The 68,752-nt window shown below is 48.1% G+C and overlaps 8 protein-coding genes and 1 pseudogene across 9 annotated transcripts in view; 5 read left to right on the forward strand and 4 right to left on the reverse strand.

The window, feature by feature from the left end:
- Window positions 1-11,162: 11,162 nt before the first annotated feature.
- LOC117836086 (protein YABBY 3) lies at window positions 11,163-15,691 on the forward strand. The gene is made up of 7 exons (XM_034715457.2): window positions 11,163-11,898; window positions 12,028-12,288; window positions 12,413-12,587; window positions 13,153-13,201; window positions 13,651-13,726; window positions 13,969-14,049; window positions 15,324-15,691. The coding sequence occupies exons 1-7, from the start codon at window positions 11,707-11,709 to the stop codon at window positions 15,399-15,401; spliced, it is 912 nt and encodes a 303-aa protein (XP_034571348.1). The 5' UTR covers window positions 11,163-11,706; the 3' UTR covers window positions 15,402-15,691.
- Window positions 15,692-19,505: 3,814 nt separating this feature from the next.
- Window positions 19,506-21,545, reverse strand: LOC117835081 (protein GRAVITROPIC IN THE LIGHT 1). The gene has a single exon (XM_034714440.2). It carries the CDS (start codon window positions 21,249-21,251, stop codon window positions 19,842-19,844), a length of 1,410 nt encoding a protein of 469 aa, XP_034570331.1. The 5' UTR covers window positions 21,252-21,545; the 3' UTR covers window positions 19,506-19,841.
- Window positions 21,546-26,934: 5,389 nt separating this feature from the next.
- Window positions 26,935-31,074, reverse strand: LOC117840962 (monocopper oxidase-like protein SKU5). Its single transcript, XM_034721508.2, has 7 exons — window positions 30,814-31,074; window positions 30,572-30,681; window positions 30,200-30,470; window positions 29,947-30,085; window positions 27,864-28,599; window positions 27,468-27,749; window positions 26,935-27,358 (listed from the first exon to the last, which is right to left on the reverse strand). The coding sequence occupies exons 1-7, from the start codon at window positions 30,940-30,942 to the stop codon at window positions 27,238-27,240; spliced, it is 1,788 nt and encodes a 595-aa protein (XP_034577399.1). The 5' UTR covers window positions 30,943-31,074; the 3' UTR covers window positions 26,935-27,237.
- Window positions 31,075-32,597: 1,523 nt separating this feature from the next.
- Window positions 32,598-33,242, forward strand: LOC117835303 (inositol-tetrakisphosphate 1-kinase 1-like; annotated as a pseudogene).
- A 535-nt stretch (window positions 33,243-33,777) lies between these two features.
- LOC117840381 (chaperone protein dnaJ 13) lies at window positions 33,778-40,569 on the forward strand. Its single transcript, XM_034720888.2, has 13 exons — window positions 33,778-34,016; window positions 35,151-35,437; window positions 36,074-36,271; window positions 36,361-36,475; window positions 37,118-37,204; window positions 37,857-37,945; window positions 38,045-38,129; window positions 38,670-38,723; window positions 38,944-39,024; window positions 39,149-39,226; window positions 39,507-39,746; window positions 40,059-40,166; window positions 40,251-40,569. Exons 1-13 carry the CDS (start codon window positions 33,873-33,875, stop codon window positions 40,305-40,307), a joined length of 1,623 nt encoding a protein of 540 aa, XP_034576779.1. The 5' UTR covers window positions 33,778-33,872; the 3' UTR covers window positions 40,308-40,569.
- A 2,181-nt stretch (window positions 40,570-42,750) lies between these two features.
- LOC117840041 (uncharacterized) lies at window positions 42,751-43,634 on the forward strand. The gene has a single exon (XM_034720493.2). It carries the CDS (start codon window positions 43,048-43,050, stop codon window positions 43,369-43,371), a length of 324 nt encoding a protein of 107 aa, XP_034576384.1. The 5' UTR covers window positions 42,751-43,047; the 3' UTR covers window positions 43,372-43,634.
- An 8,077-nt stretch (window positions 43,635-51,711) lies between these two features.
- Window positions 51,712-54,827, forward strand: LOC117838921 (vesicle-associated protein 1-3). 2 transcript variants are annotated; one of them, XM_034719121.2, is made up of 9 exons: window positions 51,712-51,870; window positions 51,995-52,065; window positions 52,194-52,275; window positions 52,405-52,520; window positions 52,604-52,801; window positions 52,904-52,972; window positions 53,060-53,101; window positions 53,586-53,663; window positions 54,403-54,827. In XM_034719121.2, exons 1-9 carry the CDS (start codon window positions 51,816-51,818, stop codon window positions 54,535-54,537), a joined length of 846 nt encoding a protein of 281 aa, XP_034575012.1. In that variant the 5' UTR covers window positions 51,712-51,815; the 3' UTR covers window positions 54,538-54,827. The 2 variants fall into 2 exon arrangements, with proteins under 2 accessions (XP_034575012.1, XP_034575014.1); XM_034719123.2 differs by having other exon boundaries at window positions 54,430-54,827.
- Window positions 54,828-56,312: 1,485 nt separating this feature from the next.
- LOC117838922 (uncharacterized) lies at window positions 56,313-58,315 on the reverse strand. The gene is made up of 3 exons (XM_034719124.2): window positions 57,471-58,315; window positions 57,302-57,367; window positions 56,313-56,671 (listed from the first exon to the last, which is right to left on the reverse strand). The coding sequence occupies exons 1-2, from the start codon at window positions 58,208-58,210 to the stop codon at window positions 57,355-57,357; spliced, it is 753 nt and encodes a 250-aa protein (XP_034575015.1). The 5' UTR covers window positions 58,211-58,315; the 3' UTR covers window positions 56,313-56,671; window positions 57,302-57,354.
- Window positions 58,316-68,405: 10,090 nt separating this feature from the next.
- Window positions 68,406-68,752, reverse strand: part of LOC117835238 (putative disease resistance protein RGA3) — a 2,242-nt gene continuing 1,895 nt past the window's right edge. The window contains exon 2 of the mRNA XM_034714607.1: window positions 68,406-68,752. This exon is cut by the window's right edge and continues 404 nt beyond it. The gene's annotated coding sequence lies outside the window, so the exon portion shown is untranslated.

The raw sequence follows: 68,752 nt of genomic DNA on the forward strand, positions 1-68,752 counted from the left end.
CCGTCCGCCCGAGCGCCGGAGAGAGAGGGGGGAAGGGAGGGAGGCGGCGTACTTACACTGCTCAATCACCGCCGCCAGTGCTCCTCAGCCCGACGGTTGCTGCCACCGATGGTTCTGAGGGAGAGGTGGCCGCTACTCCAAGATCCACGCGCCGCTGCAGCTCCAAGATCCAGGCGCAGCTCCGCCACACCCTGTCGACACTCCGGCGCTGCGCCCTCCCACCGGAGCTCTGCCGCTGCTCCTTGCTCCGCCACGCCCTGGCGACGCTCCGCCGCCTCGCCACGCCCTCCCTTCTTGCCTCCACCGCCGCTCCTCACCACATGTAAGAGGTGAGGGGCGAGTTGAGGGGGGAGGAGAGGGGCAGCGATGGGATCTGTGGGGGAGAGGGGCGGGGGGATTCGGTGAGGAGAAGAGAGAGGCGCAGGTGAGAGGATGAGGGGATGAGCGGATAAGTGTGGGGAGGGGGGTGCATGAGCGTGGGGTGAGAGAGAGAGAGAAGGGGGGCTGACACGTGAGGAGAGGTTGCCATTTAGTACCGAGTGAAGCCTCCACCCGGTACTAAAGACCCTCAAGCACCTTAGTACCAGTTGGAGGCTTCAATCGGTACTAATTCGTTGCCATTTAGTACCGGGTGAAGCCTCAATCCGGTACTAAGGTAACTCAGAGTACCAGGTGAAACCTCCACCAGGTAGTAAAGGGGTCAAGGGGGGCTCCTCAAGGACTAGCCGTTATGCCCGATACTAATGCTCACATTAGTACCGGATCAAAATATAACCGGTACTGAGCCTCGGGACCAATGCTGCGTTTTTCAGTAGTGGGTGGGATAAGCTGGCTGGCTAGGCAACGCAAAATAATTAACCAAATACGTACACACAGAGGTAATGTTTGACAATTTACAAGTCTAATTGAAAACTCAAACAGGCAAACACAAACCCTTACAAACATCCACACACTCTACCTACAGATATTAAGATTGAAGAAGTCATCATATACGTCTCACTATCGACAAGCACGTCGTTTATCACTGAAAGTATAGCACCATTAATTTCAATAATAAATCAGGGAAAATATGAATACACATACCGAGTCGATGACCGAACCCGAGTGAGCCGATTTTGCCATAAGGAATATTTCACAAAAGAAGTTGTGTGTCATAAAATATGTCGACAGCACTACGCCACAAAAGATTTGTAGTGACGGTCAAAATGTATCGATGCTGACGGATTCAGCACCCGCCAGGAACCTTGAGTCAACACAAATCGTCATCTTTGTTGGTGGGTGCACAACCGCCAACACAGATACCATTTGCACTGGCGGTGCCTTTTATCACCCGCTAGCACTAATAGTTGTACAATTAAAAAAAATAGGGTTGTTGGTAGCCGCAGCCGCATGTCACAAATGATGAAGCTCCTCACAGGCAGCGCTGGCCGCCGCTCCACTGCTTGTAGCCGACCGTAACGCCGTCGCTCCACCGCTCGTAGCCAACATCAATGCCTAGACCGTAACTCGAGCTGCTTGCACGCAGCTAGCCGCTCCATCACCTGCTGCTCCATCACCCGCAATGCCCGAGACTATGGAAGGAAAATAAAAGATAAAATTATAAGGAAAGTCAAGCGAAATGTCTCAAGGGTATTTCAGCGAACATCAACCGATCCATTAGTACACGCGCAGCTAGCAAAATATGAGATGGACTTATCAACAAAGTGCAAAGCTTGCAAGCTTACCCACAATGCATCGTGGAGTTGTAGAGCTGAGGAAACTCGCACGTGGCAAGGTGAGCTGCCTGTCTGGAACACACCCCTGCCACATGGAGAGACGCTGCTAGCCGCCCCTCTTGAGCCTCCGCTAGCCGCACTGACAGAGCAGCCGAGCAGGTGTGGGAGCGGTGGCGTTGACCCCATCGAAAGCGTGCTCCTCGCCCCACTGGCGACGGCTGTTCGCGGTTTCCCCGCACAGTGTTGACCACGTAGCCGGTCGCGCCGCCTGCGGTGCTCACGACAACCGCTCATGCTGGCCCTGCATCCGTCGTCCGTGTGCAGGCCACCCCCGCTACCCGAGGCTGCCAAGCCGTAGGCTGCGCCACCCACGACTGCCCCATCGAGCCGGGCGGCCGCCGGTAGGCCACGACCGCGCCGTCAGGGAGAGACTCAGTGGAGGGAGGGAAGAAGAGATAAGGGGGAAAGAGGAGTGGTCAGGAAGAGATAAGGATGAGTGGCGACGAGAAAGAGAGCAGGAGATAAAAGAGAGTGAGAGCGCAGCCAGATAAAATTTTCATTCTGTACAAATTTTTCGTTTCCCGCGCATGAACTACAAAGGCGGGCCGTCTGTACAAATATGGGGGTGTTTGACTTAAGCGCCCACCAATAAAAATCTATTTAAATTTTTCTTTTTTACATTCAAATTTATTTAAACTAAGCAAATCAATTCAAGAGTTATCGAAAATCCTACAAGAGAATATAATGTAATCTAATACATATAAAAATTATATTAGAATATATAAGATAAATATTTTGACAAGGTAGTTCATAAACTTGAAAGTCGGATTTGAGTTATATGAAACATTGTAAGTAATGTGTGCATTTGTGAACGATGTATAATCTAATTTTTTTATAACCCAATGAAACTTTTTAAGTTAAGGTTGTGGACTCATAAAATGATTCCATGTCAACTTATATAACTTTTGAACCACGATTAGATATTATTAAAAATTATTTTCATCAAAAAGTTTAATAGAAGTGATAAATATACCTAACAAACTTGTGAATCTTTCATGTACATTCATGATTTGAGTCAAAACGAAACATGTGTACGTATTTAATGTCAGTTTTCTGAAATTTGTAATCTTAGATAAAAAAATTAGTTCAAATATCAACTTTTTGAATAAGCTTGTTTATAATTATTTAATCCCTAGAAAATAGTAAATCACTTTAAAATTCTTGAAACTCTTACACAGCTACATATACTTAGTGTAATACATGTTACAAATATATTATTGTGTGTAAGATAAAAAAATTTAGCTAGTTAAAATCTTTTAGCCCTTCCCATCTATGTAAATTTAAAATGCATTTGTGCTGACGGTTTCTAACACGCCGCCCCTGGAGACTTTTGTGTTGGCGGGTGGCAACTAGACCCACCAGCACAAAATAATCCACGCGCTTGAACAAATCATTTCTAGCGTAGTGCAGTCATGAGTTTTTCTTGCCTTCGTATAAAGGTAAGGTTTATTTGGATTAATCACCAAATTGGTAGGTAGCTAATTTTAGACCCAAACGGAACTAGTAAATTCCTAGCCAAAGTCCTTATAGTTAGCTGGATAGCAACTATCCAATTAACAGGTCCAACCCAAACTAATTCCAGACATTTCAAATGGGGCCTAAGTACTACCATGAATTTATCTTCTTTCAATACCGCTCATGTTAAGCAGGCTGTATATATATCTGATCGTTTGTATACTGCTCTGTTGGTGATATTGGTTTCTAAGAGGGCAGGTATGTTGTTGCAAGCTGCGATCGAGGATATGTCCCCTTTATCAAGAACTTGACTGATCAAGTATTTAATTAATCGTTACTCAATCGACCTCAAAATCAGACCAACTAATCTTCATATCCGAATTTTTTACTGCCAGTTTCTGTACCACCCCCTGGCCTCTTAAACATGCGGATATTGTTGTGTAAATTTGAGCAGGATTTCCTGCACGGTGATTTCCAAGATAAGGATGGATATGCGAATGACCGCATGAATAGCAAGAGGAGGGAGGGAGAGATCAGAGATGGTACACTAGCATGGAGAGGGGTGGGCAGAGAGAAGATGGTGGATCTCTGCCACAGCCCGGCAGCTGCATGCTGCCCTTCTGTTACGACTGACTGCATGGTGAGGTCAAATCACCAAAAGTGAATGGCGCCTTTGTTTTTCATTTCTGCATGCCCTTCTCTCTCTCTCAGCACTTGCATTTAATTATAAATCTTTCTGGGGTCCACTGCATTATTTTTGGACACATATAGGAGTACTTCAGTATTCTGTAAGCACAGATGAACAGAGCACGCACGGACCTAGCTGCTTGCAGTACCTGCCTGTGACTCGCCCGGGGCCAGGAGACCAAGCGGGTGATCGTGCATGCATCGGCAGCAGTAGCACCTACCTGGCTAGTAGCTAGCTGCTGGCGATGGCTTGCTTTAGCTTATCCTCCAATATTCCTCCGTCTGCTACGTGCTATATATATCTAGGGTTTCTCTGAAGATATTTTTTTATATATTATGCAGACTATAATTTGTATATCTAAAGCATTCGTCCTCGTCCAGCGATAGCCGATACAGAGTGATTAATCACATTCAACACGCTAGTATGATATCGCGCACCAAAATTGTTACTACTCATCATGACTTGATCATGTTTCTGTTTGTAGTCAAGGGTTTGAGCCCGAAAAATGGTTACCATTCTTATAGATCATTTGTAGCCCATGCATTCCTTGAAGGATGGGCATAGGATCTACTAGAACCCTGGCCAGCCTCGCCACCATTGAGTTCGCCATCATAGACTCATATAGGAGACAACAAACGAAGAAACATTATGTCATGACTGAAGATCACGACACGAGATCCTAGTAATGACACCAATGCTAATGATGACACAAATTAAACTCTGCGCACACACTCATATCATTATTCAATTGTAAGTTAGCAAGAAATAAACCATGGTCAAAACCTTCTGCTGGCACCCTACACATCACCTCAGCGCTATCGAGGTGATCATGTGCCTTTGTGCATGCAGTAGTCCACTCGATCAACAGGTCCATCCATATGCATCCATGCATCATCGACCATCATCATATCATTCTTCCTCTCGCTACGAAATTCTCTCCATCAGGTGGGCTGATGGAACTCGATGGGAAAAGGAAACCAAAGCAGGGGCGCGCGACGACACTGCATGCATGCCATGCCATCCATGCCTCAAGAAAGCGTCCCTTTCTGCTCGGTATCCGCTTTACTATTGCGGCACAGGAGTTTCTGTTGGAGGACGCCCGCATGGCCATGCTCGGGCTGCATGCATGCGCGCGCGCGCGGCGCCAACTACTCGTTCTCGAGTGCTGCTTGGCCTCGGCCTCGCCTTGGTGTGTTGCGGCGTGCCGCGCCATGCATGCAAGTAGAAGCAAAGGGGGCCGAGGGCGCGCGCATGCATGCATCCTGTCCCCCCGTCGATATGCAGGCATGTACGTAGGCAGCGCCGGGCAGCAGGGAGACACGGCGCCCATACTACCCAACAGGCTATTACGGCCACTACTCTCTCTGCCGTTTCTCTCTCTAAAGCTACTTTCTGTGCACCATGCCTCTCTCTCTCTCTCTCTCTCTCTCTCTCTCTCTCTCTCTCTCTCATGTGTGCCTTTGAGCTTTGAATTGGAGCTCTCCAAAGTGAGTGTGATCGAGGAGTGGAAGGTGAGGTCCTTTTCATAGGTCCATGAATGAAAACCTGGTCCAGTGCGCAACACAAAAACTCACATGCCTGACGCATTTTGACGTTATAGAGGTGCACGCATGCATGATGCCCCATCTACGGAGCGTGTTGGAAGTTTTAATTAGGTCCATAGTTAGCTGCTTCATTATTACCTTTTTAAATAGCCGAAGGTTTATTGTTCTTCTTCATATTTTTTTCTCAAGCATCCTAGGGATTTGTAGTCCAATGCAAACGATTTATGAGTGTGAAAATAATTTAGCAACAAGGAATCCTGGACCAACATCTCTTTTAAAAAATCCATTGGCCACCTGGTAAATAAATCTTGCTCATTACCTTAATTAGACTAAAATAAAAGGTCATTTTCTATTTGAGAAAATTCTAAAGAGACCAATAATGCCAGCCATTCACAAAACCACTCCAAAAATCTTGGAAATCTTGTACTTTTTCACTAAATAAGTCAAGTGTTTTCCTAGTAGTATTTTTTTCTTTTCTTTTTTTCGAATCACACGGTACAAACGCAGACGCTCACATACACACACGTACACTCGTCCCTACGAACACATGCACGCAACCCTACCCCTATGAGCATCTCTGAAAGACCGAGTCAGCAAATCCTCGAGATTGACAAAGTCACCAGTGGCGTCTCGCTTTCGACGGGCACGTCGCCTACCGCTGGAAGAATAACGCCGGTTAAATCCTGGAATAAATCCAGGAAAACGCGAGTACCAGTACCGAGTCGAGGAATCGAACCCTGGTGGGCAAGTTCCACCACAAGGAACTTCACTAGCTGAACTACACTCAATTCTCTAGTAGTATTTTTTTTCAAAGATGCATGCATATGATTTTAATTTCACCACATATACACCCTTTGTAACCACAATATCGTGATGCAAATTTTAAGTTTTTTTTGTCATGACAAAATAAACAATGTGCAATATGAGTCATATATATGACATCTTAATCAAGAGCACGTGTACAAAACACTAAAATCCACGCATGGTCCAATAATTCACACAAGTGGGACTCAGTGGACAACACTGTGTGCTAGCTAGGCTAAGCTCTAAGGGGTTTTCATAAGGTCTCATCAGAGTTTAGAGACAGGTCCTTGAAGAATGGAAAGGGGATTTAGGTCCTGTTTGGATGCAAACTCCTAAAGTTTAGTAGTGTACTAAAGTTTAGGACCCTCAAATTGCTAGTCCTAAAGTTTAGTACATGGCTGTTTGGATGGACTATTAATCTTTAGGATCTTAAAGGGAAAATATCATTTTTACCCCCCCAATTACTCCTCTAAACTACCCTGCACTGTTCACGTCATTAATGCATGCGAGGGCAATAGGGGTAAAGGGGAACTTGGGGACCACTTTTAGGAGAAATAGGATCCATTAGTACCCCTTGGCCCTCCTAATGAAAATGGCACTCCTAAAGTTTAAGAGTGCACTTTTAGAACTCATGTTTAGATGCACAAGTCCTAAAAGTATCCTAAAAGTGGACTCCTAATCTTTAGGAGGGTGTATCCAAACAGAACCTTAGCAATGGCACTGAGCTTTGACGAGCGATTGGGAGCGGGGTCAAAGGCAAAATACGGAATGCTACATGCTGAGATCTGTGTTTTTCTTAATGTGCAAATGGTAAAATCAGATGCTTGATTCCATGTATAAGAAAATTGTACTAGAAGAGTATCGGTCGGGCTAGTGACGTGGCTATACTCATGTGCGTTCGACATTTGGTCGTACTAGTGAGAGTGAAGGCCGGGGAGATCTAACTTCAAAAACTTTGCTCTTATACGAAGCGGACGTGCATTGATGCTGGTCTACAGATTTTTCTCCCCGGCCCCTACCCTTTAGCAAAAACATGTGGTGATCTGATGGACTGGTGGGCATCACGCAACATCTGGCGACCGGTGGCCGGCCTTCTTCCGCGCGCGTCGGCCGGGGGGACGAAAACGACCGTGCCGTCAGATAGTCATTATCACCATCATCATCCCACCGATGGATCGACCCGGTGGGTCCCGGCCGGCACTCGATCGAGACGGAGCCCTTGCTCCTCGATCATCCCATGGCGCGGTTGGCGCCATTCTTACCACCTACCTGGTCGACAGGCTGCCGGCTCCTTCCGGCAACCTCACCTCTCGAAACAGCCCTAGCAGCAGCGGCAGGAGCTGACCACTGCCTGCCTCTGCAGCTTCGCCTTGCCTTGCCTGCCAAAGCTTGCTCTCCCCCAGGTCCATACGTACACACAGAGACGCACATGGCCATGGAAAAGGTGCAGCCGCTGGCTCGCCTCCGCATGCACGTACGTACACGCACACGCACGTCACGGCTCCGGCAGTCCGGCTGTCGTCGCCGTCGCCGCTCGTACGAGGCATCAGGATTCAGGCACCGCTTCCTTTTCAGACAGCGCAAAGGGGGAGCCCGCCGGCGTCGAGCGGCGCCGGCCTCTCAGTTACAGTGACGCGGCATGCAGGCGGCCGGCGGCCAACGTTAGTTTCTGATTCCGATCGCCGCGGTGGCAGGGCAGAGACCTGCCGGAGATCCCAATCGCACGGACGCCGCACGTCGCACAGCCCGCCGGCCGCTCCTTTCCCTGCGCTAGCTGCGAGCGCGCGTGGCTGTGTGAATGGTCAGGCATCAGCGGGGGTACTGCCTGCGTGTGTAGCGGTACAGTGCGGCTACGCCCTAGGGGGGGGGGGGGGGGGGGGGGGGGGGGGGGGGGGGGGGTTATCCCGTGGCCGTGGGTGGAGAAGAATATGTGATGGGGGTCCTCGAGGGGTACGGCGTAAAGGCGACAGCAATGCCCCTGATGTTGAGCCTGGCCGCGCGCCGATGCATCTAGATGATTTCGGTTAAAATTTATTGGGGCAAGTACATGGAATGGCACTTCTCTGATTGCAACGTGCATGTGTGTGTGAATTATGAAATGGATGGACGGATTAATTGGAAGAATAATGTGTGGTGTGGTAGCTTTTTCAGATTTATTGGGCTCTTTAGTGTCGTCAGATAAATAAAAGTCGTCGGATTTATTGGGCTTTATCATCCACCAAATTAAAAGGGAGATGCTATAAATTGGAATATTGTTTCTTTCATTTCTTTTATTTGACAATTTGCAACCATAGGATAAAAATAGATGGTCCAAATTGCTTCCTCCTCTAGCAAGTACGGTTCTTCTTCCCTACAATTTTTCGTCGGCTTGGCCATTTGCCCCTACTCCGCATGACTACCCATCTCCAACGATGAGGATGACATCACCAGATCATCCTCCGCCACCCCTCCCTCCCTAGCGTACCCATTGACAAGCTCCCTCACCTTTTCACCAGTCCATTGGTGTGTTATGACCTTAGCTCACACATGACCGTTGTTGTTCTAATTGCCTCGTTGCACCGCCTTCACAATCGCCTCTTTTATCATGCCATCCTCCTCACACGGTCCCTTCCTCTAAACCAAGAAGTCAATTAAACCTCACCATAACCCCCATCACCTAATAACCTCAGGCACAAATCTTACGATGATCACTCCTATTCGCACTACCGACTAAAATCAACACCGATTTTAGTGGAGAAGTGTGCCAAATTAAACGCCTCGATTGCTTATTGTGTTCTAGTTTACAATGTAAGTCAGAGCCACAATATACTACTCAGACGCATTTTGAACCAACAACATTCCCCGCAAAATATGCAAATATCTATGAATTGACTTACTTTTTCCCAACAAATCATCCTTTGAATAATAGCAAAGTACTTTTTAATCTCCATTAATGTTAGACCATAGCAAACTATAATGTTTGTGGACAATTTCAGCTCTAGGACACGGTGGATTTATGGATTTGGAGAATGAAGGCACAGATTAGAGCACACATCGTAAAGACAATCTAGTGCCAGCAAATTCGACCAATATTTTCTTTTGCGGGCTTAGAATTGGTTGTGAGCTATAGAGACTTCAATTCTTTATAAAATTCTTATTTATTTTCTTTATTCTTCAATCGGTTCATGATGTGGTTGAACTTTCTATGTTAATAGTAATTTAAATAACAAATAGAGATATAGTAATTTACACATGTTAATGTAATTTTCACATGCAATTCAAAACGGTAACATTTTTTGGTACTTTCACAATATCTCTAAATATATTCCTTTGTTATATTTTGAGATATGGTCGCTAAAATAAGCATTTGTCATTAGTTTTCATAATCATATATGTGAAAAACATATCATCGTCCCAATCTTCATTTGTGTTGGAAAAATGGTCCCAGTGGTCAAAGTCGACAACATCATAAATACCACCATAGCTTACACAAGGAAAAGAAGGTAGGAGTACACTATATAGAATAGTGTTTTCATAAATATGTTTTGCAATGCCTTTTATTGTTCATGAAAGATACATGCTCTTCGTCCTTTTGGAGGCTAGTGGTGAGTAACGGCCATAGAAGCATCATGCTTTGGTGGGGTACATATGAATTCGTAGGGAACTGTAAGCCTGCAGGTCGTCCTAGCTAGTAGCTACCCTAGGATGTACTAGCACATCTTTTCTTACCATACGGATATCTTCTCTTATATCCCTTTTGATTTACCCCTGCACAAATCTCTTTATGCCGTTGAGCGCATTGCTACTTCACCATTCTTCTTCTTCGCCGTATTCTCATGTCCTTCACCCGGGATATACCATAGGACCAATTGCTAAAAAATGGTCACGCATACGACCTCTGCAAAATCCACCACCACTTATCACTCCGTCCATCCGAAATAAAAAACCGTCACCTTAGGATTTTAAATTTGTCTCGCCATTCCAACTTCTGGACAACTAGTGCGGCTATCAATGTTAGCTCCATCCCTCTTATTACCGTCACCGCATCTACCTCTAAGAATCCGTAAGGCATGCGTGGGTAACAAGCCATTAGTTGGTGAAGGTTGCTCATTTCCCCAAAATTACCTCAGTAGACGAAACAAAATTACTTCAGTTAGGGGCAACTATATATTTCCTAAATCACTAATATATCTTAAAATTTCTAGAATGATGGGCGGGTTGGCCAGCTCTGGTGCAACGATCCTCGCATTATCCAGTCAAATATGTAATCAATATCGGTATATAGATATATGTTATACAGTGTATTCTCCTCAAAATTAGAGGAGGACCTCATTTTCATACAATCTAGGTGGTGTTTGATTGGCTCAAATGTAACGTAATTCGATTATTGAAGGTAATCGCGGTGGTTTGTAATCAATCGGCATTGCCTATAAAATACATATACAATACACATACAAAGCTTGTTGTCCATCTTCCTCCACCGTAATCAAATACAATACCCACACTGTAATCTGATTACGTTACCAGAGTGCAACCAAACAAAGAGGATAATCACCCATTCCACTACCAAATACATTGTAATCCGATTTCCCTTACGTTTACGTTATCATAGCACGAACCAAACACCATCTCGCTCACGATAAACCAGAAAACAGTACAAGCACATGAGTCGTGAAACACATAGCGAGCAGTATACCAGTACATAAAATTAACTCCTCTGTCTTTGCCATCTTCTCTAGAGCCTGGTACGGTTCTCAGCTTCTCATGGCCTGTATGGCGTGGCAGAAGCGAGAGAAAAAAGCCCCACAACCCCCGTCGTCTAGCTCTCTACCTAGCCACAACTGCTGCTGCCACTGTCCCTCGCCCTCCCTCATTGTTGACCAGAACTTCCCAAAACACCCCCCGCTCGCGTGTCTGCCCTCTCCCTATATCTCTCTTCCCCCCGGCCCCTCTCCTCACCAACCAGGCGAAGGCGCCCACACACACTCTCTCTCCCATCCCGTCTTCTCCCTGGCCTGGCCTCTCTCTCTATTAGTTCCCAAATCGCAGCAGCAGGAGCAACAGATCCAATACATACTAGGTTCCATTGCATCACACATCAGTCACCCAAACCATCAAATCGCACACGCCCATCAAATCACACAGGCAGGCAAGGAGGAGAGAGAGAGGGAGAGGGAGAAGGAGGAGGAGGAAGATGAGAGAGAGATGCTACTACTAAAGCAGCAGTCCATCTATCCATCAATCAGGTAGCTCGCCAGCAATCGCGTGCCGCCTTTCCACTCACGTACACCACCACCACCTCTCAGCTCGGTTCGTTCGTTGCCGCGTCAAATCGGGGCAAGGAGCCAGTAGTCCGGCCTGTTGCTTGGCGTGCTCTGCTGTTGCTTGCACCACGTACCTGAAGAAAAGCAAGCAGCGATCGATCGGTCGGTCGGTGGCTGTCGTCGGCCGGCACGGCAGCATGTCGTCCTCCTCGTCCTCGTCCTCCGCGGCCTCCGCCTCCGCCGTGTTCCCGCCGTCCCCGCAGCCGCCGCCACCGCTGCTGGTGGAGAACCTCCCGCCGCTGCACCAGCTCACTCCGGTGGCGGCGGCGGCGCCGGCCTCCGAGCAGCTCTGCTACGTGCACTGCCACTTCTGCGACACCGTCCTCGTCGTCCGTGATCGAACCCCTCCTTCTCCCGACCTCTTCTTCTCCCTATATCCACATGCAGCTCTCCATGTGATTTAGTTCTTTAAAATCTCAAAGATTTTACGCAAGCCTGAGGCGTGTGCGTGGGTGCAGGTGAGCGTGCCGACGAGCAGCCTGTTCAAGACGGTGACGGTGCGGTGCGGCCACTGCAGCAGCCTGCTCACCGTAAACATGAGGGGCCTCCTCTTCCAGGGCACGCCGACGAACACCGCCGCGCCGCCAGCCGACGTCACTAGCACTACCACCACCATCACCACGGAGCCGCCGGCGGCGGCGGACGCGTCGGTCAACAACGGGCAGTTCCACTTCCACCACTCGCTCAACCTCAACCCTCCCCACCAGCAATCCCTCCTGGTACGCGGCGACACGCCCTCGCTCCATCGCGTGCTTCAAAAATACCCGGAGCTGAGCATGAGCTACCTCCGATCCGCTCACGTTCGCATGCCTAACAATCTTCGTTCCGCCCGCGTGCATGCAGGATGAGATATCGAGCAGCGCGAACCCGAGCCTGCAGCTTCTGGAGCAGCACGGCCTCGGCGGCCTGATCCCCAGCGGCAGGAACGCCGCGGCGCCGCCCCCGCCTCACCCGCCCGCGGCGGCGGCGAAAGGGGCCAAGGAGCCATCGCCGCGCACTAACCCCGTCGTCAACAGACGTAAGTCCGCAACCAAACTTCCATGCACGTCCTCTGCTGTTTCTTTTCGCCATGCATCGATTGCTCAAGCTTTCCTCAGCTTCTTGAGATCATCGATCAGCCTGGCCGCCCATGGGGCATGGCCGCATGGGGATGATGTTGAGGTGAAACCGTTGGATCGAACCCATCTTCTAGCTAGCTCCATGCTCCCTCTGGTTGACCAGCAAAGATCAGTGAGCACACTACAGAGATGGCTGCCTAGTGGATGGGTTACGGACTTACGACACATGCGCCTAGCTAGGTGTTGTACATGTCGCATCAATAAGTGCGCGAAGCCCAGTCGCCCACACCGCTAGCTCTTTCTTCACTGTCCTAGAGAGAGAGAGAGAGAGAGAGATAGCGGCACATCATCTTTGTTTCGTTCTCGAGCTCTTTTCACTGTGAGAACATGCCGCCACGGCGTGCTACCAGCTGCGTGCAGCAGATCAGTGCGCCGAGAGCTCCAGCGTGCATGCTGTGTTCCATGCGACATGACTGTGTGGCTAACAGGTTTGTTTGTTTCTGTTTGCCTCGTGTCTGTGTGCAGCTCCGGAGAAGAGGCAGCGCGTGCCGTCGGCGTACAACCGCTTCATCAAGTGAGTGCCAGCAGTAACGCTGCTATACATTTTTTTGATGCTGTGCGTCGCAGTAAGTCACACACGACCGGTGGTGCTCTCGGTCACGTACGGCGATGCCGCCTCGGCTGCAGCAGCCGGGCGGCCGCGGCCTGAACCGGGGCCGGCCGGGCCGGGGTGCAGTCGTGCAGAGGCAGCAAGAGCTTTTTCAGACGCAGAGATAGAGACCTGGCTTGTTTTCGGGCTCTCTCTCCTCCACACACACATGCGCAGAGGCAAGACACGGAGAGAGAAAGGGAAGAGATAGCAGTAGTACTCGTTAATGAGACACACACGGCACAAATGATGCATCGGTGATTGCACATAATGCGAGTGTCGTGTCGTTGAGCTGATCATATGCATCGATCTGACGTCTCCCTTTCCCTTTTCTTTTTCTGGCTCTCCCTCGGGGCCGGGGAATGCGATTGCAGGGACGAAATCCAACGCATCAAGGCTGGCAATCCCGACATCTCGCACAGGGAGGCCTTCAGCGCGGCGGCCAAGAACGTCAGTGGTTTTTCCTCCTCCTCTATCGCCTCGCCGCCTAGATCTTTCTCCTCCTTTCTTCATTTCTGGTCGATCTGATCCAGTAACCTTCGCCCTAGCTAGCTAGGGTTTTGGTCGTGCGGCTACTGTGCAAGTGTGCATTCCTAGGATTTCCCGATCTTTCAAAATCGCATGATAGGGCACCATGCATCTATCCCCTTTCTGAATCCTTGTTTGGTGTGGTGGTTTTGTTGTTGCTGCAGTGGGCGCACTTTCCGCATATCCACTTTGGACTCATGCCGGATCACCAGGGACTCAAGAAGACAAGCCTGCTACCTCATCAGGTGATAACACGATCGAACAACCTTGTCAATGTATACTGTTACATCAAGAACTATGTATCTATAACTATGACTAACATCATTTCGGTCCCCTTTTTCTCAAGGTTCAAATTAAAGTGAAAAAATGTGTCTTTTTTCATATATCGGTTTCTCAAAAAAAAAAAAGGAGACGGGTGTTGACACCCACATGCTCTGATGAAGGATAAAAGGGATTTTATATACTAGCGTTTTCTTCATGGATTTTGGATGCAACATTGAAAATATTTTTTGAAATTTATGTTACCGAAAGTAATATCTAGTGGTAGATCTATATTATTTATTTTCAATGAGAAAACTAGAAATATAATTTTTGGCTGGCTAATCTGCGTTATTGTCTTAAACATATTACAAAGTTCTGTGCCGCACATTCTAGCTAGGGCATTATGCGGAAAAATGGGGTTTGTAGGGTTCTTAAACCATCTTTCAATGCATAGTACTAGCTCCGCAAGTCGTCCCCTAATTTTTTTGTTAGATTAATTGAGCTTAAACACTGGGAAACAGGTGAAGCATCTGATTTAAACTGGGTGGTCACAAGCCATTTTGTAATGAACCCACAGCCTTTGGCCTTCATTTTTTGGCAATGGAATCTACAAATCTGGCTTTGGTAGTATAGAATACCTCTCAGAGATTCAAACTCGGCTCTTCATTTTATTCTTAACTGTCTTTATTTTGTAAGATATTATATTGTATTGGTTGAGTCTCTGCGCATGTCTCACTTTTAAAATGTCTATACATGGAAAATGTGTTTTATTGTTCCAATCTCAAAAGTGAGACATGCGCGCCAAAAACACATTTTCCATGTATAGACATAAGTATGCTGAGTTTTATAATGATTATATATATACCCCTCTGTTTGCAAATATACTTGACATTTTGGATATGACTTAGTCAAACTTTAGAAAGTTTGGCTTTCCATAATTTTGAAATATATTTAGTTAGAAATCATGAAAGTCACTTGTAGATATTTGTCAAGAAAAACCTTCATACTCCCACAAATTTATTGGATTTCGTAAATGCATTTGATATGAAATAGTGGTCAACGGTATATTAGAGAACCGTGCCATATTCGAAATGCATAGTTTTTTTTTATTGTACGCGAGGGAGCATTTAGCTTGAATGAATGGTGTTAACTAGGAGTAGGGGAGAGACGGAGAGATGTATTTCCTTCTTGTGAACGAATCTGGGTAAATCATTTAAACTAACTGTTTTTTTTCTTTGTTCTTTTGCTTTACCTGCAGGATCACCAAAGAAAGGACGGGCTTCTAAAGGATGGGCTCTACGCGGCGGCAGCCAACATGGGGGTTGCTCCATACTAATTACTCAAGCTTAGCTAGCAAGTTGCTACCGTTACCTAGCTGCCGAGACTCTCCTTTTAACTTGTGCCTCCTCTGAACAACCAAGCTATATATCTAGTAGGGCTTACTCGATCTTGCTCTTTGTTAATCTGCTCTCGCTCGCTATTGGAATCACTGCACGTGGCTGCAATGTTGGTCGATCGATCGAGCTGATATAGCATTGCAGCGCGGTCAATTATCCTGCTCCATTGTGTTGTTTTTTACGTTGATCATATCATGGATGAACTCCCCTTTTTGCTTTTGTTTTCTTCTTTCCTTTTCTTTTCTTCCTTTTCTGTTTAACTGCTACATGTTGTTGCTGCTTAGGCTAGTCTCAATGGAAGTTTCATTAGCATTAAATCTGTTGCCACATCAACAAAATTGCTGACTTGGCAATGTCGATATGAGGGGGAGTTTCGTCAAAAGAGAAAGGAGTTTCAACCCTCATGACACTCAACTGATACAATTATCAAGTTCTCAGTAACTGTAAGATGAAATTTACCACCGAGACTAGCCTTACACTGTGCTAGCACGAGAGGATTGGCTACCAGTCGTTAGCTTTATCCTGCGCTAGCTCCTTACTGTGTCTTTTTCCTCCTCTCTTCTTTTAGCAGTACTAACCTATTCTTTGTTTCTGTTCTTGGCCCCCTGTCGAGTAAAGGGAGGCCAGGGGCAGCCACGGGCTCGGCTTGTCTGGCATCCTCCTGCAGCCCGAAGACCGCCGGTCTTTGGCTCCTTGCATGCTCCCTGGTTCGCTTGGTGCTGTGCACATCCCTGCTGCTGCTGGAATTCAAACGCGCCCAGGCCCAGCACCAGCAGCCCCATCTGTGCCCTGTGCGAGCATGCATATGCAGCGACGCCTCCAGTCGGTAGCAGTGGATTGTAGCGGCATGGCATCCATCACCGCTACCTCTTGCTCTTTTGCAAGCTCTAGCTTGGTCTCTATTGTCGTCTCTGTTTGCTTGCACCCCTATGGTCCAACAGCTTATATTAGGCCCGCGGCACACTCCTGAACGGCTGCACGTACGGCGTCCTGACCTCCGAGCCCGGCCGTGTCTGATTTGGTTGCACGTAGCATAGAACAATTGTCGCCGCCGTGCCGAGAGTGCAAAACATAGGGTCGGTGAGCAGTGTCCGTTTCCGCGGCGGCCGGCGCCGGACGCTGCTGGCTGGACTGGACTAATGGGCGGTGTACGGCACTGGTGGATCGGCGCACGGCGTGCGGCTGCGCGCGGCCGGCCGGGGGCGAGCGATTGGACCGTTAAAGTTGGCGCTCAAAGCGGGGGCAGCAGGCCGGCGCGCGAGGAAGACCGAGCGAGCTTTTAACAGCGCGTTTTCCTGTTGGGCGTGCCGCTTTTGGGGGGCGGGGCGCGCGAGCGCGACGGCGCACGCCCCCCGTTCCGGGGCACGAGGGGCACTGTTGGGTTTGACGAAGGGAATTTGCAAACAGGGGAAAGCGCCGGGGGAAAGGGCGTGGCGGGTGGCATCTGGGCTACTATGTTTGTAGTTGTAGCGCCCATGTATGTCCCCGGCCGGCGGCCACGGCCGGTGGCAATAATCCTTTGGTGGACATGACGGATCGACCTTAGTTTGGAAAGCTGGCGGCTCTGCAGGCCAGACCGCCTTTTTGGTCACGGGCACATGCATGCGAAGCCGATGCGTGTAGGAATAGGAACGCGCGTGTTGTAGGTAGTCGAACATGTGGGTTGCGGAGCGGACGGGCTCGCGCCGCGCGCGCAGCAAGAGAGCTAATCAAACACGCGCACGCGGCAGGCTGGCAGGTCGAGTCGCCGGCGTTCTTGATGCGGCGGCGCAAGGTGACCGGCCGGGTATGCATGAAGTAGCCGCGGCCGGCATATGGCCGAGAAAATCCCAATATGTGATCCGTTCTACTCCATCACAGGCCCAATGAATTTGCCACGCGCCACGGAGCGCCGGCAGCGTTGTTGGGTGGGCCTGCCGAACGCTCGCTGTCTGCGTTTGCTAGTTTAGCCCAGGTGCTGAGATGGGCTTAGGTACGTCATGGCCCAACTGCGGTCCCACCAGCGCATTCCCACACAACTGCTGGTGACCGCGAGCAGGAGGAACAGGACGCCGAAGAAAACGGGTCTGTTCACCCCTAACTTCCAACTTTGGCACTATGCAAAAAGAAGATTTCCCATCACATCAAACTTGCGGTATATACATGGAGTACTAAATGTAGACGAAATTAAAAACTAATTGCACAGTTTTGTTGTACTTTGCGAGACGAATCTTTTGAGCCTAGTCAATGTTTGGATAATAATTCACAAATACAAACAAAATACCACAGTATGATACAGTGCTGTAACAGTAATTTAACACCTCCAAACTTTAGCAACTAAACAAGACCCAGCTCGTTCGCAGTAGCAGGGGTTAGTCAAATCCGGTCGGTCATCCAGATCTACTCCTGCTGGCTCGGAACGGATCCGGTCCGTTTCACAGCACGCGACACGCAAGTGCAAGCTAGTACTACTACTACTCGTATTTGAGTAGGAGTAGGCGAGTAGCATTAAGCTCCCGATCTGAAGCCCCACGCCATCGATCGACAGCAGAAAGATTCGGAGCTGGCAGAACGGAACCGGGAACAAATCGCCGTCCTGGATCTCGTCCAGGCCGTGACTTCCGATCAACGAAAGCAACGTGCCGGGATCCCCCCGAAAAGGACGGCCTCGACTAGTCGTCCTGCATCTCATCTCATAGCATCGCAACTGAAACAAAGTTCAAATTGAACCCCTGCGTCGCCTCACCGCAGTTGTTCTCACTTCTCGGTCAGAGCAAAGAAGCAGTGAAATCCCTCACGGCAGCATGATGGTTTATAGAGGAGAAGCCTGCTGCCGTGCTGCGCCCTCCGCGACTGTGGCGGCGGCAGCCGGCAGGCGACCACCAAAATATGCTCGCCTTCGGCGGCAAGATGGCACGGGAGTGAAGCCAACTCAAGGAATAACGGGGCACGCGCTGCCCCGCGTCCCCCGCGCCGCGCTGTGAGCCGCGAAGCGAGCACGACAGGAATCCGGGGCGCCCGGCAAGCCATTTCTTATGGCGAGGTCAAAACCCAAAAAGGGTTAAGCGCGCGGGGGACAGGGCATCAGAGCCTGCAGCACCCGGCTGCTGGACTAAAGCGGAAGCAACGAACATACCAGCCCCCACGCCGTGTACCACCGTGTTCAGACCTCAGACCGTTCTGCGGGGCCAGCTAATGCTCCTTAATCATGGCCCGAGAACAGGCAGGCCCTCATTCCGAGGTAAAAAATCGATGCGAAAACATTTCAGTTCTCCCAAGAATCTGCACTTTTGCCTCACTCCAAACGCGTTGCTTCTGAATTGTCGAACTGAAGCGGACGTTGTGGCCGTTCAGCAAGCGACCATGTTGTCGCAAGAGCAGAACAGATGTATCCATGTAGTGTCAAGCAAAGAACATTGCAAGTTCCTGCTAATATACTACGCAGGTGACGAGATGCAGTAAGTTTGGCTGGCCATGAGGGATCAATGGTGATTGTAGCCCAGCCCAGACAGCTGTGCGGAGTCAAGGATGGGGTGCCACTGGGAATCAATGCCGAGTAGCTGCACGAGTACCGAGTACGAAACCTTTTCAATGGAAAAGAGAGAGGCGTGGAAAATTAGATCCGAGAGCGTTGATGATTGTACGGCGCGATCGGACTGGCTTTCAGGGAGAACGGACGAAACATACGGTTAAAGGAGACTGAAATGAAACCCATGATCCTTTCCCGCCGGTTGAAAGAAAGAGTGCGTCGCCTGAATGAAATCTGAAACCCTTTCTGAACTTGGAGAAGGCGTCAGGCATTTCTTGGCGGCAGAAGGTGTGTGTGCCACCTGACTGGCTTCTCGATCCGAAATGATTTTGCAGGCATTTAGCATGTCCTGGAAAGAAGAACACATTGATGTAACGGCCAGTTGCATGTAGGAGCAGACGAGCAGCAATATTGAATGACAAACAGGCTTATGCTACATTTCTGAATGGACCAAACAACTGGAAACAATGGCAGGATAACATTCAGTAAGATAATTCAGTGCCTGGTTTACCAAATAAGTAAATATGCAAGAGACTGGGGAGCACATACTCATAAATATACATTTACAGATGAAGTCGAATTACACACAAATAAGTTACCGAAGATTAGATAATAGCTCTTCGACCCTGTTAGAACACAAAGCTTCCCTGAACCTGATGACCTTTGTACAACACTACAAACACCCCCTCTCCTTTCAGCCGAACAAAAAAACTAAAAGAAAAGATAAATAGCTTTCTTTATACTCATCATTGAGCAGCTGCTTTGATCCTGCGAAGGTTATTTCAATACACTGTTCTTCATCGCCTTTACACAGCCTCCTTTTGTTTCCGAATGTACAGTTTCTTTTATGACTATATAGTTTCACATCAGCTCAAATTGAATCTATAATGCCTTCTTCCCTCTTCCCATGATCTAGATACACCCTACATTGGATCACTGTCCCTCCAAGCCGGAAGCCCGGCACCACCGTGAACCCGACCTTCGGTCGCGCTGTCTTCCCAAGCTCCTTGCTCCCTGAAAAACCCTTCGACCGGACAATGTTCTCCATGTACACCGTTGAGAACTCTGTGCCCCGGCTGACCTGGAATATGCCGACTGCCGGGTCATACGCCCAAGCTAACCGGTGGAGCGTCCATATTGAGCTTGCCATTGCAACAAACAGCTCGTAGAGTGGGCCGGCCACACTCATCACCGGCAATGTCCCACAGTCTGAATTCCCAAACAGGGAGGACTCAATGCCAGGATGGATCAGCTGTTTGTACTTGCGGTCGCAAAATTGGGCAAATTCACAATCTGGGCTTGAATTCATGAGCTCTATTGGGTCTGCATCTGAGTGCTCGATGAATTGCTGCAGCGACTCGTTCCGGCGGATTGCCAGCTCGATTCCTTCAAGCTCTGCGTTGTCAGCTGCGGCGCCGAATTCGTAGGAATCAAATCCGTCGAACATGGAGAGGCAGACGCGGGAGAGCAGGGCGTAGCGGCAGTGGCCGCCCTTGGAGTAGGAGACGCCTGGGTAGGCAGCCGCCGCCGCCGCGGCCAGGTCCCACCCAGCGCACCGGAGGACCTCGGCTAGCGCGCGGGCGAATCGGTGGGCGACGCGGAGCGCGTCGCGGAGGACTGAGTCGAAGACGCCCGCGGAAAGCATGGAGCCGACGGCGTCGCCGCCCGGCGGCGGCGCGAGCGCGCGGTCGAGGCGGGCCGAGAGCCGCGCGTTGGCGTCGTCGAGCGCCTCGAGGTCGAGCCGCAGCGCGGCGCCCGCGGCGTCCTTGGCGTCGAGCGCGGCCTGGAGGCGGTTCACCACGGCGTCGAAGGACCGCAGCAGCGCCTGGTTCTCGCGCACCTGGGCCTCGAGGTGCGCCGTGAGAGCCCCGCCCCCGTCCGGCCCGGGCGTCTCCGCCGGCGCGCCCCTCGCGATCCGCTTGAGCTCCGACAGCCGGCGGAGGTGCGACACCGCCGCGGCGTCCGCGGTCGCCGCCGCCTCCGGCAGGAACGGCGCGTGGGCCGCCTGCAGGTGCAGGTACGCCGCCTGGAACGACGAGGCCGTCGCGAGCGCCGCCTCGACGGCCGCCTCCTGCCCGGACGCCGCCCGCCCGACCCCGCCCGCGCTAGGGTTAGGGTTCAGCGGGTCGGGCTTCAGCACGACCACCCGCTGCCCAGCCAGGACCCCATCCGCGCCCGGGAGCGGGGAGCGCGCGAATCGGTCGGCGTCCTCGTCATCCTCCTCCTCGGCGAAGAACTCGATGGTCTTGGTCTTGAACGCGAGCGCGAACTTGTGGAGCATGGCTGGCTGCGCCCACCGCCGCGCCCCTCGGCCCACTCTGTCTCCGCCGCCGGGCGGGGCGGGGGGTCGGCGGCGCGAATTGCGTGAGCGCGGTGGTGGGGGAGGAGGCGAGTGGTGGGTGGCGCGGGGCGGTGGGGCGGCGCGGAGTTTTGGGGGCGGTGGAAGGTGGAAGTGAGCGAGGAGTGGGGGGATCTGGGATGGAGAGCTGGAGGCACGGGAGCAAAAGAAGCGAGGCTGTCTCCGTCGGGAGAAGGGGGGTGGAATGGAAGAGGTGGACTTTCTGCGTGGAAGCAGGGTAGGTGTTCGGGGAAAAAGATGCTTGTACTCGTGGAGTTCTTGTTTTGCCATGGAAGAGATGCGCCATGCGTGGGGCAGTGGGACCGACCCGTAGATTAAAGAGATTTAGGATACCGGGTTAAAGTTTAGCTCTGTCAGGACGGACGTAGCTAATTATAAAAGTAAATGCAGAACCATATGCTAATTCACGAGACAAATCTATTAAGCCTAATTAATCCATCATTAGTACATGGTTACTGTAGCATCACATTGTCAAATCATGGACTAATTAGGCTTAATAATTCGTCTTACGAATTAGTCTTTATCTGTGTAATTAGTTTTGTAATTAGACTATATTTAATACTCCTAATTAGTATCTAAACATCCGATGTGACGGGACTAAAGTTTAGCCCTCCTGGAGCCAAACACCCCCTTAGTCCTTGTCGATCAATTGAAATCTTTCTTATCCATCAGTCATCTAATACTACTTGAAATTGAGGAAGAGAATCCGAAGTTGGGTTTGGGAATTTGGGATTGGAGGTTACCTGTGGCCTGCGGACCGAGAGTTTCGGGCGGCTCGACGACCGGTGGTGGAGGTGGGAGAGATGGCGGAGGAGCGGAGGCGGCAAGGATGCCGCCAGAGCCGGGCGGTGGAGGAACCTCGGTGGACGGTGGATGTGGTGGGGGCGTGTGTCGGTTAGCATGCGGCCGCAACAGCGGGCGGCGGCAGAGGTGGCAGGGGCCGCCGGAGCCGGATCAGAGTTACTGAACGAACGCGAGGGAGTGGCGTCAAGGACGTGGGGCGTCGGGCAAGTCATGACTCGCGCGAGAAAAGAAGAGATGGACAATGGAGGAGGAAGAAGAAAGAGATAAGGACAAGGAGTGTGATATGGATGGTTAGACGTAGATCCAAGGGTCATTATCGATGGCTGATAGAAAAACTAATTCTCAGTCGAGGAGATACACCCTAGATTAAAATACTAGTAGAAAACATTAGTAGAAAACATTTGAGAACCTGAAGTTTGGAATGTTTGGAAAATTGGCAGCCCTCTTGCAATTTTCATTTCAGAATGAAGAAGATAGTATGAAGGTTTGATTCATGCCTAAAAATATGAGAATGCTCGGACTTCTTAGATCACGACGAAAACAAACTTATACTCGCTCTGTTCCAAATTGTAGATCGTTTGGGCTACTTTAGGTGCATAGTTTTTCTATGCACCTAAATATAGTGTATGTCTAGATGCATACAAAATCTATGAATCTAGAAAACCAAAATGACCTACAATTTGAAACGGAAGGAGTACTCCCCAGTAAACCAAAGAAGAGTTTGATGACTATATTACGGGCCCTGTACCTACTAGGGGTACCCAGGAGAGGGATTAGAAACCCCTAAAATGTAAAGGGGCCCAAGGCCTAACAGCTCAACACATTCTAATGGTGGCCCACGAACCATTGCGGCCCATCACCCGACCTTCTAAGGTCAAATACGAGGGGGCATCGTCCACTGTACCCCTCGACTCGGGGACAGGACCCACGTAGGGCCCTGAGAGCACCAACTATTCTCTGACCAAGGGAGACTAGCGCCGCTCCCCCACGCATTAATTGCGAGGCATGGCACCTCCGACCGCCCCACGACAGCCCGCGTACGGGGACACAACTGGACGGGGGGGAGCTGACCTCAAACCGAAGGGTCTAAGGGTGAAGCTACACCCTTCGGACCGTGCCTACGCGGCACATGTGCTGGTGTTGGGATGTCATCATGACCTTCCCCGTAACGGCCCATCAGGGGCACGGTAAGGCGGCTACGGCAGGTCTGCCGACATGCGAGGCGGGGCCCAAGACATGACCTCATGACGTCGAGCGGTCGTGAAAGCGTCCGGCAAGTTGGGGAAAGCCGAGGTGAGCGGCATGCCTCAGCCCGACCGCTGACCTGAGCCCCCTTACCTGCTACAGGTACGGGGTCAGCAAAAGTGCCTGTCCCGTTCTCTGCCATAGGGTTGGCGAACAAGACGAAAGCACGCTCCGGTACAGATAACGCCGCACGTAAGCACTTCATGCCGCACAGAGGTTGTCAAGTCACGCCGTACGAACTGATGCAATCGAAGGAGAACAGGACAAGAGGGTCCCACGAGAAGGGACCCACATCGCCATCCCGAGCTATACCGCTCCGACCACTGCATGGACTCCGACTTCTTAGGTCGGGTGGCCCTCTCCTTTACTTCCAAACTGTCGTCCGATTCCTGGCTTATATAAAGGGAACCGGGCCTCCTTTCTAGCTCTCGACTCCAAAACTCACACACACACGCTCATCGCACGTCTGCTTGCAAGTACCCCGTTGTAAGTCCCAGTGTCTTCGATCCAAGGAACGCGACTTCTGCCGAAATTGGATGTAGGGGCTTTCCAAGACTAGTATAAACGCTTGTTCTTGTGTACAAGCTATTGAGAGTGAGGAGAGTGTTGCGTATAGTACGAACACTGTAACTATGGGTCCAGTTGCATAACTTCAGGTTCAGATTCAACCTCTTCGAGAAAACCTAAAAAACCTTGGCAGGAGCCTGAACTCGTCGTATGAAACCTCGCTGAGACTTACTCCCGCGGTCCTTGCATCAAACCTATGTGAAACACTTGAATTGCTGCCTCACTAGTCACTACCATAGATAGTCAATGTCCCGTTGACTGATTGGCCCGGCTGGCTGGCTCTTTCTCAAAAAGGTGAGTTGCCTGCCGGGCTGCCGCATCGGAATGAGCTGGTGGAAGGCCAGAGCCCAGAAGCAGGAACCACGCGGTGGCCAGGCCGGCAGCGCCACCTAACTGCCTCTCTGACCCCACGCGTCATGCTCTACCAGTTCAACGCTTGGAGGCTACCGCAGCAGCTTGGGCGTTCTTTACTTCGTCCGCTTGCCTGGTCTGAAGTGGATGGCTTTGTTCCGTTGCGCTCGCCAAGGATTCAACTGTCACGGGCTCGGATTCGGGGAGGTGGCGGCCTGGGTTGTTAGTCGATGACAGCGACTCACACAGAGGGTTGCAGTGCAAGCCACAGTTATGGAGCTCTTTCTGTGAACTTGGATCTAGCTTCCTCGTTATGGGCAACGGCAGTAATTAGTAGGGCAAACAATGGTAGTCGCACCCATTTCTTATACAAGAACTGCATTATTGTTCTTCTGTTATCCTGAATCTTGGTAATTGCGTCGATCTTGTCAGAAGAAGCAAATTTCTAATTCCTCTTTCGTTCGTTTTCCTCTTTTCTTTGGAGGAATGATGAGGATCTGCAAGTGGAATGGCAATGGAAGCTGACTAGCATAGCTGCATAGGTGCCACATCCTCCTCATCAGCACAGCAATGAAAGAAGATTCTTCCGTCTAATTGTCCTGGCCTGCAAACTGATAGCGCATTTTCTCCCTCCAAATCTCATCCAAAAACACTAATGATTCTTCAAGGTTTGTTAGTGCAAGATGACACCAGCATAGGTGCCACATCCTTCTCAGCAGCAGTGGACGCCGGGAGGATTCTTTTGTCCTTCTCTGCATGTGGGCAGCTCACTCCCCTCTCTCTCTAGAAACCCCATCCAGGTCTCCAACCGTACTGCCTCTCATCACTGAGTAAACGGGAAACTGATGGAGCACCAGTGGCGAGTGGTTTGTGGTTGGCATCAGCATCATCGCACTCGATCCGCACCTGTGAAATCAATCATTGTTGGGTAGGGTAGATCAGATATTCAGATATGCACTGCTTGCTCTCCTTTTTCTGGGTGTCGTGCGTGCTTATGACTTTTTGGTACTTGGTGGGTTACTTTAGCAAGTTAATCTAGCGATGGCCATAATTAAAGGTGTCGAGGACGAGCCGTTGCAGACTTGCGGAGCTTGGGAGACTGTGGATAGAAAACCTAGCCCTTTTGACCTGGGGATGTCTTGTTTAGGCAGGCCTGCAGAGATGCAGAGCAGAAGGGTGTTTTCTAATGGTGCTGAAGATGATGTGAAGACAAACAGACAAGTTCCATCACCCGAAGCTAACGGTGGCTGAGGTGTTCCGTGTCCCAAAAAGAATTGGGATATTTCAGTGCGTTGCGTGGAGATACCGAAGCTGGATCAGTTTGGAACATAGTAGGAATTTTCAGATGGCTGAGGTTCCAACTAACGGTCATTAGTGCATGGCACTTGGGCATTGGTGTATGAGTTGTACGGAGTATGTGTGTATGGCACTTGGGCAGGAACCTGAATCTTGTAGCAAAACAAGCGGATGGATGCAACACAACAAACTACGGAGGAGGAATGGGGCGCCATGCGATGGGCAAAAGCTTCGGAACGGACCACCCCCAACGCGTTTTTAGTTTGTTCGTTTTTTTGTTGGATGATGAACTGGGCTGTATGCCCAATGGGCCATGCAAATGGACTATGTTTGTTGTTTTGTCGGGTCCACGAAACCTGCGGGCTTAAACTGTATACATTTGATCCGTGTTAGTCATCCTATGAGATTATTAAAAAAAAGTATCCTCTGAAAAAAAATAACGTTACAAGTACTGTTATCGTTTTCCTATTGAGGCACATTCAAAATGCTTGTCCACTAAGGTCTTGTTTAGCTGCCAAAGTTTGGAGGTGCCAAATTACTGTTACAACACTATAGTACACTGTAGCGTTTCGTTTGTATTTGTGAATTATTGTCCAAACATTGACTAATTAGGCTCAAAAGATTCGTCTCGCAAAGTACAACAAAACTGTGCAATTAGTTTTTAATTTCGTCTACATTTAGTACTCCATGCATGTATCGCAAGTTTGATGTGATGGGGAATCTTCTTTTTGCATAGTGTCAAAGTTAGGAGTTGGAGTGAACTAACCAAAGGCTAAACAAGAGTGAATAATCGTACTGTTTGTCATACCACCCACACTGTAAGCCTGTAACGACTTCTGAATCCCAGTCAGGCATTTCACAGTTTACCACCACGAGAGTGACAGAGACAACCCGAACAGGGAAACGACAGACGCGGGCCGTCACTGTGTTGTGCCGTGCTGCGCCTGACGAGCGGTAGTACCAGTACCGTCAAAATCGGGTCCGTCTGGTCAGTAAAAATTTTGCTGCGCCGGCATTCAGTCTGCAGGCACCACATGTGCAGAGCGCTGCAGATCAGCAGGCAGCCAAAGCCCAAAAAGGCCAAAAGCGAGCGACCGCGCCGGCGGCACAGTCAGATCGCAGAAAAGCGGCACGGTAAATGCAGTAGTGGGGCCGTAGGTGCAGGTGTAACAAAAGGAAGGGAAAATTTGCCCGGTTGGACTTGGACCCCATATTCAGAGAATGTACATGGCCGGGCGCCTGCTGTCCAAATCGTGAAATCAAGTGCGCCAGTTGCAAGATCAATTATGATGTCGGTTCAACAAGTGGCAATCTCAACCTGTTTGTATGCTGAGATTGCTGATTGATCCGCTATTCCGCTGTCATGTCATTGAACAGAAACAGATGCCGCCATTCCGGTTTTCAGATGAACAGACAAACGAATGAACAAATCAGAGCGAAACAATTCGACCCTTCCTAACAGACCCCAAAGCTAGCGAGGAAAAACTGAATCATTGACAATCAATCGGGCGCAGTGTCCAGCACTGGCACACGAGCAATTCTCATATCGACAGGAAAAAATGGCACGGCCTACACCTCTGATCCTAAAAAACCCTACATAAACTGAGCGACCTCTCCGCGGAAGTAACGGCGCCGCACGCCCGCACTACGGCGCGAGCACGAAGGATCCGGCCAGGAGCAGCGCCGCCGAGACCAGCCGGCGCGCCGCGAACGAAGAGCGCGGCGCCGCAGCAGACACCCCCATCTTGTGGTGCGGAGTCTGCTCCCTGTCACGAAACAAATTGGAACGAACGAGCACAGAGCATCAGCAAACAATTGCAGGGTGTGGGGAAGTTGAGCTGAAGAAGAAGCTGGTGATCTGCGGCGGGGCCATACTTCTGGTACTTGTGGAGCTGGCCGCAGTAGAGCGCGTTGCCGGGGATGGCCATCTCGGTCTTGTTGCCGGTGTCCTCCGGGTTGACGACCCTGACGTAGACCTCCTGCCCCAGGTACCACGAGTCCAGGTTCTCGGACCGCACGTTCCAGATGCCGACGTTGTCCAGGGACACCAGCACCGCCGCCCACGCGCCCGGGTACACCTGGATCGTGCTGCGCGCCACGCCGTCGCCCTTGTTGTACGTGCCCCGGCTGTCCTCCGTCCACTCGCCGTAGTCCATCCTGCACGCGCATGCATCGACGACGGACACGGGCCAGGGCTTTAGTATCTCTCTATCTATCCAAGATCGGCAACAACACGTACCGGCGTCAACCGATCCATCGGTTAATTTTTACCCGACGACGAAGAAGGCGTATCCGTCCATGTGGTAGCTCTGCATCCTGGTGTCGTTGTTCTGGAAGATGAGCTCCATGAACCCGCGGTAGGTGCCGTTGATGATGGACCGCGCGATCCGTGGCGCGGCGCCCGGCGGCGGCCGCTCCGGGAAGTCGAGCGTGTACACGCCCTCCACCCCGTACGCGTCCGCCAGCCGCAGCGGCGTCTCCGGCGGCGCGTAGGAGAGCCCGTTCAGCGTCGCGCGCCGCCGCCCGCCGATCGACACCGGCGCCGTGCTCCGCAGCAGGTACGCCTGCGTCACGTTGATGGCCGAGTACCGGAATGAGCCCTGCGGGTTGGGACGCGCCGCGCCGGCGCTCAGGTTCCACCGGACGGAGCGCGCCTGGTTCATGGAGAAGGTCCGGTCGTCCCGGTCCTGGGGAGGGTCCGGGAGCGGGCCGGAGGCGGGGCCGCCGGAGTTGGAGTAGCGGAGCACGGCGACGCCGGTGACGCGGCGCCACAGGGACTCGTTCACCTGCCGGGCGCTGGCCACGATGTAGTAGTCGGAGCTGGCGTTCTGGTCCGTGGTGACGAGGAAGGAGTAGGACTGGCCGACGTGGACGTCCAGGTTGGTGTAGTTCTGCTGTGTCGTGTAGGAGCCCTCCGTCTCGACCAGCAGCATGTTGTGGCCCTGGATCCGGAAGTTGAGGCTCGTCGACGTGCCCACGTTGTGCACCCGGATGCGGTACGTCCTGCCTGCGCCATCATCAATCGGCCATTGTAACTTTGTAAGTGGTGGTAGCATCACTGAATTTATTGAGCTTATCAGGCAGCTCCGTATGATCTCGGTCGACAACTCGACTTGTGAAAATAGCTAGCAATCTGTAGTGGCAATGGCAACATGGGGCATTCCTGCTCCTGAGGAAGAGGTTCAGGCCTGGTTTGGTTTCCCCTGCTTATTTTTAGCACCCGTCACATCGAATGTTTAGATACTAATTAGAAGTATTAAACGTAGACTATTTACAAAACTCATTACATAAGTGGAGGCTAAACGGCGAGACGAATCTATTAAGCCTAATTAGTTCATGATTTGACAAGTGTTGCTACAGTAAATATTTGCTAATGATGGATTAATTAGGCTTAATAGATTCGTCTCACCGTTTAGCCTCCACTTATATAATGGGTTTTGTAAATAGTCTGCGTTTAATACTCCTAATTAGTATCTAAACATTTGATGTGACACGTGATAAAAATAAGCAAAGGGAACCAAACGCCCCCTAAGTATAGAGATGGCGATGTTTAACATGCGAATTTGTGCAGTAGGAGAAAGCAACACACAAGAAAGCGCCCTGCTGTCAGTACAAGAGTTTTGAGTTGTGACAGAAATCCTAACACAGAGAGTAAACTATACCTACACGTTCAGGAACATAAAAAGAAATGCAGTCAGTTTCCCATTGTTAGCTACTCCGTAGTTTATCAACGGGAAGCTATTGCATGACAACAAAATCTTTTTTAAAAAAAATATACTCATAACAAACTGACAACAGAACTATACTGACTGGCATTGATACCTGAATGAATCTTTTTTTTTTGTGCAGCGAGCTCACTGGTGCAATATTTGAAGGGAGGTAATTTTTTGGTACATTATGGAAGCATGTCAGCATTCTGCAATCTAACTACCTCTTACTTCCAAGTTCCAACAAAACATTTCTGTCAGTGGATGATTAAGGCTACAGTAAGATGGTGTGGGCTGTGCAGTACCGATATGACTGAAGTGTACAGTGATCAGTCAGAACTAACAGTATAGAGACTAACGAAATCAGAGTACGGCAGCACCAGCCGACTGAAGTCAGCAAGAAAATTCTGAAGTTAACACATCTTATAACACACTCACACTCTGCACATTGACCAGCCCTCATTTTACCAGGAAAGTTAGTGCTATGAAACAGGGTGTCAAGATTCTTGTCCTAAGAGAAAAACAACGCTCTCACTCTGCACAAAAGCGATGCAACCTGTTCCAGTGCTCCTCCACTTGCTAGCCCATCAGTTTTACAGATTAATGCAGAGATAGTGGTACTAAGTACAGTGCTATCGATTAATTACCCGGATGCACATTGAAGGTCTCGTACTCGATGCCGGCCGGCACAAGGCTGTCGTTGTACCGGTACGGGCCCTTGCCGTTTATCAGCACGCCGTCCGGCATCCCCAGGTCCTTCCCCTTGTCCAGCATCTTCCTCAGATCCTGCAGTAATCCAGAGTGAGAGACAGCTCACTTCTCCAAAACATCCGAGGCTACAGGCATCAAACGGAAACGATGGCATCGAGCTAGTCACTGCTAGCTTGTGAGAGCTATTACCGTGTGGTTCTTGTTGTACCAGTCGCCGATGAGGATGGTGATGTCGCCGTCGGGGCGGCCGAAGGGCACGGCGATGACGTCGCGGTTGTTGACGACGATGCCGCCGAAGCCCCCGGCGGCGCGCTGCAGGCCGGTGGAGGGGAAGTAGAAGAAGCTGCCGATCTGGTCCTTCACCTGGAACTCGTACGTCCAGTTCCAGCCGGACGGGATGGGGCAGTTGGTGCCCAGCACCCCGTCCTGCCAGCAGTTCTTCCGGTGCTGGATCCCGTTCCTGCGTTCCACAACCACAGGCATCGACATACTCACTTGAGCGCGGCAACGCGGGATTTGAAGCTAGCCAAGAGCGTGCGTCTTGGCAGGCGGCGTGCTTACCAGGTGATGAGGAGCGGCTCGTCGAGGTCGTTGAGCACGTTGACGACGACGTTCCAGTTGGTGGTGATGTTCACGACGGGCCCCGGGAACTTGCCGTTGATGCCTATCACCTACCGGCAGCCAGCAGTTTCCGCCAGCTCGTCAGCAACTCAGCACACAGAATGCTCTGACTTGAGAATGTGAAAGGAAAGTCTCGTAAAGGGCCGGCGCGGGTGGCGCTGGCCGGACCGGAGAATGCTTGCCTGCTGCTTGACGCCGAGCGGCGCCGCGGTGACGTATGAGACGTCCCAGTCGAAGAAGGCGTAGGGGTCGGTGGCCAGCGCCGGCCGCAGCGCCAGCAGGGCCGCCACCAGCGCGAGAAGCCGCCGCATCGTCGCGAAGCTCCCGGTCTCGGCTCTCGAGGTCTCGCCCTGGGAATTGGGAAACGAGAGCGCGAGTGGGCACTGGGGGAGAAGGTGGCGGGGAAAGCAAGGCGATATGCGAAGCGGATTTCACTTGCAGTTGCAGCTGCGGGCTGCGGCTGCAGTGGTGCACCGCGGCGAGTGAGTGGTCAGTGGCCTGCTGGTGGGGGCAAAGCAATCGATGGGTCACAGGATGGCAGGAAGGATTGGGATCGGGACCGGCCTGGCCTGGCGTGGCGTCGCGTCGGACGGTCCTGCGCGGGCGCGGCGGGGGTGTGCGTGCCGATGCGCGGGCGCGGTCGTTTGACTGTTTGAGTTCGTTTCAGCGCCGCGCCTCCCGCCTGTGGGATGGGTGGTTCGCAGGGGGACTGGAGAGGCGAGGCCTGCTTGTAGCCCGGCAGGCTTCTGCTCTGCCAGGCGTCGCAGGGGGCCGGGGAATCATCCATCGCGAGATTTGCTGGCGGTTATGCGTCGTGATTCAGTTACCATTTTCAGATGGATAAGATCAGGATCGGCAGTGCAGCATACCCTTTTCTGCTGTGCACTGTGCTGGGCTGCTGGCTACTGTTTGCAAGTAGAGAGGTACTACTGCGATGCAACGTGTAGTCTGACACGGGCAACATGGGCGCAAATCAATACGTGCACACTCCACAAACAGTGAGAGAAACACGGTCTAGAATGTGTACGCCGCAGTGCGCCCATCCCATCAAACAGAAAGTATTAAATCGTCGCCGGCCGGACTACGGTTGAGCGAGCCCATGTTGCTCGGCTGCGGTCGCGCACATGGCAGCGCGCGGCCCGGTGGCCAGTGCACGGCGCGCCCGCCTCCGTCGTCCGAGGCGGCAGCGAACGGCCGTCAGCCGGTCGAGAGAGCCGAGAGCCCGCGCGCCGGTCGGTTCGGGCTCACGGGGGCGCGCCGGGCGCATGGCGTGTGGCCGGCCGTGGGATGGGGGCCGCGGCCATTGGCTCCGGTCGGTGCACGCGCGAGCGCGGCGCGACCGGGACAGCTAGCTGGTGCACGTGCATGGGCCCGTGGCCTGGCCCGACAACGGGGCATCCCGGAATTATTACCCCCGCCCGACGAGGTGCGCGGGGACGACGGAATATTCTCGCGCCGTGTGTATCGTCGGGCCATATTGGACCGCTGGTGTATCAGAGGAGAGAGCGGAGCATACGGCCCAGGAATGAATAATGGCGAGTAACGGGCTGGCGGACGGACGTAATGGCGTCTAATAGCATTTACGTTACCTCGTGAGGGAAACAGAAGGAGCAATCCTACAACCCCAGCTTGCTGCAGAAGTAGAAGAGCATCATTACCAACAACGCAGGCAAAACCCAAATCCCCCCGGCAAAAGAACTAGCCCTGTTTGGGAAGAGGTGTTAAAATTGTTAAACTTTAGCATCTTGAGGTGTTTGATAATTTGTTAAACTTTAACACGTTACATGAGAAATGACAATATTGCCCTTCCTTCCTCTTGCACACTACCTTTTTCCCGTGCTGTTCCTCATCTCCTCGCTCATCTTGACCGTGGGGCTTCTTGTCGAGCCGCCCGCGGAGGTGTTGCAGCTCGGCGACTTCAACGACAGCGGCCGCCTCATTATCGATGCCTCCGGCATCCAGGAGACTTGCGATGCGGGGCATGGACCTTGTCCCTGTGGATGCGTTGCGGCCCTGGCGGAGCAGGGCCCATTCCACCTCCTCATCCACAAGCTCTACGGCGACGACCGACCACAAGCTCTACGGCGACGACCGACGCGCCCAGCTCGAGGCCTTCGCCGCGCGCCACCCGGCCGTGCTCGTCGTCGACCCGCCCCACACCATCGACCGCCTCCACAACCGCATCTCCATGCTCCAGGTCGTCATCTCCGACCTCGACCACGCCGCCAACAAGGACCGCACCTTCGGCATCCCCAGCCAGGTCGTCGTCTACGACGCCGCCGCGCTCGCCGACTCCGGCCTCCTCGCCGCGCTCCGCTTCCCGCTCATCACCGAGCCCCTCGTCGCCGACGGCACCGCCAAGTCCCACAAGATGTCCCTCGTCTACCACCGCGAGGGCCTCGGCAAGCTCCGCCCGCCGCTCGTGCTCTAGGAGTTCGTCAACCACGGTGGCGTCATCTTCAAGGTCTACGTCGGTGGCGGCCACGTCACCTGCGTCAAGCATCGCAGCCTGCCCGACGTGTCCCCCGAGGACGATGCATCCGCCGAGGGATCCGTCTCCTTCTCCCAAGTCTCCAACCTCCCCACAGCGGAGATCTTGCGCGGGCCTTGACGGCGGAGGAGAGGACCGGGGACGGAGGGGCCGCACTTAGGGGCCGACGGTGGTGGAGGAGAAAACGCTCGCCGGCTCTCCCGCAGGCCGCTCGGAGCCGCCCTCCGCGCCCGTGCCTACTCTCGCCGAAGCCGCCTCCCGCACCCGCCGCCGAGGAGGGGGGATCCGTGGCGGCGCGGCGGAGGAGGGGGAGGGCGGCGTAGCGGATCCGCCTAGGAGGAGGGGCAGCGCGGTGGATCAGGCCAGGCGGAGAGGATGAGCAGGAGGAGGAGGCCGGCGTTGGTGGCGGGGAGGAGAGAGAGGAGAGGAGAGAGAGGGGTAACCTGGGGAAAAAGTGGATTAGGGGACCACTTTTAACATCTTTAGCAAGTTTTAACACCCCCTTCATGTGTTTATAAAAAATGGGTGTTAAACTTTAACACCTCACTTTAACACAAGTATTTGGATAGGAAAATATTAAAAAGTGTTAAAAAGGGGTGTTAAACTTTAACACCCGTTCCAAACAGGGTCTAAAAGTAAAAGAGAGAGAAGGAATTCCGCATAAACCCTCGCGTCCAAAAGAAAAAAAAAAACCCAGTCCCCTCCGCCCCCGCCGGCGGCCGAGCAAACAAGCCGCCGCCGCACGACGGGATGGCGTCGACGCCGGAGCCGGAGGACGGGAGGGAGCTCTACGCGCTGCTCCACCTCTCGCCGGACGCATCCGACGAGGAAATCCGCAGGGCGTACCGCCAGTACGCGCAAATCTATCACCCCGACAAGTACCAGGACCCCCAGGTAGGGCCGCGCCGCCCCTTCCTCTGCGATTTGATTGGCTCTAGCTACTTAGCTTAGGGTTCCTGGGGCGCCCGTGCTCCATTCGGAGCTGGATTGTGGTTCGGCTCGGTGCGGGGGTTGGCATCCGGATTCTATCGGTCATGAGTTCATTGAGCTGCTTGTTTCAACGGGTTTTTAACCCAAGTGCCGTGTTGCTTTTGGATTGGGGGTTCGGTTAGCACACACTGGCAGTGCTATCATGCTATGCTTGTTTGAAGTTTTACCTGCTATACATGTTTGCGATGATAGTTAGAAACCAAAACGGAATTTCTCTCTTCAGGAGATCAAGGGTACGCCAATTTGTGTGGGAATGTATGTGTTTTATTCATCCATGTACCTATTTGATTGCGTCTGAAGATATGCCGAAACATCAGAGTGGTGGTAGAAATAGGCAGACCAGTCATCAGTGTGGATAAGCATGCACTTTGGCACTAGTTCTTTGTCAGTTTTGTTTCTAAAATGTTGGCAGGGCGAATGGAAAATCTGTATTTCGTGCCGATTAAGCTTTTTTTCAGTTGGTGGTGCATTCAGAATTTGGAAGATATTGCGAGTTGTGGGCCTCTTATGTATCTGTTCCCTGAGGAGTCCACTTAGGTTTATTGGTTAGTGGCATGGTTGCTGTTCTAGCCGGCACGGGTTATTTCATATGTTCTTTTTTAGGAAACAGCAGAAAGAAAGTCCTAAACTTATTTTCCTGTGCACATCCTTTTTGTAACGAAGATGTTGGATGTATATTTGTTTTCTGCGGAATAACCTTTGCTTTTTGATTGAAAGAATGCTAGTTAGAGAAGGAATTTATTATTAGCTGATCAAAAGGAAACTTTCAGCTTTTCTCGGATATGTTTCAATGAATATTTAAGGTGAATACTGCCATTAACATCGACATTATAGTTTAGCTGGTAACTTGGCAGATGCCATCATGTGTTTCTAGTGCATTTGACACCTGCATTTCAAGTAATAAAAAAATAATATGTGGATAGTTAGATTCTTGTACACCTGAATCTGTATTTTGTTGAACTATTCATCTACTATTTACATTAGTGCATTCTTCTGGACTGACAAGAAACCTTCTTAATTTTCATCTGTAATTTCCAGATGAAGGAAGTAGCAACTGAAAACTTTCAACGAATACGTGATGCATATGAGATACTATCGGATGAGAACAAAAGACAGATTTACGACATCTATGGTATGGAAGGTTTAAATTCTGGCCTAGAACTTGGTCCCAAGCTAACTAAACCAGAGGAAATCAAAGAACAGTTGGAACAACTGCGTCGGCGCAAAGAGGAAGAAAAACTTTTCGCACATGCTCGACCCAACGGCTCAATCATTGCTAATTTCTCTGTTCCACAATATTTGGATGGCAATGGCATCATGAAAGGGTATGTAGTGTTTTCCATTTTAGTACATATACCTGTAATCTTTTGTTCCAGTCACATAACTGGGAAGCTGCTAAGAATTATGATAATATGGAATCTAATCTCTTGTTTAATTCGTGGTTACAATATGGCAATATTGCTTAGTAATTAATTACTTGTAGATGTTAATTGTGGATTGTGATTTTGATGGTGGAATCGTTGTATGGTATTTTGCATTCTTCAGCATTTGTAGTTATGACGAACTATGCTTAATCCATATACATTTTCCATACTGGCACATAGAAGTTCTTTTTCTTAAGTGGTTAGTAGTGTTTCCTAAATTATGTGCATAACTACCACTTGCACCCCTTTTTATGTCATCCAATTCTGAATGCTTAACTGCTTATATCTAAGTTAAGAGTTTTAGTAAACAGGAAGCAAACCATTTGTCAAGAAGTGGACCACCAGGGGCGTTTTGCAGCTTACCTTTCATGTTTTTATTTTTTCTCATTTTTCTTTCAGTACTTCCAACGACTTCTGGTGTCACTTTACCAATTTGTTTAGCTTTAGAACCTTTTGGCATATCCTGTCCTTCAATTACTTCTTTAGATTATTAATAGACAGTGCAGTGATTTAGTTATTTGATTTGGAAATGGCTAGAATGGGAATGTCGAGTGAAGTTGAGTTGCCAGTGTCCAAGCAAAATACTGTCGTTGTTGGCGGGAATTTGGTTGTCAATGGCTCAGCTGGAACTGGAGCAGCAAGCACTGTGCTGCGGCACCAGTTGTCTTCTGCTTCCTCTATTGAGTTTATGGCAACAGCTGGACTACGCTCTGTTATTGGCATGCAGACGTTTCGGTGAGAATATCATCCCATATTTTTTCCCCCATCCACTGCTAGTTTCTTGCACGTTGCAAATTGTGATTCATCAACATTGTGTACTTCAGTCAAATTTCACCACATTCTACAGCAACTTCTGGACTTGCTGTTTCTTTAAGAGATGGATCTATCAACCTGTCAAATGCCTGGACACGCCAACTATCTGAAAATGCTGTCGGGAATGTATGACACCTTACACTCATGCTTTTGTCATGTGCGTGATGCTTATCTACGTGAAAGTTGCTTACCACTCTTTAATATAATGACGGCCATATGTACATGATAGTTATCCATGATTTCAATAATAGATGCTGAAACAATAGCTTCAGTTCTTGTTACTTACATGACTACGTGAGCCGTCAAAGTAGTTTTTTAGTTGAGATATAAAGTTTCCAGTTAAACAGGATGGCTGGAGCTTGACAAGCTTTTAGAAATTCAGGCCTTATATTAAACTTGATTCACGTTTAGAATGGACATCAACTGCTAATTTTACAGTTACACAGTTAATGCATAAGTTTAGGCCTCATAGGCATGTCCATAATAAGGTGTCAATGCTGGATAAGTTACAGCACAACCTACACATATTGCATGTTATAATTTTCAAATGCTATGTCCAAGATGTGTCTTCCTTTAGATCTCTTGTTATCTTGTAAGGGGTTTTAAGGGTATTTGTTACCTGCTATCTTTTTTTCTTACATAGCTGCATTATTAAGAGTAGGATGATAGTTTATCTACTGAATATAATTTTTTGTGTGTGCTGGTAAGCTGATGTCATTTTCCCCCTTGTGTGTTGTGTCTATTGCTTTCTCTTTCACCAAACTCCAGATACAGCTAGTCCTTGGTGATGAATCAATTATTTCTGTTGGATGGCAAAGGAAGGATGAAAAAAGTACTGCAACAGGAGAAATAAAGGTAAATCTAAAATTAACTCAAACATTTATTTAACTCTTGATATTTTATTAGAAATGTATGGTTATCTCCGGATACATTTAGTTTAGGTGTTTTCTTATTGTTCTGTTCTGAAGAATAGAACATTCGAAGACGTTGTACTTGCTGTAGTTATTTCAAAGGCTTCCCATTCTGTTCTGAAGCTAGCTGGTTGGTCAAAGGATCCATAATTAGTATATGATTAAGGATCAACTTAAAGTGTCCATGTCCACCGTATAGTTCATTTTAGGAGCCCTACTGAAACTGTAATATCATTGAAGCAGGGTGATGTGTACAAAATACTTAACAAAACAAATGGTACAAAGGTCTTCAAGACCAGGAACCAACAGTACTTGAGGAAAGAAGCATATGCATTTTTCTGTTTAACTTCAGCGCTGCCTGGCTTGATACTTAGTGTGGAGCCTTTGAAACCAAGAAACTTATACTATCTTGCTTCTATTTAGTGTGCGGCCTTGAGAACAGGCAACACATTTACTTTGTGGTTTAAATTCGTACTGCTTTCTGCCTTCAAGAGCTACCTGTTTTATATGTTTTCACCGCTAGTGTCAGGCCAACATCTGATGCTTTCCATTCGGGGTTGTCTCAGTTACTAATTACCTTTTCATTTCCTCCTCAGTTTGGAACTAATTTCTTTGGTGCAACTGCTCATTACGTCCGTCGGTTCTCCTCCAAGTCTCATGCTCGCATTGCTGGTAGAGTTGGAAGGTACCTAAGATTTTGATCTCTCTTGTTTCTGGCTGTATAAAATGCATTTTTATATGAGTTTGTAACCGACTGTTACTTTTTTGAACTTTTCCCTTGCAGCACGGCCCTTGATTTTGAAATTGGAGGAGGGAGGCGGATATCAGAATTTAGTACTGTAAGGATGATGTATAACATAGGAATTCAGGTGATTGCTTGTTTGTAATGTCCCTTGCCTATGTGTTCTCAGTTAGTCACTTGCTTCTTGAACTTGCCGTTTACTGCTGATCCAGACTGCATTAATGCTATTTTGTAAGAGATGCTACCATATCGATTGAGTTTAGGTAGACAGTATTCTGCATACTGTTTTTTTTTTTGAAAACTATACAGCGGGGGAGGCCCCTGCTGTGGTAAGATATATTAATAAGGTAAAATAAAACTGCACAAGGACAAAAGTCCAAAGGGCACCTCAATGCCCTAAAAGGAAAAAAGACTTCAGAAAGACCTCAAAGGAGGCTAATTACCATACTGTGTTTAGGTGCAATTATGATGTGGCCAATGCAGTTTTTTCTTTGATGGCCTCTGTTGTCACTATTTGATAACCTTAACTACTTTCCTTCTCATATGATATTTTGTAGAAACCTTTTGTTGCCTAATGTGTTTCACCAGAACTGATCTTTCCTTGTAGTTGACAGCTTGTATTTTTTTTAATCTATTTTGTGCTCTGAATCCTTCATATCTGATGTAGGGTGTCTCTTGGAGATTTGAGTTACATCGTGCTGGTCAAAAGTTAATTATCCCGGTAAGTGGAGCTGTTCCACCTTGGAGTCTGTCCTGGCTTTCACATGTTTTGTTTATCTAATTTTATGTAACTATGGCACAAAGATCAAAGCTATACAACACGATTTTATTTGCTTTCAGTATTGAACTATTGATCCCTGCACACATGTGGAGGTTTCATTACCTGTTTTCCCATTGTCATTCTCTGTTCAATTTTCACTGACTTCTGCTTGATTCCGCAGGTCTTGCTTTCAACTGATTTAAATGCATTATTTGCTACCAGTGCATTTGCTATTCCTTCAACACTATATTTTCTGCTTCAGGTTCTATTCCTGACCTAGTTCTATTCTTGACGTCTTACATAAAGTAGGCCTGCTATCTTACTTTCTCTGCCTTAAAGTGCACCTGTTAACTAAATCGTAGCTGTGGACTCTTATTGTTTAACAGACATATGTTGTAAAGCCTTACTACCTTAAGCGAGAAAAGCAGAAGACACTAGAAAAAATGGAAGGCTTATCTACACAGGTAACCTGAGGTTATTTTGTGTATTCACATTCTCATGTATCTTAAACATATGCACACAGAAGGAGTAACTTGTTGTACTTCCTGTTTGCACCTTAATGCATAGTTTTGTTTTGGAGTATTCATATTTATATGTACATGTAGCATGCCTTCTGCCTTTCTAACCAAATCATGGTTTCTCTTTCATGCAGTATATATGTTTGCAATAATTCCGAAACTGCATTGCTTTTCCATTGCTTTAAAGAATTGACAAGTAACTGAAGAAGCCTTTTTTCCTGTATAGCTAACTGCAGCCAGAAATGCAGCTAAAAAAGCTCAAAAATTACTGGAACCTGTCTCCAACCGTAAGAAGAACAGACAGGTAGAGAACAATGGATTGGTGATTACCAAGGCTCTGTATGGTAATCGCAAAAAAATCAAAGAGAGAGGTGAATTGAATGAGATAGATGATGATGTGGCTTCACAAGTATTTGACGTGACAATCCCACTGAACTTCCTTGTTACTGAGGCAGGCCAGCTCAAGGTATATTTTAGTTACATTGCTGATAAGTGTTTTTATCTGAGATAGGAACCTAGCGCTTAGCAAGTTTGGCCATATATCACAGTTGATTATCTATACTATTAGGGGTATTTGCAAATTTTCCACTGGTTTTGCATCTTGCAAATAGATTGAAACTGTTTGTTGCATACGTGAATCATATATACAAATTCATGTTTATACTTGAAACCCCCCAATCTCCCTTTTACTAGCTTATGTTTCACGTTTCTGCAAGGAATGCTAGCAAATATTTGCGTGGTTATTTGACACTGAATGTTCTTTGCCTGCCACCTTCAGCTTCATGAGGGGATAAAGAAGTCTGGAATAATGGGCTTTTACGATCCTTGTCCTGGAGACCCGAAGCTGTTACTCGTTGAGTACACATTTCATGGTCGGAAATACAAGGTAAAGATCCCCATTACATACCATCTTGTCACAACTATCTGTCTTATATGCACAGAATTTCTTGACTGTTTGGTTTGTTGGCAGGTCATGGTGGATGACTATGAGTCTCTGTTGATACCACAAGACATTCACCAATTTTAAACTGTTATACTGATGTAAAGACGCAACGAAATGATTGAGTCATCATAGCTCTCTTCTTCTCACATTTTCTTTTCTTTGTTAATGGGTTATCTGTTTTTTTGGGTATCTTTCCTTACCGCGGCCTGTATGTTGTATTTGCATGTGGATTTGAATGAACCACATAGGTAGTTGCGAAGGCCATACATGCCCACAGCAGCTAATAAGTTACGGTCAATCAGAATTCAGAAGTTATAACCCTGAGAATGATTCGGTTGGCGAAGTATTTTGGACCCGTGTGCCGCCCCTGTCAACCGACTTCCCCTGTACAACACGGCAGGAGCTCACTGTTTGATTCTCCGACCGGTGTCTGCCTCCCTCTTTCTGACCAGTTTTATCATTCTTTTTTTTTTGGGCACGATCACCAACCGCATGGCCTACGGCCATAGAGTCGAGCTGCAGCGCCAACACCGCGGCAGCACCCGCCCCGCCGTCTTGATCGAGTCCCCTGACGATGCAGATCGCCAGCCGCCTGCACCGAACATGCAAGCTAGCTGCCGGCTCAGGCGAGACTCCGCGCATCTGTGCTGCCGGAGCCGTGCCCCTGCTTGGCTTCTGCCTCGCAAGCCCAGAGGCTTAGCCCTGTGATGCCCTGCTCCGCTGCTCCCCTGTCCCCTGCTGTCCCAAGTCCGGTGGAATAGCCCTGCCGGCTGCGCGTGCTCGTGTAACGAACGGACCAGATGCTGCCGCGCAAACTGCCGAGGCCGCGATGCCGCATGCATGTGCGCGGCTACACACTCTCTCTTTTTTTAGTAAAGATCCCTTAGACCCCGGTGATTGATGACTTGGGGTTTAAGTAAGCAGTACCAGTATGCAGAAGCAGCTTAACGATGCAGGCGACAAAAGCTGGCGATTTTTAGTGGTAGCGGCATGAGTGGGATCGCTTAGTTTTATGCTACGAAGTGTATTTTTAGTGGTAAAGTGGCATGAAAAGGCTTGCCTTTTACCGTCGCCCTTTTTTTATTTGTTTGGCCAATTTCACGAATCGCATCTACATTGGACCCGATCCCTGGAGATCCTATGTCATGCTGGTTGGTGGTTGACAGACACTCGGGAGTCGGGACGCTAACATTCGTACTGGTTACTCCGTAAGCAAGCGCAAAGCTTTGTAGTCACAGGGTCAAGCACGGAGCCGTGAAAAGTTGCGGCTGGACGAGCAGAAGGGCTTTTAAAATCGTATGATCCATACGGAACAATGTAGGTCAGTAGGTGGTGGAAGCCTGGACCATGCCGCCGCGTCGACGTTTACAGCAGTGATGCAGTCAAAGGATGCACAAACCCCAGCTGCTACTGCCAACACTTGGACGTAGCTGATGCACACGGCACTACAGTGTGCAGTGCCTCCAGCTCCTGGAGCAGTAGAATCTGTAATATGTTTACGAGTGCTACTGCTTAATGCCTCTGCCTACTAGTCTACTACTCATACTAAGTAGTAAAGTGGCTGCAAAAAAGGATTTGCCTCTAACCAAAACTTTCCTCTTTCCATTTTGAGATCACATTGGGTCCATATCCCTGCAGAAAGTGAAGATCCGGTGAAGTTTTAGGGGTTCACTTGATCTTTTAATTTTGCAAAGTAAATACACGAGCTAGAATAGAGCTTTGTAGCCAAGGCCGTGAAAAGCTGCAGGTAGAAAGATCTCTAGAGAGCGCTCCTACTAATAAATCGTCTGGACGCGGATGGAAAGCAGACAGTGTACCAAACGTCCGAAACGCGTGTTCTGACCTTGGTGCGGTTGCTACGCTTGGGTGCTCGAGGAGATCCAGCTACGCCGCAGCAGGGCGTACTCCCTCCACCAAACATGCAGCCAGCTTTGACGCCAGCAACGGTCAGATGCAGACGAGACGGCCACGAGGCCCACGAACTTGGGATCAGCGGCGGCCCTCTCTTCCTGGAGCAGTACGTGTAGCACTCCTATCTCATCCGCAACTGCAAGCCCAACAACCGCTCACGACCATTCCAGAACATAGTTCGTTCCACCGTGGACGTAGATCAACCTACGAGAAGCTATACGATTTTTCATTAAGAAAAAAAATAATTTGAGGTTAGAATGCATAACCACATCTCGCATCCTAACTAGTTGAGTTAGGCTCACTTCATGTTCCTCCCTAATCGTGCCTGATCATCCAATCTCCATGGACGCAACGTGCAAGTTTGGACATTGTTTTCTTAGAGCTTATCAGTAATCGTGCCTGATTATCCAATCGATCACTAGCTTCTTAGGGACTATCATTGCTTCCTTCAGGACAACACAACCACTCGAAGTAAAGGCACAGAACTAGCCACCCACACGCGCTGCCCAGGAGGATGACAGCATCCTGCATCAGTGCAACCCGTCCCACCCTCCCCGAGACAATCTCCCCCCGATGCCGACCTCCTCCCGCCCAACCATCCAACCAATCCAACACCAAGCAGAGCAGGGCAGCGTTGCATCGCATCGCGGCAGAATCCCGTCAACAAACCAGCTCACCATCTCCCTCAGATTCTCACGCGCCAGCCAAGCACGAGACCTTGGTCCCCCTTGCTACCACCTCCAAGCTCCACGTCGCTCTTTCAGTGGTCTCCAGTCCACTGCCGATATCATATATGTATAAGTAACCCACCTTCACATCCCTGATCCCTCACAAGAAACAAGCACACACACAGCTCTGGAGCAAGCTGAGAGAGAGCGAGAGTTCCATTCGCAGGCAGCTTTCTGTAGAAACAATGGCGGCCCGCCGCAGCTTCTTGTCGCCGCCATGGCTGCTCCTCCTCCTGGCGTTTCTTGACGACGCGGTGGCGGTGCCCAGGCCGCTGCTGGGCATCGCCGAGCCGCCGGCCACCGCAGCTGGGCCCGTCAGCGCGTCGCGGCCCGGCGGAAGCGGGAGGCCCGACCGGTCGGTGGCCGGCGCGGACGTGATCCTCGTCGGGTTCGCCGCGGCGGTCGTCGTCGTCATCTTCCTGTACATCAGGGTCACCAGGAAGAACAGCTCCAGCGCCAGCGTGGGAGTCGGAGAAAAGCGGGAAGGCGGTGGCTTGGGAGGATTCTGAACTTTCTATGTGTAGGTGTAGAAGTAGCACTAGAAGTACACCATCTTTCTTTTTTCAATTTGCCTTCTTGAGTTCAGACTTGAGAGAGGCTTGTAAAGAGGATTAGATGAGATGATGGGTGGGGGTTGATACAGTTTAAGCAGCTGTTTAAGGTTTGTCATCAGTTCATTGATCTGTGGTGTGTACTGTACTACATGCCCAAAGAAAACAGGGGATATGTAGGAGAACAGAGTTGATCGAAAGAACCATCAAACTTCGTTGAACTCCAAATCTCAAAAGTAATCTGCTGAGCGCTACGCCAATCTGCCCGTACGATTTCTTGAGTGACTGCTGTGCTATGATCCAAGCATGAACTAACTACGGGTGCAGAGTACTTCTTCAGCTGGCCTCACTTGTCGTCAGCAAGCGCATGGCCACTTTAGTTGCACTCTCCACGAACTGAAACTTTAGAGATCGATCAAAATTACTCTTTGCCACCGGAGCTTGATCGCTCTGAATCTCACCGCTCCTACTTCTAAACATCTGCAGCGTAGCTCAGCAAGCGTGACAGTTCATGAGTAGTACGTTACGTACAAGAGCATGTGCCATTCGTGCCCAACGGCTTTCAATCATCAGAGCCGCCGGTTCAATGCATCGGCCGAGGTCGCGGCGCGCACGCGTCATCCCTTCCCGGCCGGCCCTTTGGTTTGGTGATCCTGAATTCCTGATGCAGGGGGGCCAACGCGCTCGCGGCGTATCAGAGTACAGAACGCAATCGCACTAGCGTAGCGTCCCTGCATTCTCCATGGCCGATTGCCCCCGTACCCTGGCAACCCTTCAATGCATCGGCGAGACGGCGACAAACCCAAGGGCACTTCGCGCGGAGCTTGGAGAGGGTCGTGGCGTCCGGGCCCGCTCCCGGCTATACTGACACTGTACCCCGGCCCCGTTCCGCGCGCCCCCTCCTCCCCCCTCATAAATCTCACCGCTGCCGGTCTCTCACCCCCTCGGCTCCATTGCTGCTCTCTCTCGCGCGCCCAGGTGAGGCAAGATCGTCCCTCTCCTCTCTACTCCAACTTTTCTTTCTCAGGTTTGCATTATAGTCTTGGATCCGTGCTCTGCTTGCTCCACGCCTCCACTGATGTATCTTTGGTGCTTTGATCTCGTTTCCTATTTGCATGGCTTGATCTTGCTCGTCCCGGTGGTTTGGAAGGATATTGTTATTGTTGTCCAGTTCTTTGTAATTATCATCTTGCTGTGCAAAATCATCATGGTGGGAAACTACTAGTTCTGTCATGAATCATGGTGTAAAGCTGCTGCTGCTGGTGGTGAGCTTGGGTTAAGTGTAGAACCAGCCCCTGGTGAATCACGTGATGTATCGTTTGCAATCCTATACTATGTGACAATTCTGCCTCTGTACTTGATATTAACGGCTTTGGTGATATATTACTTGGCGTAACAACAAATTGTATGCTCAAACTGGAGCTTTGTACTCTGCCAGCCGGAGAAATGCCCAACGTTGCGTAAAACCTCACCGATCTGTGGCATGGTAATCAAACATTCAAACACAAACGGTATGCAGCCTTCCAAACACAAGAGCCCAGTACCCACCCATGTAATCCAGCCCACTACGCTACACAGGCAACCTGTGAGCAGCTAAAAATCACCACCACCTTGCCCCCGAGGAGGAAGAGGAAGCAACGCAAGCAAATCATCGTGTGCACGTGCTGGTGGCCACGCTCTCGGCCAGGTTGCCTGGCCCAACCGTACATAGCTCAGAAACCAAATCACGCCGGCTGCTATGTACTGTCGCAATGCGGGGGCGCACGGTGAGAGTGAGACGCCCGGATTCCAGAACGCGTCTTCTGTCCGGGCCGGCGTGCGTGGCTGCTTCAGCGCTCCTCGCTCCCGACCTGCGAGAGGTGCGAGCTCAGTCAGCTCCCAGGAGCCAGGAGGGATCCAGCTACGGCACAGCACGGCGTCCTCCCTCCCGCCGCGCCGGCCGCCGGGAAATAAATTAAGACGCGGCCGCTCTCTGACGCTGACGCCGGTCAAATGCGGGCCCCACGCCCCGGGGAAGCAGTGATGTGCTGGTGGCTGCACCGCATGCAGCAGCCCTGCAGGTGCAGCACCTGCTAGCTGCAACGGGACAACGGCTGCTCCGCTGCTCCGGTATGGTATGTGTGCAGCATCAAGCTCGGCCCGTATGAACCTTCCCCGGACGGATCATATCGTTTCTACTGCGAGCTTGGGCTTTGTTTAGGGGGTGTCAGGCTCTCACGTGCTAAAGTTTAGCAGCTGTCACGTTTAGATACTAATTAAGATTATTAAATATAGTCTAATTACAAAACTAATTGCACAGATGGAGTCTAATTCGCGAGACGAATCTATTAAGCCTAATTAGTTTATGATTTGACAATGTGGTGCTATAACCATTTACTAATGATGAATTAATTAACTTTAATAGATCACATGGTATCAAGCACCCCTTAGTTTCAGTGGGTTAGAGATGGATCGGATGAGCAGCACAAGGTTTTATTTAGTGCAGTTTGACATGACGTCAATTATATTGAAACAAACATTCTCCTCGGCATGACGACATCCTCACACATCGGTGGGTTGTTGGTAGGGTGGAAAGAGCTAGCACACTTCGGTGCGTTTTGTAAATATATACGGTAACTGCAATCACAGAGAGTTCTCACTGCTACTACTCACCAAGACACCAAGCTCAACTGCCAGCCTATAGCTTATCCCAGTAGTTACAACACATCCAACCGGGGGTATTTGGATCCCCGGGCTAAATTTTAGCCCCTGTCACATCAAATGTTTGGACACTAATTAGGAGTATTAAACATAGGCTAATTACAAAACCAATTTCACAACCCCTAGGCTAAATCGCGAGACGAATCTATTAAGCCTAATTAGTCCATGATTTGACAATATGATGCTACAGTAAACATTCGCTAATGATGGATTAATTAGGCTTAATAGATTCGTCTCGCGATTTAGCCTAGGGGTTCTGCAATTAGTTTTGTAATTAGCTCATGTTTAGTTCTCCTAATTAGCATCCGAATATCTGATATGACACGGACTAAACTTTAGCTCAGGATCCAAACACTCCCGTACATCCATGCCCATGCTCGCTACCCCAATCAGGCGGAGGGGACAGCGTCCGGGTCCAGTCCTCCCCGAGACAATCTCCCCCGATACCGACCTCCTCCCCGCTCCCTTCAACCAAACCAAACCAGCATTCCAAGGAGACCCAGCTCACCATCTCGCATCTCCCTCCCTCAGCTCGGCCTCGATCCTCATGTGCCAGCCAGGCACAAAACCACGGTCCCCCTTGCTTCCTCCCGCTTCCATCTCACTCCCTCAGCTCACCTCGCGGCCCACAGGCCATATATACACGGATACACCCCTCTCCCTCTATAGCCTCCTCGCATTTGCCGCTTAACTCTGGACTCTGCCGCAAAGCTCAGAGCGAGAAAAAGAGAGCTGCAAGCAGCTTGCAGCAGTGCAATGGCTGGCCGCTGCAGCCTACTGCCATTGGCAAGGCTGCTTCTCCTGGTGGTGGTTCTTGGCGCTGTGCTTCACTGCAATGGTGCCGTGGCCAGGCCGCTGCTGGGAATCGCCGAGCCGCCGGCCTCGCCGGGCGCCGTGGCGGAGGGACCGGGGGACGATGCTGCGCGGGCAGGGGCAGGCGGCAGGCCCGACCGTTCTGAAGCCGGCGGGGAGGTGATCCTCGCGGGGTTCGCGGCCGCTGTCATCATCGTCGTGTTCTGCTACATCAGGGTCACCAGGGAGAAGAGCAGCAGCGGCGGCGGCGGCGGTGTGGGAGAAGGAGAGAAGCAGGAAAGCTTAGGAGCGTTCTAATGGACAGATGAAGTAACTCTCGCAAAGAAAAAAGATAGATGTAGTAGTAGCAGATGTTTGAGGGACTTGTAAAGAAGAGAGGGAGGGAGGGTTGTTGATGTAGTTTAGCAGCTGTTTCAGGCTTGTCAGTTCGCTGATCTCTGGTGTTTGTGCGTGTCGTGTAGAGAGATGGCAACAGGTACATATCCGCTGAGCAGTGATATTCCATACCCGCACCTGTGAACTCTGCTTCTACCCGTAAAAAACTCATACCCGCACCCGCATGCGGGTATAAGTTCTTATCCATACCCGCACCCGTGTGGGTTTTTTTACCCATCAGGTAACCCGTGCCCGATAGCATACCCGATATAAATTATTAGAATCGTAAATATAACACATGAGAAAGTGCATACGCCAACAAATTTGAGTAAATAAAAAAGATAATTGACAATTCTTAACCAATTAATAGTATGATAAATCATAAAATTATTAGTTTGTTAATAATACTAAGTCACCCTTCACTAACAATGTGGAAGTTTATAAGTTTATCACATATTATAGTCGGGTATATTTTACCCACGGGCATGTGGGTATGGGTAGTATGTACCTGTACCCGCACCCGCCTACTCGATGGGTAGATGATGTTGCCCATTAGTACACCCGCCGGTAAAGATATATTCCCATACCTGCCTTCTTATCGGGTATACCTATTGAGATGAGGTGGGATGTAGGGGTGGAAAACATCAGCAGCAACATCAAGTTTGGTGAACTCTTTGAAAAATCCTTGGCATCATGTTAATTACCTGGCCGCCATTATGTCTTGGGAAAATCTGCAACAAAATTTAATTTGCTCCGGACCAACCTGCCCGTGTGATCTCTGACTGGTTGTTCAATGACGAATGAACGAATGCAGAATTTGTTGTTCAGTTGGCTCATCACTCATCATTGTACATGCGGCCACACTTAATGTTTCTAGGTCATTTAGTAGCGTGAAACTTTCTTTGCTACAGTTCCGCCAAAATCAGAGCAAAGAAAAATGCTTCTCTTTGTTACACTTTTGGTGAAATACTTTGCTGAGATGCTCTTTCGCATTGTTGACCCTCTTTCACCAAACTTTCCCAACCTCTTCACCAAAACACCATTCCAAGGTTACCACTAGGCCGTCAAGAAGTGCACGCATGACCAAAACAAACTTGAGACTAGTGATTGCTCTGCTGCTCCGAAGTCCAAACTGAACTTGTAAGTTGTAACCCAGCCATTCCCAATCACACATTTTCTGGGCCAGCAGCAGTTGTACACTTGTACTTCCTCCTAAACAACTGCAGCGTAGCTCGGCGTGTATGCCAATCCGCCTGAACAACCCACTCAACGCCCACCACTGTTGCGTTCTACTACCACAAAACTACTGCTCTGCAGTCTGCTGGCCCCCCAGGCCGTGCCCAGCAACAGAAATCGATCAGATCATGCGCGCCCGGGGACACGGCGCCGCTCGTTCAATGCTCGCCGGCCGTTCAATGCATCCATCGGGGTCGGCGCGCACGCGTCTTCCGGGCCACCCCCTTCCCTTCGGGCGGCCCGGTGCAGTGCTCCTGAAGCAGCAGCCGTTTGAATGCAAGGGGCCAGCGCGGCGGCAGCAATGACAGAACAGAATCGTGGTCGCGGTGGCGTTAGATTTGGTGGTCAATCTAGTGCTAGTAGCGTTGATATGCCTAAGGCCCTAAACACACGATGTAGTGGCAAGATATCAATGCATGAACTGAGACTTGGTTGCAAATGATTTGGAGCGCGAATAATGCAACTATGCAAGTTCATCCTAACACCTGGGGTCCAAAACATGAGCTGCCAACGGAGATTAGGACGGGGAAAGTTGGAAGTACACATAAGATCCATTTCAAGTCATGCCAACACCAATTCTTATCTTGTCCTCAAACCAAACACATATTAATACATTGGTCGGTCTCGAAATAAATTTTTTGATGTTGATGCACTAGAAATTCTATTTTTAAGAAATCAAAATTAGAGAATTTTCTTTTTTATTGGGCTGTCCAGTCATCCATGTGAAGAAAAATAAATTTGGTCTGCTTTGCCTAATTGTTGGACTGGATGGGCTATAGGATTCAGGTCACTCGGGCCAGTGATGGGCCGCCTCTGCCCTCCTAATTGTTGTTTTTTAGTTGGCCCACAATATTTTGGCCGAATAATCAATGATGAAATTGACAATACGTTAGTACCAAAACGTGACTGCGAGGCAACATCCAAAGAACATGCATGTGGGATTAGAGCGAGGGTTCTTTTTTTTAATTAAGGAACATTGTCCTTTTTCTTTAATTAAGGAACATTGTCCGGCCTCGATCATCCTCGATGTCTACAGCCACAGTGAGGGTTTGTTTGAAGGAAATCGCTTGACCCACATATCCTTTGACAAATCCATCTGCACCTAGATCAAGATACATGATTTCTCGTGTATGAACAGTTGAACACCCGGTTTTCTTCTCTCTCACTCCTGAGACGACGTATGAACACCTTTGTATTTATTGTGAAATGCGATGCCAGCTTGGACGAAAATGACTGTGCAACAACGAGACCATATGCCCTGGATTTTGCTGATGAGTGAAAGCTAGGCTTTTATTCTACATTCGACTTGGGAATTGGGATCATACATTTGCAGTGTCATCATGGGAAACAGAGAAGGCAATGGGCTGCACTAGCAGTGTATTACTAGCACTTGAGTAATATGGTAAATGATCACTATCCGAGTTTTTTTTTCCAGTGTAAAGATATAGCACGTGTTTCATGGGCGTGTCCTTTCTTTCCTTGTCTTGATTGAGACAAGAGTCCGTGCCCGCATGGTCCGGTATTCCATATTTTAGGCTTGTGGCCTGTGGGTACCTTCTCCTGTCTAAAATATAAGACATATGCTTCTCCGTGAAGCCATGACCATACGGCATAGCTGCTCTAACCATGGTTGGTGCAAATATGCATGCTAAATGAACGGAGCAGATAAAAAGAATTACGCAATATATGAAATCACCATATATTATATATTCTAGTTACACGATCGATTTCAAGGAGAAAAATTAACTAAATTAATTAGGTACTCCCTCCGTTTCAAAATGTAGGTTGTTTTGACTTTTGTAGATACATAGATGTTGTTATGCACCTAAGTATAGGGTTATGCCTAAATACATAGTAAAGTCTATGTATTTAGAAAAGTCAAAACAACCTGCATTTTGGAAAGTACTACATTTAGAAGCAAAAGATTTAAACCAGTATTTGTCAAAGTGAAGTCAGGCACATTTAAAATAAGCTCTTGTTTAAGGGTGTCAGTTCTACAAGTTGATGCACGATATGGCCCCGCTGAAATACCGAAGTATGTTTGGTAGGTGACAAAGATAGACCACTCAATGCAGAATTCTGAAAGTTGCCTAAAGCATCTTTCATGATCACACCATCGAAGCAACCGCTAATTAACTTGTACCATCTACAGTAACTATTGAACATTGACATGTCCCAACAGAGAAACTTCACGTATATATAAGTCAAACTGAAGTGGAACACATGGAACTTGGAAGAGAGCCCAGGAAACTAAAAAAAAAAGACTTCTCTTATGAAGTGAGAATATCATATAAAGCAAATAATGGTGCTATGTAATTTTATTCCAATAATAAAACCTTGCATATTGCTTATTTATCTACTCCACAATTTTTTTAAAAGGTGTATTTCGTTTCACTTCATTTCATTAGGACAAAGACTTTGACTGACAATGATGCTATCGCTATTTCATTTATAGGTACAAAATTGTAATCATAAGGAAATATCTTCGAAAACAAATTTAACAGCACCTCAATTTTGTGTTACAAAAAATTATGTATTAATAGAGTAATTGCTGGTCCAATGCCTGCCCTAATGAAAGAAATGAGCCCTATAATTTCAAATAGTTGCAGTAGTTAGCTTTTGCTTGGCGATGATATTTGGTAATGATTCATCATTTACACAAATGAAAGTTTTTCAATTGATTTAGCACATAGGCTACTGTAGATATAACTCAAACAAGGCCTTGGTCCCCAAATTTTAAGTCGTACATTGTATATTGAGGGAAAAATAGTATTAAGAAAAAAACTTATAAAAGTAGACTAAGTAAGAATTGCGGTCCCTCTTAAAACAAACTTTTGAATTTGTACATTTGAGGTAGTATTAAAATACAGACAGGTTGAGTAAGGCCTTGTTCACAGTAAAGAAATTTCATTCCACTTGTTTTTATTTAAGAACAGTTCTCTACTAGTAAAACCATCTGCCCACCTTATATTGTCTTATTTAAGAAAAAGCTTTGCATAAGGATCACGAATTTAATTAGTTATTAAAAAAAATAGAATCTGAATTCAACTGGCAATATCTCCGTAGGCAGATAAGAAACATCACTATCAAGACGAATCCATCTTTTCACACACAAAAAAAGTCCAAACCAAACTAAACAAAACTTCCAAGAAAATTTTGCAGCCAAAAACAAAAGCGAAACTACGGCCCCAGTGCCTGGCCTCGAGAGTCCCCCTTTCCCACCACTTCCTCTCTGTTCTCCCCCAACTCCCGCGACAGCAGCAGCAGCAGCAGCAGCCATGGCCGCCTCCTGCGACCTCCTCGACGTCGACCCGCCGGAGCTCCAGTTCCCGTGTAAGCTCCCTGCCCCTAGCGGGTCCAGCCCTCCCTCGCCGCCCTTCTCTCGTCTCAGATTCTTCCCGACTTCTCTCCCTGAATTTTTCAGCTGATTCTCTCGCGATTTTCTTGTGGTGCGCAGTCGTGCTCGACAAGCAGATCTCCTGCCCCCTGCGGCTCACCAACAGGACCGACCGTACCGTCGCCTTTAAGGTGGTTCACCAGTTGATTTGCGGTGTAGACCCTAGGGAATTTCTCTGTGGAATTGCGGGTGGCTTGATGAGGAATTCTTTATTCTCTTATGCTTTTCTTGGCGCCCTTGTGATGTGTGTGGGTAGTAGGTCAAGACGACGAGCCCCAGGAAGTACTGCGTGCGTCCCAACAATGGCGTGGTGCCCCCACGATCCTCCTGCACAGTTGTAGGTAACGTGTTGTTGTTACTGGACTGGCCACAGTTCAAGAAACGGCTCAATTTGGGAGCATTATCGTTTGTAAGCTTGGCTAAGGAACTTTCAATATTTTAAAATTTGTATGCATTCTGTGCTCCTGCAGTTACGATGCAAGCGCAGAAGGTGGTGCCTCCGGATTTGCAGTGCAAGGATAAATTCTTGGTGCAGAGCGTGGTCGTCAGTGATGGCTTGTTAGCCAAGTACATAACCTCGCAAATGGTAGTACTATGATGTATTCTTTTTAGTTTGATTTATGTCTATCAGTTTGGTACTGAATCTGTAGTTTGGTGCTTGCTTCTTAGTTCGTGAAAGAAGTGGGTAATGTGGTTGAGGAGGTGAAGTTGAAGGTTGCTTATGTGATGCCACCTGAACCACAATCAGAGATTGCAGAGGAACACGATGGTTTAGAGAGAGTTTTAATGCCTATGCAGCAGATTGTGGATAATGGAAGGAGTACTTCAGAGCTGTCGAGTGGCTCTGCGTCTTTGAGATCAGCTGAGGTGGGGATACCATGTGTCCTGAATGTTCTTTTTCTGTCCGATGTTTTTATAGCTGCAAGTTTCTAAGAAAATGAACTTATGAGTTTCCTAATATCTTTTCAGGAGGTAGGATCACCTGTTGGGCGAATTGTGAAGAGTGAGGAGTTCCTGAAGGCTGCAGCACCTGCTCTGGTACGTGATATGTGCATATTCTTTGTTCTACACTTATATCTTGTGCCATGATTATTAAAATATCGTTTGTGTCTGTCTCAACACTAGGAAACAAAAACATATGCAGGACGTGCTGAACAATCCCATCAGGTGAGCTTGAATTCTGTGTGGACTGTGGAACACTGAAGGTTTTTTATGTCCAAGTAGAAATGTTGAATGCTCGTTTGACAACATGGGAGGTTAAAAAGGAGAAACCCTTATGTCCCTTACTGACCCTATTTATTCATTCTTTGAATTTATTGCTCAGAAACAATGGGGGATGTAATAGCTCTTGTGAACTATGTTTTATGAATTCTGTTTCAGTTGATTTCTATTGGAATCATCTACATTCAAGTTTGTCATTGCACATAGATAGCCACTTAGCAACATTTCTCTTGCTACCCTAGTTACTTTGCTTGACTACAATTAGGGTTGTTTACTGAAAGCTTAATGCCATTTTATTTTCATTGTGTTTCACTATCTTTCTAATTCAATACAAATCATATAGTTAATATTGGTGATCTTTTAGTTTAACTTGTGCTTCGAGTATTTTGCTGTTTCTGATCTGAATACACTCCTGTTTCTCTCATTACAGCTGTCAGCTATAATTGCAAAACTGACCGAAGAAAAGAATTCTGCACTTGAGCAAAATAGAAAGCTTCGAGATGAATTGGTGAGTATTTGGTTGAAATCATGTGCTTTTTCATGGGTTGCCATTGGCACCTTAAGTAGTATGCTGATGTGCCTGAAAACAACGCTCTCTTTTTGATATAATGAAAGATGAATATCATTTACAAATACATGTTGAACCTCTAAACATAGGCATTCTCCTAGGAGGTCTCTTTGAAAGGGCTTCAAGTTGCATAGCTGCAGCTGTATACAAACATTAGTTTACTTTAGTGTCTTCAACTAATCTTCTCTTGGTCAGTATTCTTTAAGCGACACCCATGTGTATCAATATGTAAATTATCACTGGCTAAAGGAGCATATATTTGGACTTGAACACAGTCAAGGAACCATTCTAAACTGTTAACCATTGGAATTGTTAATATGCATCGGGCACTTGTTAGGGTCTCAGAGATCCAATGTGGAAACCTAAGTATTTTGCTTTTCAAGATTATGAACTGAAAATTGGAGTTCTATCTAAAACAAACTTGAATCAAACTAACTTGCGAATATTCATGTAGTAATGGACGAGATGAATTACAACTAATTTTTGGTAATCAAAACAAATTTTCTATGCTAAGGAGCTAATGGTGTCTAGATTTTCAGATCAGACTTCATAACAATAAGAAGCCTCTCACCCTAATAGGTTGTAAATTTGTTTAAGATTTTCTCTGGAAGAAATATTATACTGAATTCTGATGTCTGATATCTGTAACTACGATAAATTTTGTTTAACTCGCTTGAAGATGGTTGTCTGTCATTGTGACATGCAGGAACTTGTAAGGCGCGAAGCCAGTAAACAGCAAGGCAGCTTCTCGCTGGTTCTCTTACTAGCTCTCGGGGTCCTGTGCGTCATTCTGGGTCATCTTGTAAAGAAATGAGAATTATCTTAGTCTAATCAAGTACTTGGTACGGTAAATAAAAGGTGACATATAGTGTGATTCTTAGATTCGTGAGCCAGCTGCCAATGCTAGCGAGCCGCGCAACAGCGCGAGCGTCAAGTGGGTTGTGTAATGGCATCTAGTTCGATCCATAATATATTTTAACTAATCACTGGAAAGTGATTGCTCTTATGGTGTTTGATTTCTGTATCTATCCCCTTCAATTTATCACCTAACTAAGTTGTACATTGATTGCATTCACTTTTGATTTTGACCATGTTGTTGATAAATGAGTGGGAGATCTTGTCCGAATAGCGCCATATGCTGGTCCACTCGAATTAGTCATGATAAAAAAGCAGCAGCTTACCTGTAAGATTTATCAGTCGCCTGGGGAAATGATCCATGATTCTTCTTCAGTCTTGACTTTTGACCATGATGCGGTTCTTGGCTGCATGCCACTGGAACACAGCATACATTACTTACTTTTAGGATGCACGTAATAGATATGTAGAAAACACTCAACAAGTTGCAGATATTTGACACTGATAAGAGCTAGAGTTACGCAAGCAAAGTCTGTACACCAGGAAACTTATGACAATGTGTTACATGAGCTGCTAGCTCGCTACATTCTTAGTACATTGGACAACATGCTTTTGCAGTCTACAATGAAGATTCCTCACATAAATTGTTTTCTAACAAAGCATGAACAATCTTATTGCTACTGATGACTGATGTGGATGTTCTTGAGCTACTTATAAGCTGTCCAAGGCACCATGCCACATGCATCATGTACTGTCTACTTGGATAATAACTTATTAAGCTAGTCTCAGGATAGCTTCCTTTTGTAAGGAAGAGAGGTTAGTCGTACAAACAAGCCAATATAGAGTAGATGGACAAACATTGCTAAATAGTGTAACAGATGATTCAAATAGAAGCAAGCCTTCCAACAGAAAAAAAAAACACTTCTAACACCAATTACCAACAGATAGCATGCTGTTGTACGCACAAGATGCTTAATATTTCATTATTTCTGAACCACAATACAGAACCAAGTCACTCCCACTCAAAATATAATTGTTCAATTACGAGTAAGAAAACATTGCTCACATTCTGCCATCATTAGCAATACGACTATTTTCAGCAAAACCATGAACCAATGCATACCATGGAATGTAGAGACTATCACCTTCCTAAAACAAATACTTCAAGAATGTTGTCAGTTACCTCAGCAACAAATTTCTGATGGCTTCAACATGACAAGAGAGAAAACTAGCACAAAACAGCACACATATTAATGAAGCAAATGGAAAGCCTAACAAGAAGCTTTACGGAAACACCACCCAACATGATTTGGGATAGTCAAGAGAAGCAGAGTAATAAGCAGAGCTACAGTTAAATCAGAAATATACTAATGTTTGCACAAGCAGACAGGATCAAAGCAAAAGCAATCAAAAGTACACCTCTGGAAATCCATCTTCATACACTCGTTGTTCAATCAGAACATGGATTTTGGTCGTCAACTTGAATATGACCATGCCGCTAAAAAACTAGTTAACTTTATCCGAATAATGCTATATGCTGGTCTACTCAAATTGGTAGAATCATATTTCGAATGGAATTAGTAGCTTCTACCTATTGTCTATTGTCCTCTTCAGTCTTAACCCTGATGCGGGCCTGGCACATCATGAACTCAGTGGTTAACTGTGCAGAAAAAACAATCATGGAAGTAGGAATGTAGGATGCAACACATCTTGCAGAAATGTTTTAGGATGGTCTTAAGGTTAAGTCATCTGACATTGATGAAATTTCAGATAAAAATTGCAAACCAAGTCTGTACATCAGGAAAATGTAAATAGCTTTACAAGAAAAAACAGCGCTACTGTTACATGAGCTGCTAGCTTCACTGCACTCTCAGTACATTACCCAGAGTACTTTACAAAATAAAATCCCATAAAAATTGATTCGATGATTTCTAGCAAAGAATACAATCATGCTGTTACTGATAAAGATGTTCTTGACCTGCTCACAGGTATCCTTTCCTTGGCAAATGAACAGTGTAATTCTTGCTGCCAGGTGCAATCATCTGCATATACTTGATAAGGTATTCAGGGCATCTCCAGTTACATGAATTATCCTGCATAAGAGAAAGATCAAGCACAAGAATAAGTCAATTCTTTTTTTTAAAGAAGCAACTAAAATATGTGTTCACAATCTATTTTAACTGATAATTAGAAAATACTGTTCAGTGTTCACAATCTGCTACCAATAACAATGTCTACTTTTCAGCAATATCATGAACCAATATGCGTTCTAGAATCTGGACCATATAGCATCTTCCTAAAAGAACACTTTCAAAATATTGTTGGTTATAATCATCACAATGAAAATCGGATGGACTCTATGTCGGGAGCAAACTAGCACATACAAAAAGGAGGAAGCAAATAGAAAGCACAACTTTTCAGGAACATCATCTGGCGTGATCAGGGGTTGCCAAGAGCATTAGAAAAAAAAACAAATAATATGAAGTCAAAAGTATGCTCATGTTTGAACAAAGCCACATGATTAAAGAAAATAAGCAATCCAGAGTACACATGTGACGAATGCATCTTTATACACTCATTTCTGAATCAGAAGAACCAAGAACATGTTGAAGTCATGATCAATCAGCCATCTATGTTGTCATTAAAATTTGAACAGCATTGGGTATTGCACAACAACAAAGATAGTTCCAGGTCAAAACTAATCCGGCACTGCAATACTTTACCTTCAACAAACATCCTTTGCAATCCTGCACATTATACCATGAAAATCCTCATATCACCGAGCCCATCTGCATTGAAGGAACACCAAAACACTCATCATCACACATTCATACAAAGAAAGCCAAAATGCTAACTTAAATCATCAGAACATATCTTCCACCATGACGCTACCTTGACTGGCGCCCCCGATCAGACTGCCTCTCCTTCCTCCCCGCAGCAACCAGCACGGCACGCTCGCGCTCCTTCTCCTTGGCCTCCCTCTTCTTCCTCTCCTCCCTCAGCTCCTCAATGGTCTTCTTCCCTCCACTCCTCTTACCCCCGCTCCCTTCCCCTGCATCTCTGGCCCTCCCCTCCTTCGCCGCCGCCGCCGCAGGGTTCGACATGTACCAGGGAACCGCCACACCCTTGCCGGCGAGGCCGTAGCCCAGCCTGTACTTCTCCTCGTCGGGCCCCACCGCCCTGACCTCCTCTTCCTTCTTCCGCTTCTTAGGGTTCTTCTGGTTAGGGTTGGCGTCGGGGTCCCGCTCACGCGCGGCGCCCCTCCCGCCGCTGGCCGAGGCGAGCGCGGCGAAGTCGGCTGCGGCGCCGGATCTCCCCGAGAAGAGGTTAATGTGGTCTCCGTCGGAGGCCGGGGACGGAAGGGCGTCCGCCGGATCCTCCGCCGCGGCACCCCCGGCGGCGCCGTCGGCAGGAGGGGGAGCGGCGGAGGGCGGCTCCTCCTGGACGAGGCCGCGGTTGCGGCGGAGCGCGGCGAGGCGGAGGTCCGACTCGCGGCGGCGCTCGGCCTCGCGCTGGAGCTGCTCCTCGCGGGCGGCGGCGGCCTCGTCGTTGCGGACCTTCTCGCGGTTGTCGAAGTTGTAGACGTTCCACCGCTTCTGCGGGAGGATGTTCAGCCCGCCGTGCCCGCCCATAGCTGCCCGCGGGGACCGGTGGTTCGGCGGCTAGGTCGGAGGCTCGGCGACCAGGATGGTGGGATGACGAGAAGATTGCGTTTTGCCCCCTCTGGCATCTACTATGTTTTCCTACGCGGGTACGCGCCTCCTGTCGGTTACTGAGGCAGGCTCGGCCCCACGAGCAGCCTCACGCACGTATCTGTGGACTATGCGGCCTCTCTCGACTCTGCCGGCTAGCCGATCGCTCGTGTCCGTTCAGGTTCGACACGAAATTGAACGAGAAACGCGGAGGCGATTGACGAGACGATCACGATCCCCTCCTAGGCTTGCCTTCTCCGGCGAGATCTAGGCCGCTGCGCTGCTGGCCACTCCGGCCGCGGCATCCCTGCCACGCCGGCAACGACTCAGTTGTCGACGGCCACTCGCAAATCGACGGTTAGCCATCCTGACGTCGTCGATCACTTCATCTAACCCTAATTCCCCTAGGTTCTAGCGTGCCGCTTACAATCTAGATTGTGTTATCGTTTTTTGTGCGCACTCGCATAGTTCGATTGGGGCACTTTGCCTACCCGAGTCCTGCTGTGATTTACATGGCGTCGATCGGAGGATATGAAGGAAGAGGGGATGGATGCAGGCCTTGGCGTGGTGAGGCCCTAGACCCTAGTGTTGCTGACACGATGAAGAATCTTAACCTGACGGTTGAAGAAGGTATTGTTGCGGATTTTAGCGATGAGGAGGATAGAGGGAATGATGCAGTGGTGGAGTTGGCATTGGTCGGGAAGATACTTTCACCGATACCACTGCATGCGAACATGATCCTAGCGGCGATGAAACCAGCATGGGGTAACCCGTATGGCCTGAAGTTAAGGTCAATTGGTGTGAGGGGAGACAATCCTTTTATGGCCGAGATTGGCTACAGGACTGACAGGGATAGAGCTCTCGCGGGCTCGCCTTGGATTGTGGGAAAATATTCGGTCCTGATGCAGACGTATGATGAACATTTGTGTGATATGCTTTGATCGAATGGAGATCTAGGTAAGAATCCTTATGTTACCGCTGGGCTGGATGAATCAAACCAGGGGTAGCCGAGCCATGAACTTGCTTGGTGAGGTAAGGAAGATGGATGTGGATGGAGATGGAAAAACGAGTGGGGCTTTCTTGCGTGCAAGAATTTCCATTGAGTTGAACAAGCCAATCAGAAGGGGAGTGTTGTTGAGAACGAGCAAGCATGAAGAACCTAAATGGTTTGATGCACAATATGAAAAACTCCCTTTCTTTTGTTTCTCCGGCGGTGTGATCGGACACGCGACCCTTGAGTGCCCTTCGCCGGCATCAAGAGATAAGGAAGGCAAGCTACCCTATCAAACTAACATACCACTCGGGGCGCCGGATGATAGGAAGAAAAAACTGCAAAGCTTTACCGATGCTGCGGCTCAATCTTTTGGGAGTGGGTTATCTTCGAGCTCTCGCCATGTGCGTACACCGGATGGTAGATCAGAGGAATGCACACAGCAACAACGCCCTGGAAAAAATAAGCAAGTGGTGTCACCTGAAAGGGAGCACCCTGGATATAGTAAGCGCGAGTCGTCACCTAGAAGGGATGGGGGTCGGGAGAACGAGGATGGGATCACATCTCTATTGAGGACACCTGATGATGCACCTCACAAGGGAAAATACCGTGGGGGATAAAAGGCTCCCTACAAGGAAGAGGAAGGCCAAGGGTTCGGGGCTGAATTCTTCTACGACCCCGAATTTAAACCAGGAGCCGGTCGTGTCATTGGCTATTGTGCCCATAGGCCTGGTGAGTGCTTGGGTCAATCATTTAGCGGGCTCGGTAGACAACAATGAAGGTTCATTGGAGGAACGGCTCAAAAAGTAGAAGATGTCAGAGAAAAACCAAACTGTGAGATCGGCGACTGTGCGTGACAGCACCCGCCGAGCACAATGAATATCTTAAATGTAAACTACCGGGACTGCGGGCAGCCCGAGGCAGTTTAGGAGCTTCGCCATGTGGTGGAGCTACACAAGCTCGCAATTTTCTTCTTAATGGAGACACGTTTGGAGAAGGATAGAGCCTTAGGACTTAAGCATCGGCCGGGTTTCCCAAATGGCCAAGCGGCAGGGTCTGTTGGGCAAAGTGGAGGGGTGGCGTTATTTTGGCGGAATGATGTAATGGTTGAGCTGCAGAAACAATCCAAATCTCATTTTGACGTGCTTGTAACGGGCGGAGCCTTTGGTGAACATCAATGGACATTCACAGGGTTCTATGGTGAGCCGCGAAGGGAATTGCGAAAGGATAGGTGGTACTTGCTGAGGTTCTTGCGGGCACAACTTGATGTGCCCTGGTTGTGCGCCGGGGACTTCAATGAAGTGTTATATGAGCAGGAATATTTTGGAAGCACTGAAAGGGAGCAATGGCAAATGGCAGGCTTTCAAGAAGTGGTGGCGGACTGTGGATTTGTTGATCTGGGCTACACGGGATTACCGTACACCTGGGACAACAAGCAGTAAGGGAGTCGCAATGTGAAAGTGCGACTAGATCGAGCTTTGGGAGATGGACGCTTCCTTGATGTGTTTGGTGACACGGCAGTCCAGCATGTGCAGCTATCAAAGTCGGACCACTGTGCACTTATCATCGAGGTACAAGCTAATCCTCGGGAAGCCTTGGAGAATGAGGTTGGGCATAGGTCCTCAAAATTGTTCAGGTATGAGAACATGTGGCAGCGCCATGATCAGTATGAGGCCTTTGTTCGCCGGGCATGGGATCCGGGAGAAGGAAGATGCGACTTATTGGGATTCTCCTCAACACTGTCCTCGTTACAAGTTGCTTTGAAAGGTTGGGACCGAGATGTGTTCGGATCTGTTAAAAAGAATATCAAGCGGCTGCGGGTAGAGCTAGAGAAAGAGCGCAGCCACACTCTATATCGGGGCCCGACAGTAAAGGAGAAGTCCTTAATGCGGTAGCTATCAAAAATGTTGGTGAGGGAGGAAACTATGGAGAAGAAAAGATTGTGAATTCAGTGGCTGCGAGAAGGAGATCGTAACACTGAGTTCTTTCATGCAAAAATGAGAGCACGAGGTCATACTAATCGTATAAGAGCTCTCAAGCGTGCTGATGGGTTAGTGGCGACTGCACAAACGGAGTTGGAGCAAATGGTTAGTAAATTCTATATGGATCTCTTTGCAGCACAGGAGAACCTTGAACCGGAGTTGGTGTGTCAACATGTTCCGAGAAAGGTGACTGACCAAATGAATGAGCTACTAGACAGACCCTTCACTAGTGAGGAGGTGGAAGCTGCTTTATTCCATATGAAACCAAACAAAGCCCCTGGAGTCGATGACTTTAATGCAGGCTTTTTTAGGATTTAATTAAAGGCAATGTGATGGAAGCTGTGTTGGGTTTCTTGAACGGGGGTGAGATGCCGGAGGATGTCAACAAAACACTTCTTGTGCTGATCCCAAAAGTGGCGAACCCACAAGAATTGACACAATATAGGCCCATATCTCTGTGCAATGTGCTATATAAGATCTGTTCCAAAGCAATGGCCAACAGGCTGAGAAAGATCCTGGATGACATTGTCTCGGAGGAGCAAAGCGCATTTGTGCCAAGTAGATTAATAACCGGTAATGTGATCATTGCATATGGATGCGTCCATTATTTGAGGAAGAAGAAAGGAAAAATAGGAGCATGTGCGATCAAGCTGGATATGGTGAAAGCATATGACCGGATTGAATGGAAGTATTTGGATGCGGTGATGGAAGCTTTGTGTTTATCACAACATTGGCGCAATCTAGTCATGAAGTGTGTCTCATCAGTATCTTTTTCTGTCCGAGTGAATGGACAATTTTCACCAAGCTTTAAGCCGACTAGAGGTATTAGATAGGGAGACCCAATCTCCCCTTATCTCTTTGTGCTTTGTGCAGAGGGTTTGACTAATTTGCTGAAGTATAGCGGCCCTCAGTACATATCTAGGGGTGTGAGAGTAAATCGCCATGCCCCATGGACTTCTCATCTCCTATTCGCTGACGATTGCATGATCTTCACTCAGGCGACGAAGCGGAGCACTGATCGAATTACCTCCATTCTTGAGACATACCACAGGGGCTCTGGTCAGTTCGTTAATAAGCAAAAGTCAGCAATTTTCTTCAGTATGAACTGCACGGATGATATCAAGCATGAAGTGCATGAGAGCCTGCAGATTACCACTGAAGCTTTGGGTGAGAAATATTTGGGACTACCCACGGCAGTGGGGAAAGCGGCTGATGGTGTTTTTTATTACGTGGCAGACCGGGTGCGGAACTTTGCATCCGGATGGGGTGATAATACGCTGAGCTGTGCAGGCCGTGAAACTCTGTTGAAGGCCAATGCTCAAGCGGTGCCAACGTATCCAATGGGTTGCTTCAAACTACCACCAAAGGTATGCCAGAGAATGACCTCTTACATTTCAAATTATTGGTGGGGTAGCTCTTTGGACAACCATAAAATTCATTGGCAACGATGGACGAGTCTGACACGTCCTAAAGGAGATGGAGGTATGGGTTTTAGGGAGCTGCCACTTTTTAACAAAACCATGCTGGGTAAGCAAGGGTGGAGGCTCATGACAAGACCCGATTCTCTATGCTCGAAAGTAATTGAGGGGAAATGCTTCCCGCAAGGGAATTTGCTGATGGCTACAAAGAGGAAGAAGAGCTCTGAAACTTGGAAGGCCATGCTGCATGGGAGAGAGGTACTTACAAAAGGAATTATCAAACGCATTGGGCCAGGTAGTACAGTGAATGTGTGGGAAGATAATTGGATCCAAGGCATTAAATCAATGAAGCCGAGGGTCAGGTTACCAGATGCAAATGTGGCGATGGTAAATGAATTGTTCCTGCCAAATACGAGATCATGGAATGAGCAACCTGTAAAGGACTCTTTTATTCAGATAGATGCCGATGAAATCCTGAAAATAAAGCCCGGGAGTAGGTTGCAGCAGGGTGTAATAGCTTGGGCTTTTGAACGCCATGGCCAGCACTCTGTCAGATCAGCCAGACTTCTAAAGGAAGAACAGATGCAAAGGGAGATGCAGGGAGGTGACGGGCAGGGATACCAAGCACGAGGTGCTTGCTTCAAACCATATAAAGCCTTTTGCAACTTAAAAACACGATCAGGAAAATTGGGATGTTCAAAACCAGGCGGTTGTTTAACATAAACTTCTTCTTCTATAAAACCATTCAGAAAAGCACTTTTCACGTCCATTTGATAAAGCTTATATCCACGTGAAGCAGCAAATGCAAGCAAAATACGAATGGCTTCTAAACGAGCAACAGGAGCAAAAGTTTCACCATAATCAATACCCTCTTTTTGAGAAAAGCCCTGAGCAACCAACCTAGCTTTATTTCTAACAACATGACCATCTTCCCCTTGTTTGTTCTTAAAGATCCATTTAGTTCCAATTGGTTTACAAGAAGAAGGAGGATCAACCAAAACCCAAACCTGATTCCGTGCAAAATTTTCTAACTCCTCATGCATGGCATTGACCCAGTTAGAATCAGATAAAGCATGTCCAACATCTCGGGGTTCAAAAGAGGCAACAAAGGCAGTATGCGCAAAGACACAATAATTTTTATTTTTCGTACCTCTGTTCCTTGTCGTGCGTTCATCCAAATTACCTATTATGTTCTTGGCAGGATGACGATTCTGAATGTGTCGTGGTGCTGTACGTTCTGAAATCGCCTCCCCCTCAACTGCAGCCGGTACATGATCAACAGTCGGTGAAGCTGCAGGCTCTGCTGTAGATATACGTGTCGGCGATGGTCCATCCTCCAAAGTGGTGGAGGGCGCCTGCTCAGGCTGGGCGCCAGGCTCCCCCTGCATCACAGGCTGGGCATCATCGTCATCGTCGTCGTCACATCCATCGTCCTCTTTCTCATCCTCAAAAATATCCTGCCCGATCTCGTCATCACCTGCACACTCAAAAGCAGAAGAAAAACAAGGCATTGTCTCGTCGAAGCTGACCTCACATGTCTCATCGATGCGGTTAGTATCAAGATTAAGCACACGGTACGCTCGCCCTTGCAAGGCATACCCCAAAAATAACCCATCGGAAGAACGCGATTCAAATTTATCCAAATTTCCCTTTTTCAATATAAAACACTTGCAGCCAAAAACTCGAAGGTGGAAAACTTTGGGAGGTCGACCAAATCTCAACTCATAAGATGTTTTTCCTAGAAAAGCTCTCAGAAAAATGCGATTAGCAACATAGCAAGCGGTGTTGATAGCCTCAGCCCAAAAACGTCTAGGAGTTTTATGTTCATCAAGCATTGTCCTAGCCATCTCAACAAGCGTACGATTTTTACGCTCAACAACACCGTTCTGGGGAGGAACGTAAGGTGAGGAAAACTGATGATCTAAACCTTGTTCTGAACAGAAAGCTTTCATGCGAGAATTCTTGAATTCCGTACCGTTGTCACTGCGAATTGCTCTAACGGCATTATTTGACAACTCATTTTTCAGCTTCAGAACAAGATCATGAACATGTGAGAAAGCCTCATCCTTAGATTCCAAAAAGAACACCCATGAATATCGAGAAAAATCGTCCACAACGACGAGCACATACCACTTCCCACCAGCAGACCGAACACGGGCTGGACCAACAGTGTCCATATGTAACAGTTCACCTGGTCGTCTCGTCATCACCTGAGTCACAGGTGAATGAGAAGCAGCAACCATTTTTCCATGCTTGCAGGGAGCACAAATCAAATCCTTTTCAAACTTGAGTTTCGGTAAACCATCAATTAAATCCAATGAACTCAAACGACAAAGCAAATCAAAGCTCAAGTGGCCCAACCGACGATGCCACTTCCAAATCAGGGGGGAACCATGAGCAACTAAACAACGAGTTTCACCAAAAGATTTAGAAAAATCAGCTTTAAAAATCCGTCTAAAAGGAGAAATCTTGCAAACAAGGTTACCAGCAGAATCAAGAACACGCGAATTTCCTTTCTTAAAACGAACCTCAAAATCATCCTCAAGAAGTTGCGAAACAGACAGCAACTTATAATGCAAATTCTTTACCAATGCGACATCCTTTAACGTGTATTTATCTGTTACCTTGATGCAGCCATGCGCCATTACCTTACCTTGACTTTTATCCCCAAAAGTGATGTTTTCCTTTACGCTCGTGGGGGTGAGGCTGGAGAACCATTTATCATCTCCGGTCATGTGGCGCGAACAACCGGAGTCCATTATCCATATGTCCTCCTCGCCTCCAACCTGCAATCAACAACGAGAGCGAGGGTGAGCTAATGACTCAACACTGGGGTTAGGATAATGTAATGAAAACCAGTGCTGAGCCACTTGCTCAAAAGAAGCATTAGCAAAATCAAAGCTCTCAAAAAAACGATGAGAACCACGAGGGGGAAAACGTGGTCTGTCATCCCGATGTTGTGCAAGAGCACGAGTACGTGAGCGAAAACCAGAAGAGCGAACAAATGGCTCACGTCTCAAAATAGGACGATCATGAGTACCACTTACAGGGTACTGCTCACATCTAAAAACACGACGATCATGAGTACCACGTGTGGGGTGCTCACGTCGTTCAGCACGCATCCTCCGATAACAGAACTCATAAAGATGACCATCATGACTGCAAAAATCACAATGATAAAGCTTGCGTGCAGGAGCGACAGAAGCCTCAGCATTAGAACTAGAAGCAACAAAAACAGGCTTAGCAAAATGATCACAAGAAGAACCATTTGGCTTAGTATTTTGTATACCCTTGAAGTGTTTTGGCTTAGGCGCCCAAACCTGCTTTTTAGGAGCAGATCTAGATGTCTCAACTAGCAACCCATCAGAGGTGACACCTGAACCCTTCCTAGGAGGTGGTCCAGTATATTTAGCCAAAGGTGGATTCTTCTCATCAACAGGCGGTCCACTTTTTTCACCAAAAACATGTTTCAAGTCATAACCGGGACCAAAACGCTCACCCCGTTTAATTTGAGCAATAGCCATACCAATTTGAGGCTCACGAATAGAACACCAACCAAGAATAGTTCTCAAATGCTTATTTTCTTCTTCCAAATCAGCAAGTTTGGCCCTTAAATCATTATTTTCAACAACAAAATTAGGACAAGTTAGGCATGAAGGAAGAACCGGACAAGTGTGTTTTTCCAACTCAACAATATGTGATTTAGCAACATTTAATTCAGATCGTAAAGTTGGACAAATCAAACAATCCGGCAAATCAGGACAAGTGTGTTCTTCAAAATTTTTTACCCGACATAAAGCATTATCCAAGTCAACTTTCAAAAGCGGGCAAGAAACACAAGTACCAAGCAAATTCGACCGAGAACGAAGTTCATTTAGTTCAGCGTAAAGTTTATCTCGATCATCAACAATGGAAGAATACTTGGTTTGCAATTTAGACAGCGAAATCATATGAATTGAGCATTCTTCACATTCATCAGGTTCAGCAGGATTAGATGCAGCATTTTTTAGAGTAGCTAGTTCAGCACAAGTTTTATCATAATCAGTTTTAAGTTTAGCCAACACTTTATTTTGCTTATGAACAATTTTAGTTAAATTAGCTATTCTTTGTTCTGCAGAAGTATCTACCTCATCATCAGAAGTTTCATCGTTGCTGTCGGTTGATGCATCACCCTCCAAGGCCATAGTACATATCCCATCATTGATGCCGGCGTCAGTGATGAAGCAAAGTCCGTCTGTCTTCTTCTTGGGTGTCTCATCCTCGGAATCTGAATCGCTGGAGTCTGACGAGCCACCTGAAACATACTGTCCAAGAGAAGATAACAAAACATTTGCAGCCTTAGCGACTTGCTTGTCAGAGTATTTTTGTCCGCCTTTCTTCCATTGCTTATCCTTCTTCTTCTTCCTCTCCCTGAACTTCTCCTGGCGCCTGGAGGAGTTATTGCCCTGCTCAAAAGATCTCTGCTTGTTTGGGCAATCAGCAGCAAAGTGTCCTCGCTCACCACAGTTGAAGCAACCATCTGAACGTCTTCTATTACGCCTGTTGTCATACACACGCTTAAACTTGTTGGAGAGCAGTACAAGCTGATCATCATCTAGCACCTCCAACTCCTCATCTCCAACATGACACAAAGAAGACAAAGCAAAACTGGAAACATTTGGATTAGCATTAGTGTTAGTCTTATTTCCAGAAACCAAAGCCATTGGAACGTCAGAAGAAGAAGCAGCTGTGGGATTTTTCAATTTACGCTTAGAAACAATTTCAATCTCTTTTGATTTGAGCTTACTGTAAAGCTCATCAGTGGTGAGAGTTTCATAACCTACAGATTCAACGATCGCCTCAACTTTCATATCCCATTCATCATTAAGTGAATGTAATAATCTGAGAGCCCTAGCATGATCATCATAAGGCATATTTCTATTCATGGCCTTCATCTTATTAACAATCACTTGAAAACGTGCAAACATGTCATCAATAGACTCACTAGGCAATTGGCAAAAAGCATCAAACTCTTTTCGGTGAATCTCAAATTTTCGGTTTTTCACAGTGTTTGAGCCTTCATGATATTTTCTAAGTTTCTCCCAGATCTGATAAGCGAGATCTTCACTAGAAACCCGATCATATTCAGTTTTACAAATAGAAGCCTGTAAAATAGCAACAGCACGATGATTTGTTTCAAGAAGCCCGATCTCAGCGGCGTCAGTCGGTTCCTCAGCTGGAATCACATATGTGGCATTTTGTGTGATTTTCCATAGCTTCAGCGACTTGCCTTTGAGATAGTTGGTCATACGTGCCTTCCAGTAATCATAATCAGTCCCATCAAAAAACGGAGCGCGAACATCAAACTTTTCATTGGTCGCCATAGCTTTCAGCACCGATTAAGGTATAGAAAACCTAAACCGGCTCTGGTACCAATTGAAGGATCGTAACGGGCGACTAGAGGGGGGGTGAATGGTCGCAGAAGCCAAAACTTTCTAACAAATATTTCTAACCCTTCCCCTAAACACAAAACCTGAATAAATCACGTTTTTCAAATCTGGACAGAACTCTATGTACCTAGTAAACCTGATGTGGACGAAAATCCGTAACTCCGATCGACCTAAAAATTTGTCAGATTAAACTAGATGAAATTACGAAACTAACCCAACTGGAATCACGTCAATCGGACTTACGGATCTTGAGATAAAAATAAAACAAGCAGACTATGTCAGATGCTGACGAGAATTGTAAAGAACCAATCGAGATGCACAAGATCAATCATTATAGATGAAAGATTAAATCGAGTAATTGAACTTACAAAAGTGCATCTAGCCTCCGCCCGAACATCCTCCCTCTCTTAATAGGAGAGATCAACAAAAACCTCTCACTAGAATTCAAACCCTAGGCTAGACCGGAGAGAGGAAAATTGAACCGTGGAACCCCAGGGCACGAGTACTGTTCACGGGTACTGTTCACGCGTGAATAGTAACTCGCCGGGAGTCCAAAACGTCCACTTTTCCCTCAACCCTAGGTGCCACATATTTATATCTCCAAAGGGTGGCACGACCTATTTTCACATAACCCCCTACGCTAAATAAATCCAACGTAGGGG

This window comes from Setaria viridis, chromosome 9, assembly GCF_005286985.2.
Source record: "Setaria viridis chromosome 9, Setaria_viridis_v4.0, whole genome shotgun sequence".
Taxonomy (NCBI): Eukaryota; Viridiplantae; Streptophyta; class Magnoliopsida; order Poales; family Poaceae; genus Setaria; species Setaria viridis.

Excerpts from the sequence above, each read along its gene's own strand:
- LOC117838922 (XM_034719124.2), bottom strand. The coding sequence starts at position 58,210 with ATGGGCGGGCACGGCGGGCTGAACATCCTCCCGCAGAAGCGGTGGAAC.
- LOC117840041 (XM_034720493.2), top strand. The coding sequence starts at position 43,048 with ATGGCGGCCCGCCGCAGCTTCTTGTCGCCGCCATGGCTGCTCCTCCTC.
- LOC117835081 (XM_034714440.2), bottom strand. The coding sequence starts at position 21,251 with ATGCTCCACAAGTTCGCGCTCGCGTTCAAGACCAAGACCATCGAGTTC.
- LOC117838921 (XM_034719121.2), top strand. The coding sequence starts at position 51,816 with ATGGCCGCCTCCTGCGACCTCCTCGACGTCGACCCGCCGGAGCTCCAG. Across the intron at positions 52,521-52,603 it reads AGTACATAACCTCGCAAATG|TTCGTGAAAGAAGTGGGTAA; the intron begins GTAGTACTATGA and ends CTTGCTTCTTAG. Across the intron at positions 53,102-53,585 it reads GTGCTGAACAATCCCATCAG|CTGTCAGCTATAATTGCAAA; the intron begins GTGAGCTTGAAT and ends CTCTCATTACAG.
- LOC117840962 (XM_034721508.2), bottom strand. The coding sequence starts at position 30,942 with ATGCGGCGGCTTCTCGCGCTGGTGGCGGCCCTGCTGGCGCTGCGGCCG. Across the intron at positions 30,471-30,571 it reads GAGCCGCTCCTCATCACCTG|GAACGGGATCCAGCACCGGA; the intron begins GTAAGCACGCCG and ends TGTGGAACGCAG. Across the intron at positions 27,750-27,863 it reads TACGCCTTCTTCGTCGTCGG|GATGGACTACGGCGAGTGGA; the intron begins GTAAAAATTAAC and ends ATGCGCGTGCAG.
- LOC117836086 (XM_034715457.2), top strand. The coding sequence starts at position 11,707 with ATGTCGTCCTCCTCGTCCTCGTCCTCCGCGGCCTCCGCCTCCGCCGTG. Across the intron at positions 12,588-13,152 it reads TAACCCCGTCGTCAACAGAC|CTCCGGAGAAGAGGCAGCGC; the intron begins GTAAGTCCGCAA and ends GTCTGTGTGCAG. Across the intron at positions 13,727-13,968 it reads TCAGCGCGGCGGCCAAGAAC|TGGGCGCACTTTCCGCATAT; the intron begins GTCAGTGGTTTT and ends TTGTTGCTGCAG.
- LOC117840381 (XM_034720888.2), top strand. The coding sequence starts at position 33,873 with ATGGCGTCGACGCCGGAGCCGGAGGACGGGAGGGAGCTCTACGCGCTG. Across the intron at positions 34,017-35,150 it reads ACAAGTACCAGGACCCCCAG|ATGAAGGAAGTAGCAACTGA; the intron begins GTAGGGCCGCGC and ends TGTAATTTCCAG. Across the intron at positions 38,130-38,669 it reads TGTATAACATAGGAATTCAG|GGTGTCTCTTGGAGATTTGA; the intron begins GTGATTGCTTGT and ends TATCTGATGTAG.